Here is a 72089-nt window from a genome sequence, read left to right as displayed (position 1 = left end):
TCGGTGCCTCGTCGACTCCCGGGTCCCCGCTATGGGGCCCCCGATCTTGGGTGCGATCACCCCCTCCCGGGAGGAAGGGGGGGTCAGCAAACCCTACAATAGTCACCCGTCCCTGTGGGGTGGGCAAAAGGCCCCTGGTCTGGGTTTTCCCCCCTTATGGGGTTCCACCTTGTATCTCGCCCTCGTTATGGTTGTTGGGAGCGGGATGCTCCTTTAGGGGAGGGAGGGGGACCCGGTCCCACCCTCTCTCCGGGTCCCAGCCCGGGGCCCTGAGCGTCGGGGCTTGCTAATGCCCCGGTGCGGTGGACGGGGGGGGGTCACTCCCTCCGAAACTCGTCCACCCATGGATGCCAAAAGTGTCCTGCCCCAGGCTCCTTCCTCCCTCCTGGTGGCTCTTGGCGATGCCGCCTCAAACCCCAAAACTTACCACGGCTTGGTCGCTCGGCTCTGGGGTTGTCCGGGGGAAGTCGCCGCAGAGGGCTCCCTTGGCCGGGTCCACTCTCGGCTTGGCCATTCCCTCCGCGCCTGGCACGGTGGGGTCCGGTCCTCAGAGGAGGAGGAACTGGCTGGCCGCCGGTGGCGATGGCTGTCCCTATGGCTTCGGGACTGAGGCCTGGCAGCCCGCCGGCCTGGATGGCACTCGGGGTCTGTCCTCGGGGGGAGGCCATTCCTCCGCTGCTGCATGGAGGCTCTCCCTTGCCGCTCCGGCGGCGGGCCTTTTCAAAGTAGCCCGCCGCGCTGGCCGCTGCCCTGCCCCCCCCCTTCCTGCAGTGTGCCGGCTTCCGCCCCCTCTGCACGCCCGCTGCACTTCGCCCCGCCTCCTCCCTGCGGGGCCTCGAGGGAGGGGCCAACGCTCCCCTGCCAACGCAGGCGTGGCAGCAAGTAGGCCTGCCGGCTCCTCCGGCTTATGCCGAGGTAACGCCGGGCGGCTCGGGACTGACCGCTGGTTCCTGGTGGGGGGTGGCTCCGGCCAGCCTCCCCCCGGGGCAGTGACGACCCGTCACAGCATCCCAGGGGATTCTGCCCATCAAGTGTCTGAGAGAGTCAAAATCTGCTTTTCTGAAGTTCAAGGTGTGTATTTTACTACTCTTTTCTTCCTTTGGTCAGGATCCTGACATCTGCCATCTCATGATCACTGCTTCCGAGGTTGTCACCCACCTCTACTTCCACCATTAGTTCCTCCCTGTTTGTGAACAGAAGGTCAAGCTGTGCACGGACCTGGTCGGATCCTTCAGCACTTGTACCAAGAAGTTATCCCCAACATTCTCCAAAAACTTCCTGGATTGCCTGTCTACTGCTGTATTGGTTTCCCAACAGATGTCAGGGTTAATAAAGTCCCCTACAAGAACCAGAGCCTGCAATCTGGAAGCTTCTCTCAGTTGTCCAAAGAAAGCCTCATCTAGCTCATTCACCTAATTCGGTGGCCTGTAGTAGACACCAACCACAACATCACTGCTGTTGTTTGCACCTCTAAACTTAACCCATAGACTCTCAACAGGTTTTTCCTCCCTCTATATACTGGAGTTCAGAGTAATCATAGTGCTCTCTTATGTATAGTACAACTCCTCCTCCTTTTCTCCCCAACCTGTTCTTCCTGAACAGTCTCCATGACAGCGCTCCACTCATGTGAGTCATCCCACCAACTCTCTGTTATCCCAATTTAATCATATTTCTTGGACTGGGCCAGGGCCTCCAGTTCTTCCTGTTTGTTGCCCAAGCTGCTTGCATTAGTGTACCAACACCTCAGATAACCAGTTGATCACCCTATCTTCTCAATTTGAATCAGGGGTTCTCCTTTCTTGCTTGTTCCTCTTTGCATTTCTTCCCATTATCCGACTTTCCCACTCCCCTCAGGGTTTTGGTCACCATCTCCCAACAAACCTAGTTTAAAGCCCTCCTCACTAGGTTTGCAAGCCTGCCCACGAAGATGCTCCTTCCTCTCTTGGGGTATGTCTACACTACCCCGCTAGTTCGAACTAGTGGGGTAATGTATGCATACCGAACTTGCTAATGAAGCCCGGGATTTGAATTTCCTGGGCTTCAATAGCATAAAGCCGGCGCCGCCATTTTTAAAAGCCAGCTAGTGCGAACCCCGTGCCGCGCGGCTACACGCGGCACAGGCTAGATAGTTCGAACTACGTAGCCATTCCGAACTATCTGTACTCCTCGTGGAACTTTATAAAGCCCTTACAAAATAGACTTTAGATGAAATCAAAGGATCCATTGTTTACTAGTTCATTTTCTCTTGGTAGAATAACAATATTCACACCTAAAATACTTTATCATACCTAGTGCTATCAGAGTAAAACACTTGTGAGATTATGTGTGAGTCAGAACAATGTTTTATTTCATGCAACTATATGGAAACAACAGAAGCAGCAATGCCTTCTTGCCCCTCTCCCCTTTTGTATTCTGTAGACTAAAATTGATAGTCTTTTACACGATAGATAGATCTGTATGTTATATATTAGTTTAGATTTTAAATTTTGCCTTTAGTGAATCTAGCAAATGCAGTTCTTTGGTATTGATAATTACAAACTTTGAACTGCAATAGAGTATCCTGATATTTTTAATTTTAGGTTTTACTACTGGGCTCCCAAAACAGATGAGTAAGGTGGGGTTTTGTATGTTTAATAACATTGCATAAAACAAAAGGATTTAATTGTTTTCATGTATTTAGGAGGAAACTTAATAACAAGAGTTTGTTCAAGAACTGAAGGTCTAGTGCAGTTGTCAGATAATCAATCACATTATTCACATAAGTAAATGCTATTTTATATAGTAAAGGGCGCAGAAACAGGAAACTACTGAGGATGCAGGATTTGGCCCTTTACTAATGGAGTATCACTATTAAACACTAATACAGTCCTTTGAAATTACTTTACACAGGACACCAGACGTAGACAGATCAGCGGATCAATTACTCATTGTCTTTGAGAAGAAAACTGGGATTAGACTTCCTCAGCTTAGTTGACTGTCATGGTTACTTTGGATGCTTGAAGTGTTGATGCCTATCTCTACTAAACAGAAAACCTCAGGTTTTGAAGTTGCAGGATAAGAAGTGAAAGTATATTCTCATTCCTCCAGCACATTGCGTCCTAGCAAATAAAACAACAAAGCCATACTAAATAGCAGTGATCTTAATTATGTACACAGCAATCCATGTGGAATGCATCTCAGAACTAGGGCACTCAGTTTATATTACTGTAATACAGCACTATAGTGAGCAGTAACTATTATATTTATTCGTACTGAATAAACTAAAACATAGAAGTAAAGGTAAAAAATGTCAATATGATATCAGGGGAACACAAATTTCCTGAAAATGCTATAAAATCTGTTAAAAAAAAACTCTGAGGCATTTATGTAGTAAAAATGATTGTAACTGAATGGTACCAGTTTAGATGCTGATGAAGATATAATTTTACAAATAAGATAAATCTGCTGTGAATTAAATATTTTGTCTATACATCATCTTTATTTATCTTGTTCTTCACAATGACCGGTCTTGATACCATAGACACTACAATCCTTTATAGATAATATTTCCTAGAAATAAATAAGAAAGAAAATTTAATAAAAAAGAAAATTTATAAATATAAAAACATGGGGTATAAGTTTCCCAGAAAGCAGGGGAGGAGAGGAATGGAAATGTATTCAACAGCTCAAAATGACTGACTTAAAAATGAGAAGTAACTAAACTATTTATAAATTCTTTAAGTGGGTTAAAGTGGAGTATCTTTCACATGTGTCGGTTCATGAACAGGGCAAATGTTTTCATGTTTCTGCCTTCTGAATTTTATGTCAACCTGTGTCACAGGGGTAGCCTATCAGACTGGAATATTGGTCTTACAAAGAACAATGTGTTGGGGAAGTTCAGGATATAAAAATTTTAGGAGCTCTTAAGGGATTCATGAGTGTTGTAAAATATGCTTATCAAATGTGTTACAGTGCCAGAGCACTTATACTATATCCTGATAGAAAAGAGACAGCGTGGAACAGGATACTACTCAAAGTTAAGTCTGAAGGATACTAAACATCATGTAATGAATAGCATATGTGGGAACTCTAATACAAAAAGAGAAAATGTACAAGACGAAAGAAATAGCATCTGTAAAGATTCCAAAATGCAAAATTTTCTTTCAAGATCAAGTCTCTTGAAGATTCGATTCCATTATCAATGTTGCCCCCAGAAAGACTGCTAAGGACCATGAAGGAAAGGGAGTTGGAACAACATCCAGTTCACTGTCAGTTAGTGCAGGAATCTGAACTAAATGACCTCTTCAGATCCCTTCCAGCATGACAATTCTATAATTAGCCTGAGGCAGGATCTAGGAAACCTAAACTATCCCTGAGTAGTGTTTGTCTAACCTGTTCTTAAAAGCCTTCAGTGTTAAAGATTCCATAACCTCCCTTGGAAGCCTGTTCCAATTCTTAAATATCCTTATGGTTAAAATATTTTCTTACTATATATAACATACATCTTTTAGCTTAAGCCCATTACTTCTAGTGTGACCTTCAGGTGACATGGAGAACAATTGATCACCAACTTCTTTATAAGCCCTTAACATATTTGAAGATTGTTACCAAGCCTGCCCACAAGGCACATTGCAAGACTAGGGGACAGAGAGAGCAGAGTGCCAGGTGGCAGCAGAGCTGCTGAGTAGAGCGCAGATCCCACTGGTCATTGGGAGTAGAGCGGCAGCCAGCAGAGCAGCTCAGCATGGCACTCCAGGTAACAGTGGAGCTACCATGGAAAATGCAGAGCTCTGGTTGAAGTTGAGCCATTGGGGAAAGCCCCTGGTGGCAACAGAGCTGTCAGGCTCAGTGCTTAGCCCCAGGAGGCAGCAGGAGCCCCCTGGAGGCAGTAGAGTCACAAAGGAAAAGCAGAGCTGAGGGGGCAGCAAAACTTCAAGAGGGGGCAGTATGTGGGGGGAAAGCAAAGCCCCTGCTGCTGTGGGGAGAACAGAGCCTCACTCAGTAGCTGGGTGGCCTGGAAGAAAAGCAGAGACCCCAGCACATTAACCTCCCCTGGTTCAGCAAATGCCCTGGTTTGAGATCAGTCAGGTCCTACAGATACCAGAGCAGGGAGGTTCAATGTGAATTATACTCCCTTACTTGCAGTGGTTCTCAAATATATTTGATTACACCCCTCTTCATGTGTCTGTAGTAGTAGATGCCCTTCTCAGGTGTCTGCCAGCATCTGCCACTCTCTGGTTATCCAGCTCTGAAAGCAGAGCAGAGACCCGCAGCTGCTGTGGGCATCCAGCTGTACAGGCAGTTTCACTGCCAGCAGCACTGCAGATGTAAGGATTGCAATAACACAAAATCCTTCTGTGCTACTGTTGGTAGTGGCACTGCGTTTAGAGCTGGGCACTGAGCCAGCAGCTACCAGTGTCCACCCAGCCAGCTCTAGATGTGTGCAGTGAGGGTTTTATTCTAAAGTTTCTCATGCCCTCTCCCCCCCACCTCCCTAAAATACATTCAACCTCCCCTTCGGGGGGGGGAGGCCCTCCCCGTTTGAGAACCTCCGGTTTATGGGATATAGCTTACTTCCTCCATGTACTGGTCCAGTTCTGGAGAAGGTGAGCCAAAGACCTTCCCTATTTCCTGTCCTTTACTGCCCTCCAACCTTTCATGAGCACCTCCCTAGAAAAGTAGGGAGGCAAGCAGGCTTTGAGCAGAGCACAGGGATTACAATCTGCCTGGCCCTGATGTTGCATGCACAAAGTGTGTCTCTCTCCTCCCACTCATTTTATGCCTACGTAAAAAAAGGCAGAAAGAAATTGACTCTGCATTAAGAGGGGACAGGTCAATTATACTTTTGCTGCTTGGGGCTTAAAGGCCTTATCTGTGGATCAATTTAGTTATGCCAAAGAAAAATTTCTTAATATAGACAAAGTCTAAGGAGGTAGAAACTGAAGCACCCTGGGATCTGCCTCAGTCCATATTTCCTTTTAAAAACACATCTTCAGAGATTTTATTTCAAAGGGTACTATTTATTGCAAGGACCATTGGGACATCACTTCCCTCACATCCCTTTTTTTATTGGACTCATTCATTTGTTTCTGTCTGTTGCAAATTTAAGATGATAGTGTTTTATTCTGCTTTTTTTTATTCTGTTGTACAGTGACCCAAGTGCTAATCATCAACACAATCATCATTCCATAAAACCTGCAGAAGACAAATGAAATAGGCACAAATGTATCATAATTGCAAAAGTGCACTCTCTGAACACATCATTAAGAAGTCAAAAATGAGCACTAGTAGCAAGAATCAAGACAAATAGCCAGGAAGGTTAAGAGGATAAGTAAAACCTCAGCTAAGGGTAAAAAATAAGGTTTCATGGGCTTTAGAATAGTGATTTATTGTTTTAATAATAGTGAAGGAATTATCAAATCTTTTTAAGGGCAAAAGTCTGCATTCAGATCTGTACAGCATATCACAACTGTGGTATTATTCTCTCTCTTTGCATATAAAGATCTGCCACCAATTCTGCACATGTATGGGGAGTAGGAAATTGGAACGGATATCTGCCTGGTGGATCTACAAGAAGAATTGTGTCCTAATTTTAAGACATTTAAAAGTGCCAAAATTCAAAGCATTCATATCTACGCAGATATTTTCTTGCACTTACAAAAAAGTATTACCACAACTCCCTTATCAAATTCTTCCACTGCTTCCTTACTTGTTTCAAGATCTATTTTACAGCTTCATTCCTTATTTTTGAAACTTTCATGTCTGTAACACAGACAGTACTTCACAAAGACTATTTTTTCCTCTATCTTCCTTCCTTTATCCTCTATTCATCCAGCACTTGCCTTGTTCTCAGTCCCACACACAATGTAGTCATTATGGGGTGAAAGCTTTCTGTGTTATAGAGCCTGTGATCTGGAACAGTTATCTTGTGTAACTGACACTTTGATCCTCCAGCTCATTTCAAATCTCAGCTGAAAACATCTCTGTTCTCCTTTGTCTGTTCTTTGTATTGTTTTTCTTCCCTATGATACTATTTATCTCCAATTCTATTATTAATGTTCTAAAGTGTTGGGGATAAAATTTCTATGAGAAAAAAACTATGGAAGAACGGAAAACAGGTTTATTTCATCTTGACAATATAGTTGAATCATACAGATTCCAGAAATTAGCAGAATTTAAAGTGGCCTGAGAAAGCGTATGTTTCCAGAAATTAGCAGAATCATGCACAGGCATGCACAATCATAATCTGGGAATTGCAGTTTTGGTAAAAGAGAGTTTGACGTGCACAACTCTATTCAACTTACAATTCTATTTGCCATGTCTGTTACCTTATTTGGATTCCTCCACTTTAAGTACTGAGTTCAGAGAGAAAACACAGAAAGAACAATGTTACTAGTTAATAGAAATATTGTCACAAATCAGTTTAAACATGAACATTGGAAGGATCAGATTAGATCTGTTCAAGGAACAGTTCAAGAATATTATGAAATAGACATTCCATAAATAAATTTCTTCCTAATCCCTTCCAATTAGATCAACATGAATCTGAGTCTGCCTGAGTCCAATGGTGCCTCATGGGAGCTGAAGTTAATGTACATCATGCCTTCACTTTCTCCTACAGTCTGGACTACATTTCCCACAATATATGGGGGAACTTTGCATGGTTCATTGTGGGAATCCCATAGTCATGCGAGATGTAGTTATGCTGATACCTATAAAAGGTAGAACATTTATAAATGATCTAGAGAAAGGGGTAAACAGTGAGGTGGCAAAATTTGCAGATGACACCAAACTGCTCAAGATAGTTAAGACCAAAGCAGACTTCAAAAAGATCTTCAAAAAGATGTCACCAAACTAAGTGATCAGGCAACAAAATGGCAAATAAATTTTAAGGTTGATAAATGTAAAGTAATGCACACTGGAAAAAATAATTCCAATTATATATATACACACACAATATGATGGGAACTAATTTAGCTACAACTCAACTCAAGAGAGAGATCTTGGAGTCATTGTGGATAGTTCTTTGAAAAAATCCACTCAATGTGCAGCGGCAAACAAAAAAGCAAATAGAATGTTAGAAATAATTTTAAATGGAATAGAGAATAAGACAGAATATCTTATTGCCTCTATATAAAACCATGGTACGCCCATATCTTGAATACTGTATGCAGATGCGGTCGCCTCATTTCAAAAAAGATATATTGGCATTGGAAAAGGTTCAGAAAAGGGCAACAAAAATGATTAGGGGTTTGGAACGGGTCGCATATGAAGAGAGATTAAAAAGACAGACTTTTCAGCTTAGAAAAAAAGGAGACTAGGGGGGGGATATGATAGAGGTCTATAAAATCATGGCTGGTATGGAAAAAGTGAATAAGGAAAAGTTATTTACTTATATCCACAATATAAGAACTAGGGGTCACCAAATGAAATTAATAGGCAGCAGGTTTAAAAACAAACAAAAGGAAGTTTTTCTTCACTCAGTGCACAATCAACCTCTGAAACTCCTTGCCAGAGGATATTGTGAAGACTAGGACTTTAACAGGGTTCAGAAACAAGCTAGATAGATTCATGGAGGTTAGGTCCATCAGCGGCTATTAGCCAGGATGGGTAGGAATGGTGTCCCTAGCCTCTGATTCTCTGGAAAAGGATGACAGGAGAGAGATCATGTGATGGTTACCTGTTGTGTTCCCTCCCTCTGGGGCATTCAGTATTGGCCACAGTCAGCAGACAGAATACTGGGCTAGATGCACCTTTGGTTTGACCCAGTATGGCCGTTTTTATGTTCTTATAGGTTCTAAAAAAATTGATTGCTCCCAATTTTAGCTCCCATGAGGCACTGTTGTCAACGTAAGCAGATATAGATACTACCTTTGGGTTGATCTGCAATTAAACAATTGCTTTGATTACATCGGAAAGTCGAGAAAATTCAGCAAAATTCACAATTCTTCATGGAAAATTTTGATGATGCAGAAATCACATTTTTCAATAGAGAAAGCATTTTTACAAAAAAATTCACAATCAGATCTGTGGAAGAGTCACTGGCATGGGACTTGGGAAACTGGGATCTATTCCAGTATTATCACAAGTGTGTTATGTGATCTTAGACAAGTCACTGCACCTTTCTTTTTCTTCCTGTCTTTTCAATTAAGGTTGGAAGCTTATCAGCATGAAGACTGTTTCTTATTGTGTATTTGTATAGTTGCTAGAACAATAGGTGCCCCATCTAGTGCTTAGCTCACTAAGCACTCATATAATAAAAATGTTACTACACTGTTTACCAGTTTTACCAAGACTTCTACTGCTTACTGGGCTGTTATAGGACATTTAGGGCTAAAGAATACTGAGACTGTGTCTACACTGGCACGTTCTTGTGTGAAAATGGCCACTCTTGCGCAAAAACATGCCGCCTGTCTACACCGGCCGCGCGTTCTTGCGCAAGTGAACTGACATTGTACTGTAGAAAATCAGGGCTTCTTGCGCAAGAACTCTGAAACTCCCTCTCAGGAAGAAGCCCTCTTGCAAAAGAGCTCTTCCAGAAGAGGCCAGTGTAGACAGGCAACATGAATTTCTTGCGCAAGAAGCCCCTATATTTAAAATGGCCATCAGAGCTTTCTTGAACAAGAGAGCGTCTACACTGGCATGGATGCTCTTGCACAAAAGCACATGCCAGTGTAGACACTCTCTTGTGGAAGAGTTTTTGCACAAGAACTCTTCCACAAAAGAGTTCTTGCGCAAGAAGCTGCCAGTGTAGACATAGCTTAAAGTTGACACTTTACACCTAGGTCTTAAAAAGGACGCTAATTACCTTTCCCATTATAAAGATAGCTTCCCCAATTATCATCTCTAATGTCATTAGCTCACAGACATTTACCTCCCCCCTCTAATCACCCTTCTGTTCTGATATTTGACTTGTCCTTTTTATATGTGTTCATTTTTTTGATTGTATCCTTTAGTATATATGGTCGTGCTAATTTTCTTCCATAATTTGATCTGAGGAAGTGGGTCTGGACCACAAAAGCTCATCACCTAATAAACCATCTAGTTAGTCTTTAAAGTGCTACATAGTCCTGTTTTTTGTTTCGGCATAAATCTTGTTTGTTTAGTGCTGATGGTCTTACGTTCAGCTGTTACTGATAACTAAGGCCTCTGTCTGTGACCACAGTTTGCTACACAAATAGTTAGTCAATAGCGAAAATGTCAGGACAACCACCAAAAGTTTAGAATTAGAAGATTCCTCTCAATAAAAATGAAAATTAACATTCAGATAGGATCAGAAAAGTCTTCAGACCACAATGTCTTCTAAAGTTTCTTCTAAAATGGTGGGTTGAGCATTTCTATTAATCCTAGCATTTGTCTGAAAGACTCCCAGGAGTAATGCACATGGGAGGTGCTTTGTACATTGCTTTAATCCTGCAAGTAAGTAACTTGTGCTTTTTTCGTGGTCATATTCAAGAGACCAAAAATTCTACTATGTAAGGTCTTGCTAAATATCACACAGAGTTTATAGTAGTAAAGTAAGTGGTAATAATATCTAAATATCACAGCTACTTCAATGTTGTTAATAAGATGATAGTTCAGTGGTTTGAGCATTGGCCTGCTAAAATCAGGGGTGTGAGCTCAATCTTTGAGGTAGCCATTTAGGAATTGGGGCAAATCTGTCAGGGATGGTACTTGGTCCTGCTGTGAGGGTAGGGAACTGTACTCGATGACCTCTCATGGTCCCTTCCAGGTCTATGAGATGGTATGGAAAAGTCTCACAATCCTGGAGCTTCACAAAGAGAATGCAGTAGAATTATAGTAGCCAAACATGACTTTAAATTTTGATAAATTTATCATGAAATTTCTTAGTAGGAAAATTAAAACAAATTAAAGACTAAATCAGTTCTTTAGAAAACACTGTTTTCCTGTACACTTTAGCAAATGATCTCCATACTAATGAAAAGGGAAGCTCTATAATAAGGACTTTGAGGTATTATTAAGATCCCCTAATTGAACTTACCACCTAATGACTGATTGTGAATACATTGGAGTTTACTTAAAAAAAAACAGGTTTATTTATACTATCTACTCCATTCTGGATAAATAGTATCCAGGTAGCCTTAAGGTATTTTCAAGCCTCATTTTGTAAACCTATTATAATGCCAGTGTGTGAAGAAATCTAAATCTGAAGCATCACTGGGCTTGTGATTGAAAAAGTGGTTCACACATTTATCCATACCTTGTTAGGGTGATTAAGTGAATACAACTAGTCATGGGAGGCTTCAGATAGGAATGGATGTGGAAAAAGCTGCATGCTGAGTAGTCTTTTAAAATAGTCATTTTCATTGTGAGAAAGCTCAGTTACACAGGATAACTGAGTAAGAACACTTGCTATTCCCTACCTACAGTGCACACATTTTGGTTACTGAATCATTTTGTGGCATTTCACGTCAGGTGACATGGGCTATATTGTACCAAAAAAGTAGGAAAATTGATTTCCCCATTCTCTATAAATGTACAGATCTAAAAGTGGTGTTTAATTTTCATCTGAGGAAGAAGTCACACATCTCATGTGAGACTGCCATCAACTTCACCACACAAAGTGTATACCTATGTAGACTCATAGACTTTAAGGTCAGAAGGGACCTTTATGATCATCTAGTCTGACCCCCTGCACAGTGCAGGCCACAGAATCTCACCCACCCCTCCTAGAATAATCCTCTCACCTATATCTCAGATATTGAAGCCTTCAAATACTTTGAAGACCCCAAGATGCAGAGAATCCTCTAGCTGTGATCTGTACCCCATGCTACAGAGGAAGGTGAAAAACCTCCAGGGCCTCTGCCAATCTACCCTGGAGGAAAATTCCTTCCCGACCCCAAATATGGCGATCAGCTAAACCCTGAGCATGTGGGCAAGACTCATCAGCCAGACACCCAGAAAGTTCTCTATAGTAACTCCTATCATCCCTCCATTGACCTATTTCCCACTGATAATGAATCATCAATTCGTTACCAGGATTATGTTATCTCATCAAACCATCCCCTTCATAAACTCATCTAATTTAATCTTGAAACCAGATAGATCTTTTGCCCCCACTACTTCCCTTGGAAGGCCGTTCCAGAACCTCACTCCTCTAATGGTTAGAAACCTTCGTCTAATCTCAAGTCTAAACTTCCTACTAGCCAACTTATATCCATTTGTTCTTGTGTCCACATTGGTATTAAGCTTAAATAATTCCTCTCCCTCCCTGGTATTTACCCCTCTAATATATTTAAAAACTGCAATCATGTCCCCCCTCAGCCTTCTTTTGGTTAAGGTAAACAAGCCAAGCTCCCTGAGTCTCCTTTCATAAGACAGGTTTTCCATTCCTCGGATCATCCTAGTGGCCCTTCTTTGTACCTGTTCCAGTTTGAATTCATCCTTCTTAAGCATGGGAGACCAGAACTACACACAGTATTCCAAATGGGGTCTCACCAATGCCTTGTATAATGGCACTAACACCTCCTTATCCCTACTGGAAATACCTCGCCTAATACATCCCAAGATTGTATTAGCCTTTTTCACGGCCATGTCACAATGGCGGCTCATAGTCATTCTATAATCAACCAGGACTCCGAGGTCCTTCTCCTCCTCCGTTACTTCCAACTGATGTGTCCCCAGCTTATAACTAAAATTCTTGTTATGAATCCCTAAATGCATAACCTTACACTTCTCACTATTAAATTTCATCCTATTGCTATCACTCCAATTTACAAGATCATCCAGATCTTCCTGTATGATATCCCGATCCTTTTCTGAATTGGCAATAGCTCCCAACTTTGTGTCATCCGCAAATTTTATTAGGACACTTCCACTTTTGGTGCAAGATCAGCAATAAAAAGATTAAATAAAATTGGCCCCAAAACTGATCCCTGAGGAACTCCGCTAGTAACCTTCCTCCAACCTGACAGTTCACCTTTCAATATGACCCGCTGTAGTCTCCCCTTTAACCAGTTGCTTATCCACCTCTCAACTTTCACATTAATCCCTATCTTTCCCAATTTAACCAATAATTCCCCATGTGGTACTTTCCCTTCACTGGCTACCTCAAAAATATGGGTACACTTGATATTTTTATAAATACAAATGTACAGTAATCACATTTCTCTTAGAAAACCACCCTGTCTAAGTTAGAGGAAAATCTAATTTCAATCAGGAGGAAAATAAATATTTTGATCAGACATTTCATTCAACAAACTTCGGAGGAAAACATTCTCAGAGGGATAATAGAAATGATTACTGTAGCTGCATCCAATGGGATAGCAAACTAACAGCATGCATTTACATATATACAGTACAGAGTCAGTATAGGGAGACATAAGGTGCTGACTAGCACTGCTGACTTCTGAATGTTATGGAGTCACATGAGTGCTTGTGGCTAGTATACCTCTTTCTATTTGCTCTGGAGATCAGCTGACTCAAGGTCTGAAACCTTCTTTTCTCACCTTTTACTTCTCAGCTTCCAAGAAGACAATATAATTTGTCTTCATGACCTACCTCTCCAGTCAGTTCACATATCCAACCCTTCCAAGACATCACAGTATCTTCTATAAATGACTCAAAGTCTTATTATTTACTGTACCTCCAATGCCACTTCTCAAGTGGCTGGTAAGGGATCCCAAGCCCACCCTCTACTCCAGGTTCCAGAACAAAGACCTTCTAATCAACAACTAGCACCCCTTCCATTCAGGACTTCACTTCTTTTTCCCTGAGTCTTGCCTAACCTTCTGGTTTTCCCCATTCTCTGGTTTGCCAAACCCTTTTCCCAGATAGTAACAGCAGGACATTTTGGCCCTATACTCCTGGAACATATCTCCTATCTTCTCAGAAAGTGATGGAATCCAGCAAACTACTTCCACACAGCCCCAGTTCCATTGCTAACTTCCTCTGTTTGTAAACCCAGCCCAGATTATTCCTCCTCAGCTGAACTCCCTCACTAGTCAGTCAGAGGATTCCTTAATGATCCTGATTCCTCTTAGCTGTGGCCTATCTGGTTAATTGACTCCTTTTCTTAGCTCACAGGTCCCCCTTAGGCCAAGAAAGCATGCTTTTGTAAAACAGATTAAAACAGATAAAGACAAACATTTTCAAAATAGTTACTGACTGAGATGCCTTTATTGGTAGGTACCTAATTAGAGACATTTTGGGTGTGATTTTTGAAAAGAGTTCAGCAGCGAAAACACCCATTAAATATTTGGGCTCTGTCTACATTGGCAAGATTTAGCGCAAAAGCAGATGCTTTTGCGCAAAATCTTGCCGCCTGTATACACTGGCTGCAAGTATTTGCGCAAGAACACTGACATTCTACTGTATGAAATCAGTGCTTCTTGTGCAAATAATCTGACGCTCCCACTCAGGAATAAGCCCTCTTGCACAAGTGTTCTTGTGCAAGAGGCCAGTGTAGACAGGTGACATCAATTTCTTGCGCAAGAGAGCGTCTACACTGGCACGGATGCTTTTGCACAAAAGCAAATCTTTTGTGCAAAGGCACATGCCAGTATAGAAGCTCTCTTACCCAAATACTCTAACGCAAAAACTCTTGCATTTAGAGTATTTGCGCTAAATCTTGCCAGTCTAGACGTAGCCTTGGAGCTGTGGATTTGCAGCCCCTCTGAGAATCAGAACTTAAGGTTGAAGAGCCAAAACACTAGGTACCCAAAATTATTTGTTTATAAATAATTTGTTCAAGGAACACTAAGTTTTAATAACTTAGTCATGAGACTAAAGATGTAAGATGCAGCTGTACTGACTTCAGTCAAGTTTTGCCTAATTATACCTGAAGACAATCTATGCCCCAAATAGTTTATAGTCTGTAAAACAGACAAAGACCAGAGGAGACTACTTTGGGAGAGTCAAAGAATGGTGATAATATAAAATTTGCTTCGTACAGGTTGTACCTCCCTTAATGGGGCTCCCTGGTCCGGTAATATCTGTGATCCAGCATGGACCACAGATGTTCCTGCACCACAGAGCCCAGGAACAGGGAGGTCTGGGGGCATGGTAATAGGCACTGGCAACCCAGTGTATGGAGGGGGGGGCATGAAGGAATGGGTGGCACAGTGGAGAGCTCTGTCCCCAGCTGCGGAGCTCTGGCCCTGGTCCTCTGGCCCAACCCTCACTGTGCAGCTCCAGCTCCAGCCTCAGAGCCAGGCGGCTGCTGAGCTCTGCCCCAGCTGAGGAGCTCTGGCCATGGCACTCTGCCCCAGCAGTAGTGGGGCCAGTGGCATCTAGCAAGTCCTGGGGATCTAGGGCAGCAGCAGAGGCAGGCTGTAGCCTTAACCAGGTGGCAGCACAGGCCAGAAGAGGAGGGACCTTTCCTGTTCTGGCAAATCCTCTTGTTCAGTACCAGTCAGGTCCTGGGGTGCTGGACCAACAAAGTCTAACGTGTACTTAAAAAACTGCATAGAAGTGGTGATGTACTACACAGGCAAGTTGCAATAGCTGGACAATATTTTCAAAGGTTTTCATAAGTGCAAAGTGTTTCTAAGTAGTATTAATGTCACTAAGAAGGAATGATAGAAAAAGGACTCGGGAGTTCAGGGCTTCTGGCCCTGCATTGTGTTCTTTGGCTTAATGTTTATTTTCAGAGGTCTAAGCCATCATCAGAGAAAAGAAACAAAACTCCTACTATGTATTCATCAAAAAAAGTATGTAATGCTCTTAATTTTCAAATTACCAAGCAAATTCCCTTCCAAATTAGCTTGTTCATTAGATCTCAAGGAACTGCACAATACCTAGTGTTGAAAAGACTAAATTGGTTGAGTAATAGGTGGAAAACCAGTGAAAAAGATGTTCTGGAAACTTTCAAAAAACATCACCTCTAATGAGAAACAAATAATAGACAATTTCTGCTCAGAAGGAATTTGTCTGAGAATATTGCAAGCAACTGACACGAAGCTCCATAATGGAAATTAGAACGCATCTTTTCAGCAATTTGTATTGCTCCCTCTTGAAAGCATTTGATGGAAGGGAGCATGGGTTCAGGCCTCTTTGACCTGCTTTCTCTTAATTCACTGTTCGTGTTTTTCTTCAAGCACACCTTTCCTAAGGGCTGTGCCTCCATTTAAAGAATATCTACCATTGCATTCAGTAGAACAGCAACACTTCCTTTTTTTGTGTGTTCTTTACTTTGTTGTGACCTATGGCAGTCACATATTACGTTATTTTCTTTCACTACAGGTTAAACTTCTAAAATCCAGGACTCTCTGGTTTGGCAATATCCATGGGAGGACCACAGATGTTGCTAGAACACAGAGATCCATCTGGACATGTTCAGGGGCTGGGCTATCAGTGGGGAGTGCATCCCCAGCAGTAGAAGGGCTGGTGATGGAGAGCACAGCCCAGGCCAGGAGTGCAACCCTGGCTGGGATGAAGGCAGCAGGGCCAGAGTTTGGGAGGGCAGCTCTGGATGGCAGGAGCTGGGAGTACAACCCTGGCCAAGGCACAGCAGGAAGAGCAACCCTGCCCAGTTTGGAGGCAGCAGTGCCACCCAGGCTGGCTCAGGGGGAAGTGGAGCCCTGGCCTGGCCAGAGCCATCAGGGCTGGTGGCCAGGAGAACAGCCTGGACTGGCAACCCCAGTGGGGAGAAACACAATTCTGGCCCCTGGCGGTAGCTCAATCCTGGTAGACAGCAGGGCCCGTAGTGGGGAGCAGAACCAGGAAGGGAGCCTTGACCTCTCCTGGTCTGGCAAACTTCATGGTTTGAGACTACTCAGGTCCCAAGTATGTCAAACCAGGGAGGTCCTACCTGTATATGTTATGCTGTGGATGGGATGATTAGTGCTGTAGTATTAAGTAGTTAGTGAACAGGAACATGATGGCCACAGATGCTCACACTATTCAGCTTCTCTCCCATCCATTTCTAGTGAAATCCATCAGTCTTACCTTGTGTGGCGTCATTTAAGCAAGTTTCACTGTGCAAAATCAGTTTTAATTTAAACATTTTATGTCTCTAGTTGAATTTTTCAATTGATTTTTGGGTGAGTGCTTTTTTAGAAAGTCACAAATTATCAGGCAAATTCAACAAGTTTTTTTTTCCATGGACAGTGTGGACCACATTACAGTCTGATCAGTCCTAATAAAACTTCTGTATGGAATAAAATCACCTTTTTCTAAACTGAATATTAATTCATTCTGATAGTGTCTCCATTTCTGGAACTCTTGGGCAGAGACTGACAAGTAAAGCTAATTTTGGTCATGGTTTTCTGATTAGTAGCTATTAAACATAAGCTAACTCATACTACCTAAGACATGAGGGATACCTGTAAATATTTGGCTATCCAGTGCTAGGTATAATCTTACTTTATTAAAACAGACACACCTAGTAGAGTTTTAACCTCATTAAAACAAGATACGTACATTAGTTATACCCCTCACTTTATATACCATCCCAATTTATACTGTGAGCCTGTATAATCTCACGACCTGAGACTTATATTCCTACTGAAGTCAATAGAACTGTAAAATTAAAGCACATGCCTAAAACTGAGCATATGCATTAGTAGTTTTGAGAATAGGAATAGACTGCTGAATTGAATAACTGGTTGGAAAACCATTCCCAGAGAGTTGTTATCAGTGGTTCACAGACAGGCTGCAAGGGCATATCAACCAGGGTCCTGCTGGGATCAGTTCTTGGTCTAGTTCTGTTTGATAACTTCCTGAATCACATAGAAGACATTTACAAAGTTTGTGAATGATGGGAAGCTGGAAAGTGTTGAAAGTGCTTTGAAGGATAAGATAAAAATTGAAAATCATCTGCACAAACTGGAAAAATGGTCTGAAGGATTTAAGAAGAAATTCAATAAGACAAATATAAAGCACTCCACTTAGGAAGAAACAAGTAGTTGCAAATGTGAACTCATTAATGAGTCTTCACTGTTCAAGGAAATCTTGATGGCTGATGAATGGCTAGGAGATCATTCCTGTAACACTGTTGCATTTGTGGATGTCTGTGTAAATACAAAAAGCTTCAGAGGGGTAGCTGAGTTAGTCTGTAACTGGGAAATCTTTTAAAAAAACAACCAATAATCTAGCAGCACCTTAAAGACTAACAAAATATGTAGATGGTATCATGAGCTTTCGTGGGCACAACCCACTTCTTCAGATGATGCAGATGTCATCTGAACAAGTGGGTTGTGCCGATGAAAGCTCACGATACCATCTGCATGTTTTGTGTGTAAATACGGTACAAAGGCTAACAATCTGACAAAAGCTTGTAGCTTGACATCAGACTGACAGTATGAAAAGCATCCCAAATTGATGGGTTTGTAGTGGTCAGTGGTCCTACAGTCCAGGTTGCACTCTGGGGACTCTATTATAACATCCCATAGAAATAAAAGAAAAAGAGAAGTTAGACGGTTACAGAGGTGCTGTAGGCAGTGCCATACAGCTGCTGGAATGATGCAGAGGGTTTTTTTTTTTTTTTAAGATTAGTCAAAGTGAGGTCCTAAATATTAATGATGATAAAAGGTCTTAGGGTATGTCTACACTACCCCGCTAGTTCGAACTAGCGGGGTAATGTATGCATACCGCACTTGCTAATGAAGCCCGGGATTTGAATTTCCCGGGCTTCATTAGCATAAGCGGGGAGCCGCCATTTTTAAATCCCCGCTGCTTCGAACCCCGTGTAGCGCGGCTACACGGGGCTACACGGGGCTCGAACTACCGGTACTCCTCGTGAAACGAGGTGTACCGGTAGTTCGGAATAGGCACCCTAGTCCGAACTACCTAGTTCGAGCCCCGTGTAGCCGCGCTACACGGGGTTCGAAGCAGCGGGGATTTAAAAATGGCGGCTCCCCGCTTATGCTAATGAAGCCCGGGAAATTCAAATCCCGGGCTTCATTAGCAAGTGCGGTATGCATACATTACCCCGCTAGTTCGAACTAGCGGGGTAGTGTAGACATACCCTTAGATACTCTTTGAAGAGTTGGATTGTTAATTTTAGTGTCCAGGTCAATTTTCAGCAAAGATTACTTAAATTACCCCTGGGCTGCGTCTAGACTGGCAAGTTTTTCCGCAAAAGCAGCTGTTTTTGTGGAAAAATTTGCCAGCTGTCTACACTGGCCACTTGAATTTCTGCAAGAACACTGACGATCTCATGTAAGATTGTCAGTGTTCTTGCAGAAATGCTATGCTGCTCCCGTTCGGGCAAAAGCCCTCTTGCGCAAATGCTTTTGCGCAAGAGGGCCAGTGTAGACAACGCGGTATTGTTTTGTGCAAAAAAGACCCAATCACGAAAGTGGCGATCGGGGCTTTCTTGCGCAAAACCGTGTCTAGATCGGCACGGACGCTTTTCCGCAAAGAGTGCTTTTGCAGAAAAGCGTCCGTGCCAATCTAGACGCTCTTTTCCGCAAATGCTTTTAATGGAAAAACTTTTCTGTTAAAAGCATTTGAGGAAAATCATGCCAGTCTAGATGTAGCCCTGTAGTTTCAACTGGATACGGTATTGTTCTTTATCTCCTACCCTAACTATTTTTAATATTACTTTTTTGTGTTAAATTGTCCCTTGATTGTTAAAAAATAAAATGGATGACAAAAATAATCCGTTTCTGAAAAATAAAACCTCAGGTAATTTGTTGAATGTGTAAGTGGAGACATTTGACCGAAGGTCACTGAACATTCAGGGCCTGATTTTTCAGACGTGGTGAGCAGTTGGATCCCCTAGTTGGTTTTAAATGGAACTGAAGTTGCTCAACATCTTTAAAAACTAGTTCCTTGCTGTATCTGAGCTAACCTACTTCACAGTGATGCACTGGGCGATCATTGTTCAATGGCACCAATCATTTCTTTAACAGCTATAGTAATATTTCAGTCTTCTGACAGACTAATTTTTATTCTATATGCTACACAGTCACACGATTTGGCAGCTTGCAGTAGACATCAACTTACAAACTTTGGAAAAATATTGTATGCATATAAAGTTAGAGACAGAATTTCTGTTCCTTTATAGTAGCAGAGGGGAGAACTCAGTCCAGAATCATTCCTTTGCAAGTCTCATCTCTTGTACAGTGTATGACCATGGCTCTGAAAATGTTGGTATGGAGCTAGGAAACAGCAGCTCTTAACATCCTTGTGCCTGACTCAGAAGATCTTCAATATTCCCAGTCTTCTCTGGGCTCCTGAGGTACATTCCCCCCAGAGAATTAAAGAGGGAGCACTCTCTGTATTCTTCTGAGCACAGGGACTGCTCTTGTATCTTGCAGTTATATGGCTATGCAATCAGCAACAAAGAATCCTTTTTTTCTTCCCTGCTGTGCTTTCACTCCACTTTGATAAAATAAAACAATTTATTTCAATACAATATGTATTTTTAGATAAATTTTACTGTAGAATTGCAGGCAGAAAAAAATAATGGCTCATGAGAAAAAAATCCTGCTCCATTTGAGGGACCAAAAATATATTATAAATTACATTTTCAAAATTATAGTTCTCCAACTAGAAATTGCCTTTAAAATGTATTCATAAAGAGTAATGGGTCAGCAAAGCCTAGTATTGTTATATACATTGTATGGATTATGCTGCCACATTTATTCGCTGTGAGGGATTGATTTCTCATGGCAAGTACTGTATATCTGTCATTTTAAAATTGAGTAACTTGAACAGTTCTGGTGAAAAATACACAAGACGCTTCCATATCTGAGCCGGCACTGTTTAGAAAATGTCATTAAGTCTTTAAGTAAAATCCAGGGAGGCAAAATACTCATTTAGAATTTATTTACTATGAAACATTTATCATTTCTTAACAATTTTATATTGGGTGCTTTTATTTTATTTTTTAAAAAAGGAAACTCTCACCTTTAACTCTGTTAGGTAGTTAGTCTAGTGTAGCAATTCAAAAAGATTTAAGTGAAGACATTTTGTACTTTCTTGAAAGCAGAAGTAAGATCAATATTTTTTTTTATCTCTGCATCAGTTCCATATGCAATCAACTGGCTATGCAAAAATTACAGCAGAAGACTAACCACAGACATTTTAATAGTCTCAGAAGTAGATGTCACTGCAAAAAAAATTATGTCTGTAACATATTTTCCTTTCTGATTAGTGCTAGATAAGACACATTGCAATTTATGTTTACATAGACTTAGCTGGGATTTACAGAATATCAAATTCCTGCATTTCATTCTGCTTTTTTCTGAAGTATTTTCTCCCATCTGTTGTCAAGTTAAATAGGCTGGCCTTTCATCCATGTGAGGGATGGCCTGTCTTTTAATACACTGGCACTTTTCAGGATTTCTTCAGAAATAAAAATATAAATGACAATATATGACTATGACACACACTTCTGATTTATTTGCAATAACAACCCAAATATGTCTATTTCCCCCTTTTCCTTTGACACCAACAGCCATTGACCTTAAAATCATCTCTCTGATGGACAGAGATATTTGATATTGACTTCAGACTTTCCTGGAGAAAAGAACAGATGATGAAAAATAAAGAGGAGCTTATAAGGAATATGATGCTTTGAAATCTTAAACCCCATTTTAAATTATCTTTAACTTAAATCCACTTCTAAGTGATACTTACTAAAAAGTATCACATCTAGTTTTGTGCTTGAAAGATGACTTTGCTCCTTACAAAGGATTTATCAATTATATCTCTCAAATATGTCAGGCAGATGAGAGCTTAGTCTCATAAAACAGTTCTAAGACCTTTCAGGTCTTGGTAGAAATTGATTCTGCACTTTGGAGATATTATATCTTGTGAAATGTTGGGATACTTTCATCTGATAAGCAGTTTTCAACCAAATCATTTTTGAAACATTGTACTTGATTTGTATAGGCTAAGGAAGAATGCAAGTTTAATCTTCATTTTTTATATATTTGTAGTAACCTAACTTGTTTTAAGTCCTGTCTTCAATTCAATAATTTAAATAAACAATAAATAACAAAATTCTGTCCCTAAAAGCAGGCTTCCTTCTGCAGCTCCTAACCAGCAATTTACAGCATATTTCAATAGTGCATGATTTTTCACAAATTTCATTAGTACACCATTGATTGCTCATTTTTCAGCTCTCAAAACAATTTAGCATAGTCTCTTTCATGCAGAGAATAACATATTCATATTATTTGATTTTTGATGAAACCAAATGACCCTTTAAATTTGCAATGGGGTTCTTTAATTTTGCATGAGTTTCTTTACTGCTGTTCATTTAATTTTCTGTTTCCATTAACCATCTGCAAGCATTCGACACTGTGACAATTATTCAGCTGTTCTACATCATGACTGACATATTTTATAAACGTTTAAAAGAAAAAGAGAGCAAGAAAAGGAGAAAAAAAAATCAACCAAACAAAAAAGTCATGGTTCAGAATCATGTATTTTCCATACAGCTGAGACATCTGAATAGTAATTATTGGTCCAATTGTAAATCTACCCTAATTGCATTTTGTCTTCCTTTCTGATAAGCACTTCATGATGACGATGATGATTACTCCAGCTAAACGGTGCTTCCTCTTTGAATGTTTCCCCACACTGATGGCCAGGGGGTTCTGCAGATAAAAGACTATTCAAGCAAGGCTCAAAGACAAGGTGGGTAAGATAATATCCTTGATTGTTATTGGAGGAGACAAGCTTTCAAGCTTCACAGTGGTCTTCTTCACATCTGGAAAAGATAGCCAGAGTGCATAAAAATACAAACAGGCAAAACTGCTCATTTCTGCCTCTGTTAATTCAGCCACAATTTTTCAAGTGAGAAAGAATACCAGTTTATATGCCTTCCATGTCCATGCCTGGCTTCCGCCTGATGATAGAGGGTGTTCATTAGAAAACACTTTAATTAACCAACATAACTGAAAGGCCATGTGAGGGTAATCAGTGTCGATAAACTAGGTCCCATCTCTGAACAAATTAAGAAAGCTGGGTTTTTTGTCTATTTTTGAAAGCCCTCACTTGAAAAGATTGATTTACTTTTTCTTTGTCCTATGAGTATATTTAACCCTGATAATTTATATTTAATTTTTGCCTTTTTGCTCTTGAGTTTGGATGAGGAAAATATTCAGAGTGTAACTTTTAAGTAACAGCGTCAGGAAAGAGAGCTAATATGTTGGCGTAAATCTCTATATTCTGTGGCATGCCAATTAAACTAGATGTCTGTCATAAACTCAAATCTACACATGGAATCAAAAGACTGTAGAATGCGAAGGTTCTTATGCCTATGTCACATCAGTCTCAGTTTTAAAAGCTCAATGAAGGCTTTGACAGAAATACAGAAATAATGCTGTCTTAAATGACATACATTAGACTTTCTAAAAAAAATGGGCAATTAAGAGAAGGCATTTTTTAAATAAGAGACAAACTTTTAGTCATTTTCCTGCAAATCCTGCAGTTTTTCTTTTGGCAAGGATTGAATGTGGGTAAAGAGTCAATACCTTGAAATAAAATGACTCATGCCAAAGCTATGACATGAAAATATGGCAAAACTCCCCTGAGTTCAAGAACAAATTTGTGGACGGATTTTTTTTTCAAAGTTCCTGCTTAAAGTTAATGGGAGTTTGGGTGCAGAAGTAATTGAGGCTCAAGCACATTAGCAATAAATCATTGAAATGGGAGTAACTTACAACAACAACAACAACAACATGAAAATGAAATTGACAGATCAAGCATACGCTTTGTTCTTCATGATTATTAGTTTTATCATGACAATAGTTGTGGGCAAAATACACTGGATAAAATAACAATCAGACTGAATCATCACAGAAAATGAACACTTCTGAGGCTCCAGAATGTTCAGGAATACAATTTTTACCTTCCTCTAGACTTTTTAGTCCCAGTTTGATTAGGATTGCTATAACACCAGGAGAAAGGAAATATTCCTCGTGCTCAGGGCTAGCCGGAAGATAATGAGGCAGTTAGGAGAACAGTAAAGAGGAGTGAGTCACTCAAGTAAAGTGTCTGGGACCATTGTGAGGCACATACTGTTAAAAGTTCTTAGGGAATGCATCTTTAGAATCCATCAGGCATTGGAATTCTCAGAGCCTTAGCACTTGAATTCCCTGCCTCCCATGTCACAACCATGGTATCTCTAGTGTGAAGTTACATAACAAGGATTATTTTAAGATAAGGTCTGGTACCACTCCACACAGAAGCTGAGATGAGAGATAAACATCATGCATATAAAAGTTCATGTTTTTGACAGTATTGTGCTTTCTTGGGATTTCATTTTGAATCCCCAAATAAAAACACGTACCATGCATTTTAAAAAGTGCTATAATTCATTTGGGGCCTCAGACTTCTAAAGTCAGTGGCAAACTTCTCATCCTGCTCAAAAGGAGCAGGAACTGGAAAAAGATAAAAAGAAGCCTGGTGCAGGCATAGGAAGGCAATGAATTTGTGATTATTTTTTAAACAAACTAAGGGTCAAGAACTGCAGAAAACCCTTAGTTAAACGTGGTCAAAGTTTCCATTTCGTAGCTCCTGCTTGGTGTGGGATTTCTTTTGCAAAACATTCTTTGGGATCCATTCATGACTCATTCTTTAAGTTAATATTATTTGCCTCTCTTAAAATTGTTTCCTTTTTAGAATTGGCATTTTGCTCTCTTAAATTTGTTAATTGAAATTGTATTTATTTGATTTGATTTTGGTTATTTAGCTTGCAAATTACAGCGGAAACTCTTCATCCAGTCTGAACAGGAGACAGTGCAATTTCATATCATATTCCCAAATCACATTAATGTTATTGGTATTATCCTCCCTTGTGAGATAGATATGATAGTTTCACTCCCCTTCAGTGTACATCCTCTGCATATTATGAATTTGGTCTGTACTCTCATCGCTAAGGTTGAAAGTCAGCTAAGCACTATATTCAGTGTGCTATGAATTAATAATGCATTCATTGCAGTCAGAAGTTAAAATCTTCATCTGTCTCCTAGGCAGTGTCTCCATTCAATTGATGTCCATTTACTTATATATAAAGGCTTTTACAAGGATCAATAGGAGGATATCCTGTCAGGATTTTGTGTAAGGGATAGCTCTCAGTTTTCTTAATTACCTGATTATGTCATATTCTTTACTTGAAAGGTTAATCAACATAAAAGATTACACCTTTGATTACCTCACTATGCTCTATGCTATATGCTTTTTAAAAAAAGACATTATTGGATGTAAAAATAGCAGGAAGACTAGCACTTTCCACTTGTAAATTACTTATCTATAATTTCCTTTTCCTTTTTAGTTTCAGTTTTTAAAGAATCTGGAATTTTAGATACTTCGAAGTGGTTATAATGGCATAGAAAGGAAGTCATTGGTTCAAAGCTTCCAAAGTACTGATAACTGGTCAAACCTTGCCAAAGGGCCCAATCCTGAATCTAATTATTTCCATTGAGTTCCACATGGAATTTTTGCCCAAGGAGTACTGTAGATAGGGCTCTATGCTGGTTTGAATTTTTCAACGTTAAAATTTACACTCACAACAATCTCCAAGTTGGAAAGTTTATACAATAATAAATAATGCATTACCTATATCAAGTTAGCTTACTATTATTAGTTGTTATTCAGCACCACAGGTGTGCATAGTGCTTTCCAGAAACATAAGAAGGCAAGAATCCTGACCCTCAGGATTTTCCATTCAAGGCATAAGCCTGTGAAGTGCTGAGCATGTTCATCTCCCTGTGACTCCATCACCATAATGGATTAGGTCTTAAATTAGACATAACATCGGGAGTAATGATGCACAAGACCTAGGCTAGAAAAGGGGAGGGTGAGAACTACAACAAAGATCTATGATTTCTTTTCTTTGTTAGTTCAGATTTTTTTTTTAAGAAACTCCAGCATAAGAGCAGATGTAAATTATAACCTTCCTTAGGGTAGAGACATGAAAAAAAACCTCGAGTTCTCCTCAATCACCTAAAAAACCCAAACCAAACGAAAACAAAAAGTTGCCATCGCAACGGTGAGCCATGGACCAGTGGCTTGATTAGCTACTGTTCAGGTAGATCACTCTCTTCCCTACAGAAGTTAAAACAAAGGAACATATGAATGGCCATACTGGGTCAACCCAAAGGTCCATCTAGCTCAGTATCCTGCCTTCCAACAGTGGACAATGAACAGATGCCCCAGAGGGAATGAACAGAATGGGATAATCATCAAGTGATCCCTCCCCTGTTGCCTATTTCCAGCTTCTGGCAGACACTAGGGACACCATTCCTGTCCCATCCAGGGTAATAGCCATTGATGGATCAATCCCCAATGAATGTATCTAGCTCTTTTTTTAACCCTGTTAAATTCTAGGCCTTCACAACATCCTCTGACAAGGAGTTCCATAGGTTCACACTACATTGTGTGAATACTTTCTTTTGTTTGTTTTAAACCTGCTACCTCTTAATTTCATTTGGTGGGCCCTTTAGGTATTGTGTTATGGGAGCAAGTAAATAATTTTCCTTAATTACTTTCTCCACACCAGTCATGATTTTATAGACTAATATCATACCCTTCCTTAGTCTTCTCTTTTCTGAGTTGCAAAGTTCCAGTCCTATTTAACTCACCTCATCTGGCAACTCTTCCATACCCTCGTCATTTTTGTTGCCCTTCACTGAACTTTTTCCAATTCCAAGATGTCTTTTTCGAGATGAGGTGACCATACCTCTGTGCACTATTCAAGATGTGAGCATACCATGGATTTATATTGAGGCAATAAGTCTCTGTCTTCTTCTCTAACCCTTTTTAAATAATTCCTAATATTACATTTGCTTTTTGACTGCTGCTGCACATTGAGTTGATGTTTTCAGAGAACTATCCATGATGACAACAAGATCTCTCTCTTTCTTGAGTGGTAATAGCTAACTTATTCCCCAGCATTTTATACTTATAGTTGGGAATATGTTTTCCAAAATGTATTACAGCCGGCCCCCAAGTTGCAAACGGTCGACTTACGACCGTTTGCAGTTACGACCAAAGCTGTTGTAAATGGCGGACCCCGGTAAATGGCGGACCCCGAGTTACGAACACAATCCGCGCTTACAAACAGCGTGGTTGCGTGTAACTCTGTGGAGTCCAACTTATGAACGAACCGAGTTATGACCAATTGCTTGTTCCATAACCAGTTCATAAGTTGGGAAGAGGCTATTCTTTGCATTTATCAACATTAAAATTCATTTTTAGATCCTTTTGAAGCTCTTCACAGTCTGTTTTGGAATTAACTATCTTGAGCTATTTAACATCATCTGCAAATTTTGCCACCTCACTGTTTACTCCTTTCTCCAGATCATTTATGAATATGTTGAATAGATTTGGTCCCAGCTCAGACTTCGATGAAGCCTTCATTTCTCAATCTTGAGACTTGCTGCTGGGACCCAATCTAACAGTTTAGCAATTAGCTCCGGATATGCTTGAACTGCCCACAAAAACTTGCATTATACTGTAGCATTAGTCTCTTTCCTTATGATATTTCATAGATGTGTTCGTGTTTAAAATCAGTCTAATCTTGAAAATAAATAAATATGAATACCAGATCCTTACACTGTGAACATGCATGACTGCAGAATTCTCCTTTGAATTCAGACTTAGGAGACTGAGGTTCTGAATTCAGCATGGTTCTCTTCTCTCATTCCTCAGAATCTCAGCTCCCTTCCTGCCCTCCTGAGCTCAGCAGCCATCCACGACCCTTGGGAATTTTTCATTGCTGGATAAATCTTCCTGCTCAAATGACCTAAGTCTTGAAAGCTTCCCATTTAGATGCAAAACGAAAGCTGTCATGTCACACAAGTTACTTCATAATAAGTGAAGTACTGGAAAGTATAAGTTTAAAGTAGTAGTATTTGGTGTTTTTCTCAGGGCTGTCAAGTGATTAAAAATTTAATCAGGATGAATCACACAATTAAAAAATTAATTGAGATTAATCACACTATTAATAATAATTTATTTAAATTTTTGGATGTTTTCTACATTTTCAGATATATTGATTTCAATTATATCATTGCTTACTTTATATTTATTTTGATTATTAATATATTAGAGAGAAATAATTTTAAATTCACTTAATACCAGTACAGTGTTACAATTCCTTACCATGGAAGTTGAACTGCATACTAAACCCCCTCTGTATTCAAAAACCAAAAATGTAAATCTTTAGAGCCTAAATCCACTCAGTCCTACTTCTTGTTCAGCTGATCATTCAGATAAACAAATTGTTTGCCAAGGAAACACTGCCCACTTCTTGTTTACAATGTCTCTTAAAAGTGAGAACAGACATTTATTCACATGATGTTGTAGCCATTGTTTCAAGATATTTATATTCCAGATGTGCTAAAGATGCATGTGTTTCTTTGTACTTCAACAATCATTCCAAAGATTATGCTTGCTTACTGATGGGTTCTGCTTGATAATGCTGTAACATGAAATATATGGCAGAATGTGAGTAAAACAGAACAGGGGAAATACAATTTTCTAGCCCTCCCCAGCTTTCCCTGGTGGCCACTCTGGCCAACACCAGGGAAACTCTATTGCCCCCCTCCCGGCCCTGGACCCCTTAAAGGGGCACGGGCTGGCTACGGTGCCCGTTCCAGGTGCAAGCCTGCCAGCACCCAACCAGCAGACCCTGCACCTGGCACGAATCGAGCCAGCCAGCCGATGCTCCCTAGCCCTCCCCCTCTTCCCGGGACCAGGCTGGTGGCTCCCAGGAGCTTGCCCAGGACTGCAAGAGGCGGGCACCTGCCTGGTCCAGTGCAGACATCGTGGACCTCGTCCTCGACCTCCGCACTAGGCACAGGAAAGCGGCAGTCTAGAGCTGCCGGCCTGACCACCCACGAGCAGGTTTGCATGAAAATCAAGGGGGTCCACTGAGACCCTCGACCCTGAGCCCTGAGCTTAGAATGGCCAAACTGGGTCAGACCAAAGGTAGCCTGTCTGCCAACAGCGGCCAACCCTAGGGACCCTGGAGGGGATGGACCAAAGACAGTGACCAAGCCATTTGTCTTGTGCCATCCCTCTCCAGCCTTCCACAAACTTTGGACAGGGACACCACTCCTACCCCCTGGCTAACGCCACTCCATGGACCCAACCTCCATGAATTGATCTCACTTCTCTTTAAACTCTGTTCTAGTTCTAGCCTTCACAGCCTCCTGCAGCAAGGAGTTCCACAGGTTGACTATTTGCTTTGTGAAGAAGAACTTTCTGTTATTAGTTTAAAGCCTGCTACCCATTCCTTTCCTTTGGTGTCCTCTAGTCCTTCTATTATGGGAACTAATGAAGAACTTTTCTGTATGCACCCTCTCCACCCCACTCGTGCTTTTATAGTCCTCTATCATATCCCGCCTCCATCTCCTCTTTTCTAAGCTGAAAAGTCCCAGTCTCTTTAGCCTCTCTTCATATGGGACCTGTTCCAAACCCCTCATCATTGTAGTTGCCCTCCCCTCTCCCAGCCTCTCTCTTCCCCTCTCACACCTCCTTTTCCCAGTCTCCCCCAGTTTTGTTCAATAAAGACAGAGTCTATTTTTGAACACAATTGTCCTTTATTTTGTACATCAGAAGGGGAGCTAGGGAGGGGTAAGTGGAAGGAGGTGAGGGAGGAATGGGGTACGAGCCCCCGATGGGGAGGACTGGGCTGGCTCTGCGGGCTTCTGGGGGTGGAATCTCTCCTGCAGCCCCCCAATTGCCTCCTCTCCCCAGATGGCAGCCTTCGGCAAGTGCAGCCGGTCTGATGTCCGAGTGCTGTGATGTGCCCAGTGTGGGTACTCCAGGCAATCCATGCCAGGACTGCTTTGCAAGCGGGGCACCCCTGAGAACTGTCTGTCCGGGGTGGGGGTCGGGTCCCTTTAAGCACAGCCCTCGGCTAGCCTGAGACAGCATCTCCACGCTCTGAGTCCTCATCTGATGCTCTGCTGGCACTGCTTCCGGCCATCCTTAACCCCGGTTCAGGGTCCACTCTGTGTGGACATGCTAGTTCGAAATAGCAAAACGCTAATTCGAACTAGTTTTTAGTCTGGATGCGTTAGTTCGAATTAGCTTAGTTTGAATTAACTAATTCGAACTAAATTAGTTCGAATTAGCGCTGTAGTGTAGACATACCCTCAGTGTTTCCTTGGTAGAATTCTGATCTGCAATAATACATAAAAAAGTCTGCCATGGTATGTGATTAAAGAGAGGAATGGAAATAGGCCTAATAATCGCAGTTCAACTCTCCATTCAGCATCCTCCTTCTCATAGCATAAATCAGCACCATGGCCATCACCAGGAGGAGGATGATAAGGATATCTCGTCACTTGGTGGTACCATAGATAGGTGTGCATAAAGCAGGAGGAATGGGGGAAAGTACAGCCAGAACCTGAGGAGAAGGTTCTAGAGGAGCCAGAAAAAGGGCTGCAACCTGGTGCATTTGAGGTACATTTGTGTCAAGGTCTTGATAACACATCACAGAAGAGGCAAATAAGGAGAAAAGTGAACTGCACCAAGTACATTCCTATGCTCACGGTCTATGAAGAAGCCACCAACTAATATCTCCTGCAGGCCATAGGATCAGCGTGGAAAGCGGGTTGGCTCATCAGGACTCCTTGTCCTGCACAGATGGTTATAGAGGTCCTACCATTTGGTGACCGGGCAGGACACAACGATGAGGAAATGGAAGATTTGGAGCATGAGCACATATAGTTGATTCTGAGATGCAGTTTAAAAATGAACTCTCTGCAATATGCACAACTGGCTCAGGATATGGGGGGACAGAAGGAAGACTTATAGAGCAGAGACCTAATGACAGGATTCAGAAGTCCAGGAATGAAGTACCCTCCCACAGGACTCACTCAGGGAAAGCTTGAGAGGCAGGCAGTAAGACAGGCAGGAGTACATGCCAGGGGGTATAAGGCATACACAAACCAAGTGCCAGGGGATCCACTGGTCATAGTCCATGAGGTCTCTGATTCTGGTGGTGCCTGCCATAACAAACCACTGGCTCATTGTGGAGGACTCTGCCTCGTGCACACCATGCTGGGGATTGTGTAGCAGGGTCTCCATGAGGAGATCTCTCCACTCAGTGACTGCCCCAGCTCTGAGTCTGGGAGGAGGTCCTCTCAAATGGCAATAAAAGCTGCTGGTCTTACTGGAGCCATCACAGGGGGAGGAGAAAGATGTGCACTGTGTTCCACATCAGAGTCTCTGCAGGGCATGGAGACAGAAGACATGGACTCAATGCAGAGGTAATGCATACTCTGTCCTCCTTCCCACAGGGACAGTCAGAAAACTTCACAGCTAACATCTAGCAATGATAGCTGGGACTGGGTGTTGAGCTGGCACCAAATCATGGACAGGACCTGCTAACTGAGCACCAGCACAATCCCTTGCAAGTAAAAGCATTGAAGTGTTATGTACACCTCTGCAGCTGCCTGGCACTCCAAATCATACCAGTTTTCCATCAGGAAGAGATTGGTGGTGAAGAGATAAATGCCCAGATACAGCAGCAGTCCTATGGGAGAGAGTTCATCTACCACCTGTCTCCCATCATCAAGCCAGCAATCTTGATCCAGCTGATCTGGGTTGAGGAGGCCACTGAGTAGATTGCCTGGCAGGTCTCCACCTGTGTCAGATCACCTTGGTCTTGGATCATGAAGAGCACATTGACAGGACTGCCTGCAACTCTGGCTTGCAGAGCTCTAACTCTGTCAATCTCCTAAAGAGAAGATGAAGGAAATGCCAGTGTGCAGCTGGCTAGCCTTGAGGTACCCTTTGCCCAAATCTAACAGGCTTGGTCAGGATCCACTTAATACTTGAGAAATGTAAAGCATGCCCTGTCCTTTCTGTGGGTTGAAAACACAAGAAGAGCCTTCCTTTCAAATATGTCCCTTGTGAGCTAAGAAAACAAACAAGAAGGCACAAGGAGAAAAACTGATTTTCCAATTTGTTTTCATACCTTGAATAAGTGATTCATATTGAGTTTCGTTGAGTTTTAAATGAGACTTCTTCTACCTGAATTGGATTTGTCCTAATTATATAGTTTGGTCACAGTAGATTGAGGGTGCCAATCCAGATAATTACTTAAATTGTATCTATCTCACTAATTTTGTTTAAAAATATCTCATTAAGGGACTAATCCTTCTTCTGTTTCAGTAACAAAAAATCTCTTTTGTACATGAGAGGTTCTTTTTTTGTCTCTCTGCTCTCTTTTTTTATGTCTGGGTGAAATTCAATTCAACTTCAGATCACAGTGTATGTGAGGGTAACAGCTCTGAAATGACTGAGGTGTGGTCAGTCATTGAAGTTGCATGCCAGACACATTAAGTTGGCCCTGAAAATTTAATATGTTAAATTCTAGTAACTTTCATAAGCAGAAGTTGTTCTGAGTAATAGCTGGATTTCATTTTATCAGAATTATTTTTATTTTGTTCATTAATTTTTTACACTGCTATATAACTTGGCTAACATGAGTAGTTAAATACTCCTAACATTAGGGCTACGTCTAGACTGGCATGATTTTCTGGAAATGCTTTTAACGGAAAAGTTTTCCGTTAAACGCATTTTCGGAAAAGAGTGTCTAGATTGGCACAGATGCTTTTCTGCAAAAGCACTTTTTCCAGAAAAGCGTCCGTGCCAATCTAGACGCGCTTTTCCGCAAAAAAAGCCCCGTTCGCCATTTTCGCGATCAGGGCTTTTTTGCGGAAAACAAATCTGAGCTGTGTATACTGGCCCTTTTGCACAAAAGTTTCATGCAAAAAGACTTTTGCCTGAACGGGAGCAGCATAGTATTTCCGCAAGAAGCACTGATTTCTTACAGTAGGAAGTCAGTGCTTTTGCGGAAATTCAAGCGGCCAGTGTAGACAGCTGGCAAGTTTTTCCGAAAAAGCTGATTTTCTGGAAAAACTGGCCAGTCTAGACACAGCCTAGGAGTATGTAAGCTGCTATTTTACCTGTAGGTGCCAATGTGCTTTACCAAGTGAGGTTTGCAGTACCATTTAATGACAATAATCTCACATAAACACTCTGGATACAGCTGTTATCAAGCTTCGGTGGCTCTTCTGTTTCTTAGCATAAACATAAGAAAAAGGCTGATCATTGGCTAGGTCTACACTGGCGGGTTCTTGTATAAGTACGACCGTTCTTGCACGAGAACCCGCAGAGTGTCCACACTGCCCGCCCACTCTTACACAAAGAAAGAGCTAGTGCAAGAGCTTTTTCCTAACAGGTGTAAGCTCTCTTGTGCAGGCGCTCTTGCGCAAGAGGACGGTGTGGATGCACGGCAAAGACTTCTTGCAGAAGAACTGGCCTCCGGGAAAAAAAACACAGGTGGCCCCTCCGACACTCCATACACGTAATCAACACTCGCTGGTTCCCCCTAGTTGGCTTCCCCTTAAAGGCAGAGGCATCCAGTGGAGCCACATGCATCCTGGGTAGCAGCCAGGGGAAGGAATGGCAGCCGCCCAACCACAGTGTTGTCCCACAGGCCCCACCCAGGAGCAACCCCAGAGCACCCAGCAGGCTCCCAGGAGCACCAAGTGGTGGGCTCTATGCTGGGGCACCGCTGAGGTCAAGTCCCTCCAGAACCCAAAATCCAGGAGGCGGAATGCGGACATCTTTGCCCAGATGGCCCAGGCACTGACTGCAGAGCGACACCTGGCCCGAACCTTGGAACAGGTCCAGGCCAAGGTGAAAGACCTGTGGCTCACCTACGTGTGGGCCAGTGAGCATGGGGGTGGCCGAGCCACTGCTTGCTCCCCTATCATCACCTGCACAGGATCCTGGGGGACACGGGAGCTGAGGCCCTACAGTGGTCCGGCCACTGGAACAGGAGGAGGGCAACTGGTCCACTGAGTAGGAGGAGGAGGAGAAGGAGGAGGATGGCACCCAGAACCCACCAGCCTGGCCCAGCAGCCAGGACATGTCTCAGGCCTCCTCGGAGGCTGGCAAGTAGGCTTCTGGTGAGTGTTGCGGCTGCCATGTGCAAGTGTGCAGGGGGACCACAGAGTGGGGAAGAGGGAGTGGCACATAGCACAGCATGACTGCATGCTGTGCAGTGGCATGCAGCATGTGAAACCTTCAGCCAGACTGATTGGCACACAGATGCGGCAGCCAGCCCCAGCACATGCTTGGAATCCCAGGGGTCATGCACAATCCACCTGGGAGGCCAGGTGGAGGTCTGGCCAGGAGCAGCCCAGCCCCAAGGGAGCAGGCCTGACCCCACACAGCACAAAGGGTGCTGCATACAGCACATATCCATGGCTACCTTTGGGACAAAGTAGCTGACCCAGAGGAAGGCACAACAGGCCCCCCCCCCCCCAGCACATGCACCCTCCCAGGGGGCCCCAGGAATCCCCCCACAGGAATCCCCCCAAGCCGGCCACAGCTGTCCCCAGGTGTCGTGGCATGTGAGCTGCTGGGAAGAGGGCACGGGGTGCCCAGAACACCGTGGGGCAAGCCTTACTGACCATCTTGCTGTCATCTGCTTCCCCTGCAGCAGGACCCCCTGCCATTGAGGGACTTTCGAGCCCCATTCTGCTGTCGCTGAGGAGCCAGAGCCTGTTGCAGTGCTCCTGGGACCGCCACCACTGCTCTGCTGCCACGTCTGCACGATTGAGTACATTGAGCGCTCACTCGCTGCAAAGATTCGTTCCAACGAGGAGTGGCAGGAGCAGGTGTGAGGCCAGTGTGTAGAGTGCTGCGACCGCATGTGTGCCCTCCTGGGCACAATTGCAGAGTGCATGGGCCCTGCACCACAGAACAGTTCCCCCTGCACTGTGCCCAGCCCTCCCCCCGCTTCCTCTCCTGCCATGCCCATGCCCCAACCCATGGCCCCCCAACCTCAGCACCTCCTGGTGCAGCCTGCCCTGACCCGGCATGAGGGGCACCACTGCCCCCACATCCATGGGAGTGGGAGAAGCCTCCCCTCCTACCCACAAGGCCCTCCCAGGTAAGAGCCCCCTTCTTCCCTCCAGCCCACAGTCCACTCCCTTCCCCTTGTAAATAAAAGTGCATGATATTTATTGGGAGTTGAGGGAAGAGTGGCAGGAAGGGGTGGTGATGGGAGTGGGAAATAGGGTCATGGGGGGAGACCGGTGTTCAGAGGTATAGGCATGGCCTACTGTTGGGCTTGGTCCAGCAGCACCCGGAGGGCTTCCCAGATCCATACCCCATCGTGGTTGGCCTGCTGGGTTGCAGCTGTCTGAGGCTGCTGGTAGGCCTGGCCCTTTCCTGGGATCCACCCTGGAAGGAAGGCCTCCCCCTTCCATTCAATAATATTATGCAGAATGCAACATGCTGAGATGACCTCCAGGACGTGCTGCACCCCCATGTCCAGGCAGGTCAGAAGGCACCTAAAGCGTGCCTTCAGATGCCCGAAGGCACACTCCACGGGGGTTTCGGGCCTGGTCCAGGTAGGCATTGAACGTGGTGTGACTGTGGTTCAGTAGGCCTGTGTACGGCCGCATGATCTAGGCAATCAGAGGTAGGCCGCATCCCCCACGTTGCAGACCGGCATTCTGATGGCCCTGATGGTGAGGTCCCACTGATGGAAGAAGGTCCACCCCACATAAATGTTCTGGAACCAGCCTTGGTGGTCCATGAGGGCCTAGAGCACCACTGAGCAATAGCCCTTCTGGTTGATGAACCGGACCGCTCAGTGCTCTGGTGCACGGATGGGGATGTGGGTCCCATCCATGGCTCCACCACAGTTCGGGAATCCCAAGGTGGCGAAGTCGGCAAGGGTGGCATCCAAGTCACAGGGGCAGATGACCTTCTGGAGCAGCACGTCATTGATGGTGTGGATGACCTTCAGAGGGGCACATGGGAGCACAGGGGATGCATGGAATGAGTCACAGTGGGTACATGGGCCCTGGGAGTGTATTCACCCCTTTTGATGCGCCCTCCCCACACGAATGCCAGGGTCCCCTCCTCCAGGAGTCCCCCCCGTCTGTCAGTGGGGCTATGTGAGGGGGGGATGGCATGACTCCCTGGGTGCAGGGCTTCCCCCTGCCCCCACAGGACCCCCATGGCCTGGCCCCATCCCTCCCCCGGGGCGGGCCCACCTGCTGGACGACCGCACCAACAGTGGACCTGCCCACCCCGAACTGGTTCACCACAGAGTGGTAGCTGTCCGGGGTAGCCAGTTTCCAGAGGGCGATCGCAACCCTCTTGTCCACGGGAATGGTGGGGCGCATCTTGTCCTGCCTCCAGAGCGCAGGGGTGAGCCAGCTGCAGAGCTCGTGGAATGTCCCCTTGCGCATCTGGAAGTTCTGCACCCACTGTTGGTTGCCCCATTGTCCCAGCCCCAGGTGCTCCAACCAGTCCCCACTGGTGTCGTGGCTCCACAGGCGCCTGTCGGTGGTGGGGTGGGGGTGCCCGAGAACAGCTGTGGCATTGATGATGAGAGCCTGCAGGTGCTGCCCCATCTCCAGCTCCTGCTGTAGTAGCGTGGCTCCTTGGTGCAGCTGCTCCACGGCCTCAGTGATGGCTGTGAGGGGATACTGCTGGCCGGGGTCCTCCTCCAGCTCCATGGCTATAACAGGGTGGAGGGGCAAGGGTGCCCAGAGGCACTTGCCAGGGACCGGCGCGACTGTGGCTCTGAGTCCCTCAAAGACGTGCCTAAGCACACAGCCACAGGGAAACAGCTGTCCAGGGGTCCCTTTAAGCGCATTTTCCAGTGGGGGTCCGGCACATGCCACATATGCTGCTGGTGACCTCTTGCCATGGCCGAAGTGGTTCCAGGACCAAGTTCTTGCATAAGGGCATCCCGCCAGTGTAGATGCGTTCTTGCGCAAGATCCCACCAGTGTAGACAGCCATTATGTTCACTCATAGAGGACCTAAATATGAAAAACAACTTAAACCCCCCAAATAAACTGGCATAACAGAATAATCCTACTTCAAAGATTCTTCAAAACCAATAAAGATTAGAAACCTTTATAACCTAGAGATGCACAGGATAAAATGGCAGATGCCATGAAGAATAATGAAAATTCTAGTGTGATTTGAAGAACGAAGAGGACAAAATGTAGAAAAGCTTGTAGCAAATTTTTGAAGACTAATTAAATACAGTTTCTTTCAATGATCCCTTTAATATACAAAGGTGAAACTTATTAGTGAATACAATTAAAACTGTGGTTAATATAAAAGAAGTTTGGTTCAGAGCTTTGCCAAAAAATAAATGTAGCTTATTGTTCTACATTTTCAGACTACAAATAATTTGGGATAACCTGTGGAATTAAGCCTCACTAATCATGCTTCTGTGAAATTTGTGCATCCAACGAGTTCCCAAATTGTCCTCTTCATTCTCCTGAATAATGTGAACTCAGCTGGGAATAAACTAGATATGGGTAGAAGTGAAGGGGGAGGCAGAAATTCTGGCTAACTGCCAGGCCTTCTTTGAGTGTACCGTGGAACTGGGATGGTGAAACATTTTCTATCTATGAGTACCATATCCTTCAAACTGCATTTAGAATGTAAAGTAATAGAATGGTGACCCAGGTAACATTATCTTACTCTGAAGCTCTCGTGAAGGAGACTAGGAGCAGAAGTCAGTGGGGTTTGACTCTTTAAGGAAGAAGTACCAAAGCTTGACACAAACCAACGGTGAGATATTTGGGTTCCCAGATTTTTCAGGGGTTCCCCAAATCTCAAGATATTGAGTCCAATCCATAGTCTCCCTTCTGGTAATGCAAGGGTAAAATTCCATCACCCTACCCCATGCACAAACACACACACAAAGTGTTTAGTATCAAAATGTGTGAGCTCAAATTTGTGAATCCTTACGTCCTCTAACCTCATAAAAGGGACTAATTTTACTATATACTTTACAAATGTGTGTGTGTGTGTCCAAATGTGTGTCCATTTGTTCAAGAACGCCTTCTAAACAGTAAAAGCTAGGATCACCACATTTGGCAGCTTCCTCTAATTCTAACTTAAAGCAAATTTAGGGTGTGGTTGTGCCAGGACAATGAGATATGCCTGGAATGTGATTGTTTCTCATGAAATGGAAAGAGGGTTTGGTAGAAGAGAGTTATTCTCTGGCATGATCACAGGGGGAAGCAAGGGACCAGCACTGGGTACTAGTTAGCTATGACACCATTGGGCTAGCAGGGAGCAGAGTGGAGAGAAGAAAAGCTAATCTATTACGTATTTCAGAGAGTTTGTCTGCATACTGCATATCTCATTTCTATCCCCAATTCAGAAAAATGATTTAAATGAAGAAAAACAAAGCTTATTTGAGTTAAGGACCTGATAACCTCAGACACAAACAGGGCAGTATAGGCTTCTGATCAGCTACATTCAGACATTATTTTGTGTGTGTGTGTGTGTGGGGGGGGGTTGTATAGAGCCCTCCTGAGCCTGTCCACTGCCATATGCAGAAATGGGGAGAAGGGATGGACTCTAATGTGCTAAAAAAAGCACTTATGGCTGGCCACTTGGAAGGAAGGTTTGGGAGAGAGAAAGCAAGCAAGAAAGAATCCTTGTGCTGACTGATTAATTTGTGATGTGTGGCTTGAATGAAAGTTGTCAGAAATAAGAAAAAAATAGCCTTGTCTATACTAAGCCAACTTTTTCCTTTAGAACATATTACCCATTATGACAGACAGCTGGCCAAGCCAGAGCTGTGCCACTACAGCCTGACTGAGAAGGCCAATTACAGCCAGCTGAGTAAGTCCAGGCCTGAAGAGCTAATGGAAGCAGCTGTGTGCCTCATTAGTCAGAAGGCTATATAAGGCAGACAGCGGGGATGTGAAAAGGGAGGGGGAGGAGCTAGGGTATGGCTGTGTATGTGTCCAAGCATGAAGGAGAGGGTGTATGAGTTTGCTGTGAACAAAAGCTCTGTAAATAGAAGGTGGTGGGAAATTGACACTGACAATAAAAGGCATGGGTGACTGCACCAGAATGGGTGTCTCATTGATTTGTGTCCCAAGAAGAGGTCCAAAGGCAAGGGTTCTGGTCAAGGATCTTGTCATACATAGATAACAAACACTGCATAGTACCAATAACCTAATAAGACTTCTTTTCATATGTGAAGTTAAATGACACTTCATGTCATGTATGTAAAGATATAAGATGTCCCTGTATGCTGTTCCACACTCCAGAACCCAAACAGCAGTTGGTAAACCGGTCTGCCATAAACAAAGGAATAGATGCTTTGCTTAATTTGCTATTAAGTAGTAAACAGAGTTATCAAGCAGGGAAGGAAACAAAGTTCAAACAGATGGGAAAAAAAAGGCAGCAGGGAACATCCTACCTCTTTCTTTCCTAGTGCCCAGCTGGAAATGTTTTTCAAGATAGTGACTGAAATGATAAAAAGGAGCGACAAACACCCCAAGACACTCCCCCAGCCTTTTTCTCTCCCCTTTGTATTCACTGAACCTGAAGGGATAAAGGAAGCAGTTGTTAGACTCTGGGGAAGAAGTCCTTACATGACTTTTTGGTCAGGAATCTTCTAGAGCATTAAGAGAGAAACTTTGCTTAAATCTAATACAGTTTGTTAAATTAGACATTAGTAAATGTGTTATCTTTAGTTTTCTAATAACATTTCTAACTTTTATGCTTTGTTACTTGTACTCGCTTAAAATCGCTTAAAATCTATCTCTTTGTAGTTAATAGACTTGTTTTACACTTTTATCTAATCCAGTTTGTTTAAATTAAAGCTTATGATTAACTATTTGAGATAGACTGGCATATTATTCCCTTAAATGAATAATGGACTTAAAATATTTGTACTATCTAGGATAGGTCTGGGCATTGCAGAACACACATTTCTGGGGGAAGTCCAAGAATGGGAGTATGGTGGGGTCAACCTGCAGCATAAGCCATGCCTATGAAAGCTACAATGTAACCCAAGTGTGATTGACAGGCTGCAGTTACACAAAAAAACTCAGGCCTGGTCTACACTACAGTGAGAGGTCAAATTAAGATACACAACAATAAATCTCTTTAATTGTATTTCCTCGCCATCCACACAGCAGAAGAATGACAGGAGGAAACAATCCCATCAGCTTCCCTCACTCCTCATAAGAGGCAGAGTACCATCACAGGCCAGAGCTACCCTCAGCATTTCTTTTTGTAGGTCAATACTAGATATGCTAAATTGAACACCTAGAGATGGACCTCTGGAGTGTCGATCTACTGTAAGTATGGATGTGGCCTCAGGGTGTCACAGGCATACAGAAAGGCTGTTTGTGTACAGCCCCTAGCAAGGTACTATAAGGCACCCTGGCTATGTCTAGACTGGCATGATTTTCTGGAAATGCTTTTAATGGAAAAGCTTTCCGTTAAAAGCATTTTCGGAACAGAGCGTCTAGATTGGCACGGATGCTTTTCCGCAAAAGCACTTTTTGCAGAAAAGCGTCCGTGCCAATCTAGACGCGCTTTTCCGCAAAAAAAGCCCGGTTCGCCATTTTCGCGATCAGGGCTTTTTTGCGGAAAACAAATCTGGGCTGTCTACACTGGCCCTTTTGAGCAAAAGGACTTTTGCTTGAACGGGAGCAGCATAGTATTTCTGCAAGAACACTGACAATCTTACATGAGATCGTCAGTGCTTTTGCGGAAATTCAAGCGGCCAGTGTAAACAGCTGGCAAGTTTTTCAAAAAAAGTGGCTGATTTTCCGGAAAAACTGGCCAGTCTAGACACAGCCCCTAAGTTTCAGGGAAGAAGTGACAATATCCTGTTGATCTAGACAGTACCTGAATATGTTACAATAGTGAAATACTTGTACACACAAGAAAGTACAGTATAGGTAGGGTTCAACATAACTCTGAATAGACTTGTTGAATTTTGACCACAATATTATTTCAACATATTTTTTTAGAGACTGAACTTAAATCCACAATGTTGTCTTTTTTTTTTTTTTTTTTGCTGTGATTCAACCTAAACAATTATGCTGATCCAGTTCATTTTATAATACATCTGGATTTCAAGGGAAATACACTTTCTGTCAGAATAACATCATTTCTGCTTCCTTTCTCAGTACAAAAAATGAGTTGAGTCCCAAGGAGGAAATATACTCTTTCACTTGAATTGGCATGGATATTTCCTCCTGTAAATTGCACTTGTCTACCTCTTTCTTCTGATTACTTTTTAAATTGACTATTGTTTTTCCCCACATAAATGAGATGACAATGGCATTTGAATAGAGGGGAAAAGTAGATGTTAGTGCAACTGATTATTTTTCCTTATTTGAAGACTGAAAGTGTACACAAGTAAGTTGTAAAAAGAGTGTTCTCACACTTTAACACATTCTTAACTGATAATGGTTCATGCTGGGGTGTAGGAGTTTCCCTTTTTCTAATTACTCATGCTATTGGACAAGTCTTGAATTTCTTACTCAGCCAACATTCCCATTGACTGGAAAAGGACACTGATTATAGGAAATATAGTCTGATGCAACAAAGCATTTAAGCGCATAGTTAATTTCAGGCATATGAGGAGTCCCATTAGAATCAATGTAGCTACTCCTGGGTTTAAAGTTAAGCATATGAAGTGCTTTGCTGGATTGGGACATAATATGTATGCAGAAGGAAAACATTTATGCCTGTGTCAGAGAAAAGAACATGATCCTTTTTATTTAAAACCAGGAAAACAAAACAGAAGGAAAATGCATAAATTGTAATGTAAATTGCATTCAGGTTTGGGTTGTGTGTGACAGAAATGTCCCTTTTTCTGAATAGAAGGTTTACAAAAAGCCTCCTTAATCCAGAGTATTCTAGCTAACTCTACCTACCACTAATATTTTATATTTCTGAAAGAAAGTCACTTGGAACTAAAAATTCCACTATATTTTAGTAATTCCCTTGTTGGAAAGTAGGATGAAATATGTTGGTCCTCAAAATTCTGTTTTGGTCTATAAGTTTTGTATATAAAGGAAATGGCATAGATTTCAATAACTTTAAAAGCCACTCTTCCGTTATCTGAACAAACTGCCAGTCTGATGGGCATTGAATAAGCATGTTTACCTGTGATTTTATGAAAAAAAAGTATAATTTTAAAGGAAAATGAAGATCCATGAGTCATGAACAGGATTATTACTGTTCAAATAGTGTATCGTAGAAATGGATCATCAAACTAGCAAGTAATTTTTTGTTTTCCAGATTTAGGAAAGAATGTGATTTTTCTTTTATGAACATCAAAGATACATCATATTTAATCAAGTACAGTAAAACTCTGATGGTCCGGCATCTGATGGTCCGGCACTCCTGATGGTCCGGTACCATCAGGAACCCAGAAGTCCTCCGGGCACCCAGACCATTGGAGCTGCTCTGCCCCCAGCTTCCCCGATTCAGCCGCTGCTAAAATTGACCAGCGCTGAATCCGGGAAGCAGGGGGCAGAACAGCTGGAGTGCTGCCGGGTAGGTCCAGTAGTGCTGCCCCTCGGGGCTGCGGGAACAACCCAGCAGCCCCCCAGCTGTCCTGGATTCAGCCGCTGCTGAAATTGACCAGCGGCTGACTCCAGGAAGCCCGAGACAGAGCTGCTCTGCCTCTGGCTTTCTGGAGTCAGCCACTGATAAGTTTCAGCAGCAGCTGACTTGGGGACACCTGGGGCAGAGCAGCTGGGGTGCTGCTGGGTTGGTCCAGTAGCGCCGCTCCTCGGCGCTGTGGGACCAACCCAGCAGCCTTGCAGCTGCTCTGCCCCAGGCGTCCTGATTCAGCCGCTGCTGAAACTGACCAGGGCTGGGGTGCTGCTGGGTTGGTCCAGTAGCACCGAGGAGCGGCGCTGCGGGACCAACCCGTCAGCACCTCAGCTGCTCTGCTGCAGAGCAGCTGGGGTGCTGACGGGTTGGTCTTGCGGCGCCAAGGGTCGGCGCTACCGGACCAACCCAGCAGAACCCCAGCTGCTCTGCTGCAGCCGTTCCCGATTCAGCCGCTGCTGAAACTGACCAGCAGCGGCTGAATCGGGGACTCCTGGGGCAGAGCCGGACTATCAGAAGGGAGGGCTATGAGGAGGTCTGGGGTTGCATCCCCCCACCCCACCCCAAACCCCTCATAGCCCCCCCTTCTGATAGTCCGGCGTATCTGATAATCCGGCACCCCCTGGGTCCTAAAGGTGCCGGATTATCGGAAGTTTACTGTATCATGGCAAAGAAATCAATCAAGTCACTAATAGTAATCTGATTATTTTTCAAGTAAGTGTAGACACAAGGGCTATGTCTAGACTGGCATGATTTTGTGGAAATACTTTTAAAGGAAAAGTTTTTCCTTTAAAAGTATTTCCGCAAAAGAGCATCTAGATTGGCAAGCATGCTTTTCCACAAAAAGTGCTTTTGCGCAAAAGCATCCATGGCCAGTATAGATGCGATTTTGCGCAAGAAAGCCCCGACCGCCATTTTAGCCATCGGGGCTTTTTTGTGCAAAACAATTTTTCCCTGTCTACACTGGCCCTTTTGCACAAGTATTCTTGCGCAAGAGGGCTTTTTCCCGAGTGGGAGCGTGAAAGTATTTGCACAAAAAGCACTGATTTTGTACATTACAAAGTCAGTGCTCTTGAGCAAATTCAAGTGGCCAGTGTAGAGAGCTGGCAAGTTTTTGCGCAAAAGCAGGTGCTTTTTCAAAAAATTTTGCCAGTCTAGTTGCACCCAAGTTGTTTGCTTGCTTTTTCTACACAAGCTACTCTTTTAAGGTAACATGAACTTTTTTGAAGAGTTCAGGTTTTCAAAATTACCATACTTCACTCTAGCCATTATTTTATAAGTGGCACCTGCTAACTATTCACACTGTAATATTCAAGAATTGCACCATTATTAGGCACTAATATAATAAAATTAGCACATTGAACTAAGAGTTACCATGGCTATCATCTTTTGTTCCCCCAGTGAGGTCTGACTGTGCCCCTTTGCAAGATCTTATAGTAAAAAATTCAAACATTTATAAAAGACAGTTGAACTCTTTAATTACAACTTAGCTGGTGCTACTAAAATAAACTACCTATGTATACCACCTGTGATTTCATTTAAATTTAAAAATTGGTTCAGACCAAAACTTGACATAGTTTCATTTGGAAGACCTACACATGACGAAACTAATCTCAGTTTTCCCTTTTTCTAAAGTACATATCTAACTTTTATTAATTAGTTTGCTGTAGTATCAAGGACCCCACTGATATAACGAGACCCCGTTGTGAGAGATGCTGAACAAACATAGGCCTTACCTTTTTTCTAAAATGAGGTTATTGATAATCTCTTACCCCAGAAAGGGATTGTGATGATTAATTAGTTAATTATGTGGGTAACAGAAGGGCTAAATTCACTGGAATCCTTCCTTCCCAGAAGCTGGGGTACAAATATTTTGAAATCCTCAGCTTTTTAGGCACCATTTTTCCTAGTCCTCATGTTAGTGCTCAGAGAGAAGGCGGGAGGCATAAACCAGCAAAATTGCACTTCCTACCTTGCTCCATACCCATTATTGCCAGCCCAGATGTTTAAAAATCATGAGATTGTATAAAAATAATAATTTGGTTTTCTTTTTATTTGCCTTCTGTTTTCTTGAGCCTTCAGAATGCACTAGAGTCACATTCTTGAAGCTTTCTCCACAGCTGCAGGGGCTACAAACTTACATTTCCTTTAAATATGAAGTTATCCCATATCAATTAACGACAGTAACAGGGACTTTAAGGAACAAAACAATCATGAGGCTGGTGACAAAATCATGAGAGTTGGCAACACTTTTGCATCCCTATTCTCCTGGAAACACATAGTGCCCAAAGGTTGCATGTAGAAAAGGTATAAACATTCCTAACTAGGAAGGAGAGCTGAGCAGCCAGATGTGGGCACCTAAAAAAGGATAACACTCACCAAAAAGTGTGGTGGTAGACTTGAAGCCCCTCTATACCCAGTAGCTTAAAGAGGAATTCTATCTCCTAGTTACAAAATTCTTGGTGCTCTATCTCATGTGCTGTAACTTTGTACATATCCTTACTCTGGGTTATAGCTAAAAGACTCCACTGAGCCTTTGGAAAAATTTCTCTTAAAAACCTTCTAAAATACACCTGAATCCATAAAATCATCTTACTGAAGCTTAGTCTATACTATCAATTTATGTTGGTATAAATACATGCCTGACCAGATCCTCAGTGAAACAGCACTGCATCAATAGGAAGGCAACATAGTTACTCCCTCTCAAGGAGGTGAAATAGATGCACTGAAGAAAGAAGCTCTCCAATTGGTATAGTTAGTATCTTTGCTAAGTGCTACAGCACTGCTGCAATGCTGTAAGTGTAGACAAGCCCTAACTCTTCTCCTATCAACCCTTACATATTGCTGTGCAGTGCCACAAACATAATGAACAGGAGAATCCATTAAATTTGTGGAAAATGGTGAAAAATGGATTCAGAAGTCCAAATACTAAATTCAGCCTGACTCAAAAGCATTTTGAAAAATAAACTGTTTACTTTTTAAAAATTTAGTTTGAAGTTATAGGAAGGCAAAGGGAAAAAAAGGGTAATAGCTTTGGAAGCTTTATTGCTACTTCATAACTAAAATATAGCTACTTTTAAAAAATGAGATATTGTTGGCTCTTCATCTGCACTCTTCTTTATGCCCTATTCTTTCAAAATAAATGGGCAATAAACTAGCCAAGTTATTAACACTAATGAAAATTAGCAACTGTGCACAGCTAAATTTGTCTAATCTATTTCCATATACAACCTGCATTAAAACATTTTAATATCTGCATTACATAGCATTATTCTATATGGTATTCTGTCAAAAGCCATAAGAAATGTGATACATTTATGTGCATTTGGGGTTCTATTTTACCTTCATATGTTTGTTTTATGGTTGTAAAAAGGATGAAGTAACTTACAAAAATGCAAGTACATTGAAAGGACCTAGTTTTAACTCATTTGATTGTACCTGTCCTGCACAAAGTCTCTGTGTGATAGATAAATAATGACATACAGAGGTATATATCTGTATCAATCTGCAAACCTCATTCCGTTTTGTGAATTCCAAATCGACTATATACTGTGCCTTCACTCTTGCAATGTAGCCTCTATTTTGAGCTGGGACACCTAGTAGATGTCAGCAGAAATCCTTACATCTAGGAGAGGGGCTAACAGTGGGAAATATACGAGGAGTCTTCCATTCAAATGTGTCCATCCTAAAACAGTAAGCTAAATGAAATCCAAAGGGTTCCCTTTTCAGAGGGTGGTCCTAGGGGGAGGGAGAGAGGATAGAGGACCTGTTAGACAGCAGTTGATCACCTGATGGGAGGGGTGGAAGCTGTTTGAGGGGCCATCTCACAGAGAAGGCCAGAACTCTATTTTAGGATCAGATCTACAGAAGCCAGGGGAGATCTCATTTACTGGTCATCAATTGTCCAGAGCAGGTAGGTTGAGTAGGAGCATAGGATAGGAGTGCAAAAGGATCTTGGGACCCTGAAAGGACACTAACAAAATTCCCAAAGATCTTGGAGTGGTGAAAACAGTGGACGGATTATTTTTTCTTGCAGCTATTTGTTCCTTTTTGCCATATTGTCCTCTTGTCCTGTGATACTTCAGGGTTGGGTGAGCCCATGGTATAATTTAGCTAGAACCAGAGGTCTCTCAAAGTTATGGAAGCCTTTCTGGGCTGTCCTATGAGTTGTAGTGCTGCACAAAGTCATCACAGCACTGCATGCCTGGCCAGGCCCCCAGCACTCCGCTACTGGTCACACACTAAAGTCATTTTCCACATTGACTAGACCAGGAGAATCTGCTCATAGAGCCATTTCACAAGACTACTTTACCTGCCCAGATCATATTGGTGTTACTTTTATCCAGAGTAAACAGAATGTGATGGCTATGTCAGCAGTGGATAGTAGCTCTAATCAGAAAACATTTTCTTGACACTCCATATTTCATTTGCAAAGAGTTATTCTGAATGCAGGTTAAATTTAACAAGGGAACATAATTAAAATGTGTAGCTGAATTGTTTCCTACCAAACACCATGCATTTCCTCTTTTCCTGGTGTCCTATCAATAAGAGTCCTTCCTTAGGATATGTGACTTGTCTTCAGTTCCATTATTAATACTACATCTTTTCTAGTTTATAAACATTTGAATATATACATTAACACAAACATTTTATCCTCAGTTCTTCACTCGATGTCCATTTGGCCAGAGAGTTACTACAACATAGCCAAGTTGGAGTTTTGTCTTTACTCCAAGCTGCGCTAGTTATGCAGTCTTTGAGATGGATTGCTTAACAGGCAATCACACCAGGAGTGACCTATTCTTGTCACCTGTTTCCTCTATCTGTAGAGTCTTCTCTTTCCCATTAAGATTGATCTCTGTATGGTTCTTTATAGGCTGTCCCTGGCTGTCTGTTGTCTCTCTTACGAGTTTCCTGTTCCTTCAAATTACTTGTCCAGGCAGGGTTTCAAACTCCCAAAAATGAGTAGTTGTCTAATAAAATCAAGTTCACTTTTTCCTTGAAGGTAAATGTCTGCTTCAGCCTTTCCCAGTGGTTTGGTGGGCATCTCATATGCTAACAAGCACTTTCTCCTGGTGGCTATCACATGAATTGCAAGTGTTAGAACCTTCTGTCAGAGACTAGAGTTGTGTCCTCATTCCTGATACATCTCAACCCCATCTTAGATGCCGTTAGTGCTCAGCTGGGGGCATATATTTTTGCATGGTATCCTTGTGTAATGAGACCAAGACAACAACTCTCTGTTCTCAAAATATGTTTATATTCTGAACACTCAACTCATCTCTAATTTGAAAATATGGTTTTGCTTTTACCAATACTTGGCTTTTGTCTTCTGGCAACTTTGACTGTCTGTAGGTGAATGACCATTCTATATCCTCTTTAGTGTCCATCAGCTTCACATTGAAATTGGAAGACTGAATCCATTAACATGTGGCATTATGTCATAATCCCCTTTCCCAGCTTCCTGATGTTGGGGTTAAACCAATAATATTGTCTCCAGGACGATTACTGCTTTCTATCTGGTACCCGAAGTCACTTTCGTGCAGTAACAAGAGGCTATTCCATAACTGTGTCTATGGGTCTGTGGTTTGATTATACTGTTAGGCTATGTTTAGACTGCAAGCCTCTTTCGAAAGAGGCTCTCTCGAAAGATACTTTCGAAAGAGCCTCTTTCGAAAGAGAGCGTCTAGACTGCACATTGAACTTTCGAAAAAGCGGCTTGCTTTTTCGAAAGAAAGCATCCAGTGAGTCTGGATGCTCTCTTTCGAAGAAGCCCTATTTACATTGAAGAACGCCTTCTTTCGAAAGAGGAACTTTCAAAAGAAGGCGTTCTTCCTCGTGAAATGAGGTTTACCGCCATCGAAAGAAAAGCCGCGTTCTTTCGATTTAATTTTGAAAGAACGCGGCTTGAGTCTGGACGCAGGGGAAGTTTTTTCGAAAAAAGGCTACTTTTTTCGAAATAACCCCTGAGTCTGGACACAGCCTTTCTGAGAGGCTATTGGTATACTGATGGAAACTCTCCATTCCAAATACTGCAGCTACAACTTCTTTTTCTACTAGGACATATCCTGTTCGTTCACTGACAGGGCTCTGTTGGCATGAGAAATTGCTGCTTCTGCAAAGTGACACTAACTACTATTGTGTCTATATGCATAAATACAGCCACAATGTATTGCTCTTGTTCCAAAGTCAGCACATTGAGAGCAGACAATTATATATGTATTTCCCTAAACCATGACTTTAGGTAATAACACCTAGTTTTTTCATTAGTAGATCTCAGAATGCTCTTCCTATTTTACACATGGGGAAATAGAGGCACAGAGAAGTAAAGTGTCTTTGCCCAAGGTCACAGAGCAGGCTAGTAGCATATATGGGAATAAATCCAGGGTTCATTTGCCCAGGGTCAGGGCACTATCCACTAAATCACACTGTCTTACTCCATTAGAATACACTGGCTCCCAAATATAAGATATTCTTCCAGATACTGATGTCACTTTCTTTTATCTTCTATAAATTTCTTCATTAAATTCCGTACTTATAAAAGGCTTGATCCAAGTGGGTTATTGTCCTTATGCATAATTAGTTTTAAGCTAGGATTTAACTAGAAAAATCCTATTGACGAATGGCTCCACTAGGATTACTTTTCTGCAAACAGTCCTTACATTTTTTGTATTAATTGTAAAAACCCCAAAGTTTTAAAAAATGTCACAAATCTGCCTGACAAACTCAGTTCTTCAAAGCACACTTTCAAAAGTATTGGCCAACCTCACAAATCAAGGATGATTTTTAACTTCAATTTTAACTAAAGTCATTGCTCAGGTCAGGTTCTCTTTCTCCTCCTCTGACTTTCTGGTGATTATAATGTTCTTTCAGGACTCAGCCATTTGTGCATGCCCTCACACCATTGTCCCTTCAGCTTTTTAAGGCTTTTAAACTAATATACCACAGAAGTGCTCTTTTTAGTGATGCAGTTCCTAGCATCTATGTCCCTGCAGTCACCCTTTCTTGATTCTTTACTCGATCTTACTCATACTCAGAGCACATTCAGTCTGTTCCTTTAAAAGGGAACATTCTTCAATACTTTTCTTTTTCTAAATTCACTATCAATGGGGAGCCTAATGAGTACCTTATGGCTCAGAGACGAACAGTGAGTACACTAGCTTTTAGCTTCTTTAATTGTCCACCAGAATTCTTAAACCCTGGGAAAATGTTTGCTGTGGTGCTATAAAATAATTTAGTGTAATGAAAGACAAACCACTAGCCAAAGGGAATCACATTCCCAGCGGCTGTGCAATGCATCATTCTGATTTAGTTTAGCTGCTAATTGTTAACCCAAAAAGAATATTGATTGGAAAAGTTGCTGACACAGTGCTTACCTCTGTGATTGTTAGCTTTTAACCCAATTTATGAATGTCTGATCATTGCTTTAAAACTCTAAAGCACCAGCTAAGATAAATCAGAATTTTTTCTTAAATAATAATATTGCTAGAGATCAATTGTCAGTTAAGAAATTAGATTTAATTTCCCTTTGCGACTAATTAGAGTTAGAATCTCAGCTCTCCTTATGCATATAATTAATGTTTCTAATCAAATATTTCTTCACTGGATCTGCAGAAGATAATATGAGCTTTGACATCTGCACTGATAATTTGGACTTTGTGATCAAATATTATTTTTTCTCTTTGTGGATTTTGATCCAATAAATTGTTTGCTGCATTACACTGATGGGATTTTTAAATGCAAATGATACAAAGTCAGAAAAGACTGTGGAAGTTTGGTATATCTCCATAATATTATTATAATCTCACAGAGCTGGAAGGGACCTTGAGAGGTCATCAAGTCCAGTCCCCTGCCCTCAGAGCAGGACCAAATACCATCCCGGACAGATTTGCCCCAGATCCCTAAATGGCTCCCTCAAGGGCTGAATTCACAACCACAGAGCTATCCCATTGTTGGGGGGGTTCTTAGTTTGGAGATAAATAGCCAACTTGATATCAACATTTAAAAGAGCTTAGCAAGATTAGGAGGTTATAACCAGGGATAACATCTAAAACGTAACAGTATTTTAGATCTGCCATTTCTTCAGTGTATAGTCAAGTCAAACTTCATATCACTAAAGCATGAAAAGGCTGATATCATGGTGATTAAAGCTTAAAACTTTTAAAATTGCATATAGGTTTTCTTGGGTTAGAAGACATATAAAGATCAATTTGATACTGGCTTACTTCATGATTTGTTTTTGTACTGAAGGTTGGACCTCCCTGATCAGCACCCTCAGGACCTCAGTGGTCCTGAACACAAGGGACTTTGATGGACCAGGGGAGATCAGGTCTTGGGCTTTCCTGAGGCTCCCCTCTTGGCTACCTATCTGGCCAGTATACTTTCCCGACCCTACTGGCAGAGCTCCAAACCAGGCTGTCAGTGCTGCTCTGGCTGGCAGGGGTCCCAGCCCCCACCAGCTGGCCAACGCCAGCTAGCGGAGTCAGCTCCTTGTCCACAGGGATCCCTGGTCCTAGTTGCTGGCCTCACTCTGGCTGCTGCCAGCTGGCTGGGCTCCCTGCCTACAGGAAACTGGCCCTGCAGGCTGCCTGATGCCAGACTGGCTGAGCTCTCAACTGCTGGTAACCTCTATGGCTGGGGCTCTCTGGTCCAGCAACAGTTGTTATACTGTCAAACTATGGATGTTGCTGGACCAGAGAGATTTGACCAGTATATATCTTGCCTAATTTTTTTAACATTAACTTCTTTGAGATCTACTTAAAAGATGTTTCTTGAAAGCTTTGTGTTGTCATAATGTTGGGTCCAGAAACTAATTCCCTAAAGATAGGAAACTTTTAAATGCTAGATTTGGAATTATATCTTTTTACATTTATATACTGTTTATCATGCTCATCTTGGTGCACAGCAAAATACTTTATAAACTTTCTGTGGATATCAAACATCTCCTAGCCATGAAGTATTTTCATCCTAAAGCAGAAGTTTAACAATGCACAGCAACACTGTGATCTAATATCTGATATTTTTATCTCACAAAATATATTCCATTCCCACAAGTAGTCCCACTGAAGACTGTGGATTTAAGTGCGGAGTAAGTTACTTCTCAACATGAATAAGGGTTTCAAAATCTGGTCCTTTCTATCAAAATGCCAAATCCAGTTGAAATTGTAGGTGAAATTTAGGCAGATAGGATGCCATTATTCAAATTGGATTGTTGCAAGAATGCTGAAGCGAGTGTCTCTGTTTTTGCTCAAAATCCCATAGCATCTTTATGTCTAAGCACTGTTTAAAAGAGTGTGTAGGCATATTTTGCTTCGGCATCCATTTACACACAGATACTTTTGTGTGCAAATCAGGTAATTGTCTGAGAAACTACCTGGCCTACCAGAAAAAGTGTTTATTTTCATATGGATTTGCAGGATAGGCACATCCAAAAGTCTGTGCATGTGAAATACGTCTGTGCACAGGGTACAGTAAAACTCTGATAGTCCAGCATCCAACTGTTCGGCATTCCTGATACTCCAGCATCAAAATGGGAAGCACTTCTGACCAGCTGATTAAAAAGCCTGCCGCTCAGCACACGTGCTGGCTGTAACAAGACGGAGCATAAGGTTGGGGGCGGGAGAGTGGGATCCTGTTGCAGTATGGAGAGGAGCGTTTTGCTTCAGTGAAGGGGAAAAGGGAGGGAAGGAGAGGGGAGTGGGAGGAGAATCAAGTTACAGCACAGAGGAGAAGACGTGAGAGGAAAGGGGAGGGGAGAGGGAGGGAGATTGTGTCCTGGCCAGCTGTTAAGCCATGCAGCTGTACCGGACCTCCCGATTCTCTGGCAAATCTTATAATCCAGCACCACCTAGGTCCAAAAGGTTCTGGATTATCAGAAGTCTACTGTACTTGAAAATTTTGCCTTTATTGCACTCAAGTGGTCAGGATTTTGATTTCTTACTGTTTCTGAAAGACAAAGCCCATTGTATTTTCTGAAGAGCCAATGGAGAAATATTTGATTAGAAATATTAATGATATGCATAAAGAGAGTTGAGAAGCATAGTGACAGCTCCTATGGATTAATAAAACATCAGTATCATCAAGTTTCAGAGTAATTCAACTATCCACTGATTATCTGGCATATTTAGAACAAAATATTTTACTCACTTTTAGGCAGAGATAACCAGAAAATGCCTGGCCTGTTCCACACAGGTACATCAGTGAAAGTTGATCCCACTTTTGATCAGGTATTAGAGATGGGCAAACTAGTTGTGATTAAAAATAACCAAGCCAACTTTTTAAGAAAAGGTTAAATTGAACTTTTGAAAAATCATTTATGAATACAGGAAAAAGTTCAGTGAAATTTCTAATCTAATTTTCTCTTTACATTCTGTTTGCTACTTCCTGGTAAAAGCTAGATGAGCCAAAATAGATTTTTTTTGTAGCATTTTCAGTTCAGGTCCATAGAGGATGAGGAAACAAAACTTATCTGGACATGCCAGAATGACAAAAAGGGTTCATTTTCAAGGACTCTCCTTGCTTTCTAACTAGAGCTGCTCCCTAGAATAGTTGATCCTGATGATGCTCTAGCAGATAACTTCTAAGGCCCTGAATAAGCAAAGCATCACAAAAAAAAAAAATGAGTAATTCCTTTGAAGAATTGAGTTTCACTGCTTTGATCCATTAGGGTCTAAACCCCAACTTCCCTTTGTTTCAGTACAGATCCCTCCACAATTTTTTTGATGGAGTGAGATTTTTCTACCCTTCTGGATGCTATGAAAGTTACCTTCTTTTCCCACCCATGCCTCTTCCTGAGGGCAATGTAACCATCACTGCCTCAGATTTGGCATGCTGTTCATCTCTTGACAATAAAATGGCTACATATGGGGTGCAGTTTCTTCATATAAAAGTGTGAGGGGCCAAATCAAATTAACCCTCCCCATAACCCTCACTTATCTTAAAAGTGAGGGTCAGCTAAAAAAAAAAAGATTATAAAACTAATGGCACAGTCTAAGTGAAATGAGAACAATATTACCTTGTTACAGTATACTAATAACATGTTAATTGTAGCTGAATTATTATTAAATGCACAATTCTTATTGCTAAATTAATAATTCTTATTGGAGCAGGCACAGATAATCCATTTATTAATCTATAGACATGAGATCTTGTATGGAATGCAACATGATGTCTCAATATGTTTTATTAGATCTCTGATTTAGCAATAAAGATGTATGAAATGTATGTAGCCAGCCAATTTCTTTTTGGCAAGACACCCATAGAGTCCAAAAATCAATATTTGTTCCATAAATTATCTAGAATAAATAACACTAAATAAATTGGGCTAAAAGCCACCTTGTTCAGATGGTAGCAGAGGAAAATTCCACCCACTTTAATCAAGCCATCTTCCTTTGGGAAATGTACTGTCATAAACATGGAAGAAATGTAGATCTGGAGACACATTATTTTTGGAGATGGCCAGGCCATCCATCAGTCAACATTTTAGCAGACAGTTTGCTAACATCGTTTCAGAGATAAATTATAAATCTCAGAAATCTTTACTGGAAATCTTATAGGAGACAGGTTTCGAGAGGTAGGATAACTCATCTTATATTTTGTCCTTATTTGCTGCGTAATGTCCCGATGGGCCATATATAAAGGTAAGAATTACTTGATAAGTAAAGTATGGTTTTAAGCAAAGGATCAGCCTGAAACCTGAACTTCAGCTCCCATGGCCCTACACAGATTCCCTTTTTCTAATTTTCCTATCCCTATTTCAAATAAAGGCTGAGGAAAACACAGGTCAGGTTTCATGCTACTGTGATGTCATTATGTCATTCCAGTTCCTCAGCCCTTCAGAGACTTCCCTGCCAATACAGAGAAGTCAGCAGTTTATATTTCTGAGGCAAAACAAGAGCAGAAAAAACAAACCCAAAAAATAGCCATCTTCATAAATCATAAAGGAGCAGTAAACGGCACAAACAAATATAGTTTTCCTTTGCAGTTAACCTTTAAAGCTGTTTAAAATGGATAGCACTGAATTTCTACTGACTGGTTAACTGCTACACAGAAGACCATTTCTCATAGGAAGAAATGCACTTATTTGCATTTATATTTTCTCCCTTAAAATTTTGTCAGTTTTAAATATAAATAAATAATAACAATAATTAATAATAAAGTGAGAGCTCCAGCTCTTGACATGATATTTTGTAGGATATACTTCAGGCATTAATATTATATAGCTACCTTATTTTAGTTTTCTCAGAGTCGTTTCCTGACAAAATTCATATTCTTCTGAATCCAGTTCCAGGAATAAACCATCGCTTAGGGTAAGCTGTGATCTTCTTTATAAATCTTGTCATGATGTATTCCCACATCACCTGTAAACTGCCTGAAGATTCAGGAAAAAGGATTGGGTCAATATTGCATTGCTTACTCATTTGTTCATCATATGGCCTAATCACATTTGTGGACATTACTTGTCCCCTTATCTAAACTTGACCTTAAATTGACCTTGAGGCTGACAACTAAAGGAAGCTCTTGACTCTATACATATTACTGAGAGTAGTTAAATTTAAAAAAAATACTAGGAGATAGGTCACATCACTGCTGTGGCCTATGAAATTATTTGCTCTTATTCCTGCAAAAACAATACAGTGCTCAGAAACCTCAAACAAGGTTTAAAACATGGTTATATCTTTACTTTAAAAGTGAGGATAATGTTTACCTCATATTGATAGCAATTATTCTAATCTATAATCCTCAAATAACTTTAAATTGTAAATTGACTGAAAAATGTACATTACTTTAAAAGTCAGATATTTAGCCAAAGAAGAGAGAGGGTATGTCTACACTACCACCCTAGTTTGAATTAGGGTGGTTAATGTAGGCACCCGGAGTTGCAAATGAAGCCCGGGATTTGAATTTCCCGGGCTTCATTTGCATATTGCCGGGCGCCGCCATTTTTAAATGTCCGCTAGTTCGGACTCCGTGCCCGCGGCTACACGCGGCACGAACTAGGTAGTTCGGATTAGGCTTCCTATTCCGAACTACTGTTACTCCTCATGGAACGAGGTGTACCGGTAGTTCGGAATAGGAAGCCTAATCCGAACTACCTAGCTCGTGCCGCGTGTAGCCACGGGCACGGAGTCCGAACTAGCGGACATTTAAAAATGCCGGCACCCAGCAATATGCAAATGAAGCCCGGGAAATTCAAATCCCGGGCTTCATTTGCAACTCCGGTTACCTACATTAACCACCCTAGTTCGAACTAGGGTGGTAGTGTAGACATACCCAGAGAAACTAAACACACACTTATTCATAGAGTACATCAAAATGGTGAATGACCTCTTAGGAGTAGAACATGTTTGGAAGCCGAGCTGTATGGAAAACATTGCATTCTGAAACTATGAGAGAATGTTTTATAAATCTCAAAACACAAGCCATAATTGCGTCTATATAAAATATTCCTGAGAGACTTAACCAAAAATACATATCATTCTAGACCTTACCAGAGAACAGACTTTTTCCTTCTGCAGAACATAAGAACAAAATATACTTGGTCTGACCAAAGTATCATGAGTTCTGATAGCCCTGAATGTCAGGTGCCTCACAGGGAATGAACAGAACTGGTGATTATCAAGCAATCCATTCCCTGTTGCCCAGTCCCAGGTTTTGGTAAACAGAGTCTACCAATAGAGTAAACTACCAGAGTCCCTAATAGCCAGGAATGGACCTATCTTCCATCAATTTATATAGTTTGGGGGTTATTTTTGAATACTGTTATAATCTTAGCCTTCATAACATCCTCTGGCAAAGAGTTCCACTTGAGCTGTGTGAAGAAATTTGTCCTTTTGTTTGTTTTAAATCTGCTGCCTCTTAATTTCATTTGGTGACCCTTAGTTATAAGGAGTCAATACCATTTTCTTATTTATTTTCTACATTCCAGTCATGACTTTTATCTCATCCTCCCTTAGTCATCTCTCCTCCAAGCTGAAAAGTCCCAGTCTTGTGAATTTCTCCTCATATGGAAGCAGTTCCATGGCCCTGATCATCTCCGTTGCCCTTTTTTTTAACCATTTCCTACTTCAATATATCTTTGTGGGGATTGTGCAGATGTGGGTGCACCCATTATTTAAGAAGTGGGGGTGGCATGGATTTATATAAGGGCAAAATAGTTTTTTCTGTCTTATTATCCCTTTCTTAATGATTCCCAAAATTCTGTTCACTATTTTGACTGCCACTCTACATTAAGTGAATTTTTGCAGAGAACTATCCACAATGACTTCAAGAGCTCTCTCTGTTGAGTGGTAACAGTTAATTTACCATCATTTACCAATAGTTAAATCCCCATCATTTTATATGGATAGTTGGGATTATGTTTTCTAATGTACATTAATTTCCATTTATCAACATTACATTTCATCTGCCATTTTGTTGCTCGGTCACCCAGTTTTGAGAAATCCTATTGTAACTCTCCATGGTTTGCCTGGGACTTAACTATTCTGAGTAAATTTCAGTCTTTTTTCAGTCATTTTTCAGTCAATATTTTCTACCTCCTGTTTGCTCTTTTTTCCAGATCCTTTATGAATATATTGAATAGGATTGGTCCCAGAACTGGGAGACCCCACTATTTACCTCTATCTAATCAGAAAAATGACTATTTATTCCTACCCTTTGTTTCCTATCTTTTAATCAGTTACCAACCCATGAGAGTACCTCCCTACAGATTCAGGATTATGTTCTGGATACTTCTCTAAAATGAGAGATCCCTCCTTGCATAGCCAAAGTATCAAAACACGTTTTTCCTACCTGTGGCAATAGATTTCCCATTTCCCAGCCCTCATCAATATGGGTATTAAGGCACGCTTGCAAAGACACAAAGGGCAGTTAAGCATCCAACTCCCAGTGAGTCATCCTTCTGCCATTGGAGTTAATCTAACACAAGATTCACTCCAATGAAAACTGTGTTTGGCTCTTTGAGTACAGGCCTAGCTGCAATTTGGCTCAAGGAGAAAAGATAGACTTGACTCCATTTCCTGAATCAACAGAGTTAGCACCATATTTTTTTAAACAAATACAGTTTTAACTTGTATAAGTGAAAATATATTCTAATACTTCCACAAACTATCTAGAATATTTTGACAGGTTGTAAACTACATTTTAGAGCTGTTGCCAGCTTGATTTGAAATGGAAATCACCTGCAAAGATGTGGTACAAATGTATTGCAAATACAAATATATATTCTTAGTAGCATAAACAATATATTGGAAAAAATTGATATAAAAAGAGCTATGAAAACTATGTCACAACTGAATACTGCATCCTACAAATTGTCACTTTTCCCATTTTACAAGGTGAAAACATATTTTTATGACAGGAATATTTTTTTCAGTTTATGTAAAATGATGGAAATCTACTTTTGGCTTTGCTAGAAAAAGCTGATATTGTAAAAATGTCTGCACAGTGTGGAAAGAGATAGCAAAATGTCAGTGTCTCAAACTAGAATGCACACTAATTCAGGTTAAGCTGAAGGACTGGGATAATATTTTATAAGATGCGGGGGTGAGAATTCTTGTAAAAATGTTTCTTTCTAGCAAGCATTTTGAATAAATTGTTCTGTCATGGAATCCAACATGATGCTTTTTGCTGAGAAACATTTTGTCTTTGGCTCCACATAACATCACACCAACTCAGAGCTGTGTGTCTATCTTTGAGGGTGAAATGTGTTTCTACATTTTGTTTAGGCTGATTAATATCTATTAAATTCTTCTGTCACACAGATGTGTATTCCCAGTTGTCCAAATTCTGACTTCTGGAAATCAGTGGCAGTTCTTCCTTTGTTTTCAGTGAGTGATCAAGTCTTATTCCAAAGTGCTTAGATGAGTCTTGATAGAGTGTAATGGTGATTTGAACAGTCCAAGAATTCTCTGCACATTTTCAGTATTACTTGTTCCAAATTGTGTTTCTTTGTAATACTTTTGTGTATTTTGGGTTATTGAAAGGACTTCAGTCTTATTCCAAAGTCAATGGGAATTTTGACTGAATATATCTGAAAAAAAATGAAACATAGAGCTCTTTTTTGTTCTGCACTAACATAAAATAGGCCTCCACAGCTCCAAATCTATTCATACCACAGAGCTCTGAAAAAGTATGCGATTTATTCCAAAAATAGTGTTTTTATGGATTCCAGAAATGACTAATTACTTGTTCATGTTCTACAGTTCAAAGATTCTTCTGAGTGAACTCAGGCCTCAAAAGATATTAGTCTTTGCTTGAAGATGTCAAAGTTAAAATATGTCAATTCTATCAGACTCATGGGAATTGAAATTTTTTGGTGAGATTTCAATGTAGTGTGGCTGACACCTGTGCCAGCGTCCCCACTGTCACGTCAGTGCAGTGAAATATCAGGTAGGTTTCAGGAAGAGAGCATGCAGAACACAGTTTGGTTCTGCTTATTCTCCAGTGGCATATGGTCCCTTAGGGTCTATGCATAGCTGGAGAAATTAGAGGAGCCCCACCATGACTCTAATTTATGTTAAGCCCAGTGTAGACCGGATTAGAAAGCTATATGTGACTCTATTATACTCTCCCCTACATCTCCCCTGTACCATTCAGACCCTGGCACACAAAAGATTTTGGGCCAAAAATTTCAAAATGTTGGATTTGGTACTGTTCCATGTGGTTTACCCTTGCATACTGATGTGCTCAATAATTAACGGCACATTTGGCAGCGCCCTTCACTGCTCTTCTGAAACTTCCTAGCTATTTAAGTAAGTCTAGCTGCTGCTGCTTGGGAACCCTCTCTTGGAATGTTTGAGTAGCTGTGCCCATATGGATCCATCAGCTTGAAAATGGTGCATGTTTGTAAACAGGATGCATAAAATTGATAAAGTGAATTCATTTCATTCTAATTGTATTTTCTGATTTCTTTGATGGGGGCGGTACACAAACTTTATAAATAGAGACAACCTATCACTCGCTGTATTTCCCTTGGAGTTTGTTTTTTTTTGTTTTGTTTCAGAAGCATAACATTTTGGTTTCCAAATGATTTGTAGGACAAAGTAAAATGTGTTTACACTTTTGGTTTCTGGATATGCAGCCAAGAAGTGAAATTTCCACTGCCCAAAAAGAAACTGGAAATTGCTCTTAAAGCTTCTATCATTTTCATGTGAAGATGAGAAGAACCACAGATATAGCTGCAGAATCTCTCATGCACACTTTCAACCAAATGAGCAAGAACTTGAAGGCCATCACTAAGTCCCGTCTGTTTCTCAAGTGTGCATTCACAGATTCTCAGGGGGGTTTCATATATTTCCCATGACACACATTTAGATATATAATAGCTTTTTGCAACCTTGGACTGTTCTCTGGGCCCTGGCCACCTACACTGAGCAATAAGAGACAAAATTGAAGAAGCTTTTTAGCTTTTATAGCTTATTGATTTTTATATTTTCTGATGTATTAGAGCAATTTTTCAAATGTATCCGCCTTACCTTGATATCTTGAGTGTGGAGAGAGGATTTCACATTTATTAGCTTTGCTTTGGTGAAAAAAAAATATAGCAGTAGAAGTACTTTAGTGTTATCTCAGGGATATAAATGGTTTTGGTATAAAAAAATCAATTCTCTGAGTAAAATTTAAAGCTTGTGTGCAAGTGTTACATAAAAAGCAGACAACAAGGGATGCACTTTCCCTACTAGGTAACAAAGATGGTTTTAAAAAGTACAGTCCTGAATTGCAGTTGAACTCATTGATGCTCAATACTTTTCAAATAGAAAAGTTCTATCTTAATAGAGAGCATATAATACGGTAAATACTTTTTTATTATCTCTGATCATCCGTGGCAGCATTAAAAAAGAAGTGCTGCAGAAATGTCTTCTCCAATGGGAGCACTATTTTCTCAGAACAGCGGCAATGAGAAAAAGTGTGATGCATTTCATGGTAAGAATATTTTGTCTAGAGTTTTGAATTTTTAAACACTATAAACAAGCAGATGATGTATTCTGAAGCTTCAGTTTACAGCATCCAAGCCCAAGAGGTAAAAGGAATTCAGTTTTCTTATCTTTTATCACAATAGCAGTGTGATTTCTGTTTATCAATATCAAATGTAACTCACAATGTCTCTGTCTAACCCACATTAACTACTGATATTATTTCAGTTGGGTGTTGTGAATGTCGTATTCTTTCTCTCCACCCGGACACATTGAATGTACCTAAGAAAATCCACATCACAAATACCATAATTTCCTGTGATTATCTCCCCCAACAGGCTTCTAGTTCCCCTTTCAAGTTGTCTTCTTTTTGATAGTGAAGTATTTATTGTAGTTAAAGTACAAAAGTTGTACAGGTTGTGGAAGGGGAAAGGACACACAATATTCTACATGAAAATATTACATTTTGCACTTTACTTCCAAACAGGGACCTATAGTGTGTGATTTAGGTCTGATAAATCATTATTTTCAGGAAACCAAAGAGATACAAGTGATTTGTAAAAAGTAAGTAAACTAAAAGTAATGAAGCCACATACAAACAGATTTAAAGAGGAAAAGGATTTGGTGAATTTTCACAATAGCCACATTGTCAAGTCTTTTCCTAACTCTCTTGCATGCTATCCTGACTAATTTAAAGGGATCATTTACAAATGATATACTAATAATGCTCATTAAGAATCTTCAAATTGAAAAGTACCTTCATCTCTTCCATATAGTTCTCCAAATCTAATGGTTTATAGATTTTTGATGTAACTTCTCTCTACCTATTAGCTGAGATTCTGTACAGTTGGAAGCTAATTGGCCAAATACTGCTTTGTAAGAACATGCACCTCCTATGAATATCAGTGTGACACACAGACTAGAAAAAAAATGGGCATAATTGATGCCAACTATTAGAGATGTTGATCCAACAGAAATATGCTAAAATGTTGCTGATGGGGCCATTATAAAAGTGTGTATTGAATATAATATATTAATCTAGTGTCTAATATCTTTATTATAGTCTTGATTAACATGCCTATTTAAAATACAACTATACTAAATCTTTTTATTTAGTTTCAGATGTACCAATAATAATAATAATTTGCATTGTGTAAGATAAAGGTCATCCAGAGTAAGGTGCAAAGTGCCTTGTGGGCAGGGAGCAATAGCCACATGTAAGACAATATGTACTACATTCCCCCTTGTCCCCCTGTCACCACACACACTCCCAGATTTTGTTCATTTGCTATATAAGAAAATGATTAAAGACATTAACAAACGTTCATGTGTTTTTATTTTCACTGAGCTATTATAACAAAAACAACATCAGCCAAACAGGATTGTGTACTATCTGAAGACTGACGTGGCAGATGTCTTTTGTTTTTTGTGAAGCACTGACTGTTGTTATTGATCAGGAAACAAATAAAGCATTGTTGACATGCCGACAACCAAAGGTTGAGTAATTGACAGAAAAACCAAAAGAACTTGTGCATATGAAACACTTTGGAAACATGATGATGCCTTACAGTTTGCATCTTGGACTCAGCATTTGACTTGTGAGGATATGCATGGCCCAACTGTGTTTAGAGTCATAGGCTCATAGACTCATAGACTTTAAGGTCAGAAAGGACCATTATGATCATCTAGTCTGACCCCCAGCTCAATGCAGGCCACAGAATCTCACCCACCCACTGCTAGAATAATCCTTTTACCTATATCTCAGATACTGAAGTCCTTGAAAGGTTAGTTCAAAGACCCCAAGATGCAGAGAATCCTCCCGCAAATGACCCATGCCCCATGCTACAGAGGAAGGCAAAAAATCTCCAGGGCCTCTGCCAATCTACCCTGGAGGAAAATTCGTTCCCAACCCCAGATATGGCGATCAGCTGAACCCTGAGCATGTGGGCAAGACTCACCAACCAGACACCCAGAAAAAAGTTCTCTATAGCAACTCCTATCTTCCCACCATTGGCCTATTTACCACTGATAATGAAATCAAGTCACCTGAGTTTTACTATTAACTTTATCTCTGATCTGCTGTATGACCTTGAGCAAATCACTTTACTTTCCGTGTTTCTTCTTCTCCTCCCAGCTTTGGTCTGGTTCATTTACAGATTGTAAACTCCTTAGGACAGAGACCGTTGCTTAACTTTGTCTTTGCATACTGGTCAGCACAACTTGAACTTTATTGGAGCCTCAAAACACTACTGTAATAATAGTAATTAATAACTTATTATTCTTTTTTTAAATAAAAGCCCCTAAACCAAATTATTGTGGTTTGTAGTTTATTTATAACTTATAACCTCACATTATATGGTGGGGTTTTGGTTATAGCTTTTAATCAACAATTACCTTTACTCTACCTTTGTCCATGATTGTGTAATCTAAATGTTGTGATTCAACTACTTACGTACAGCCGGGGTTTGTGAATGAATAAGTCTTTTCCTGTTTTGCCTATCCTCATGTAGGCAATGAAGAAAACACATCTTAAGCACAAGAATGAATCAGCACTTGAATGTGTAGCAGGAAACTCCTGAACCATCAATCACTAAAGCACCGCTAGCACACAGACAAAACAACTGAGTGAATTGATGACCTGACTGGATGGTTCAGCTGGCATCCTTTTATATGCATCACTCCAGGAAGTAAGCTGAGATTATCAATTTACATTCAGTCCTTGCTCCTACAGAGGAATGGAGGCTGTCATTCTGAAGAACTGGGAAAGGACTGAAGGTATTCACCTATAATGAAAATAGTTAGATAGGGGTGAACCTCAAAATACTGAAGTGTCATTGCAGAGAAGCACTAAAAAGTCTGAGGGCCAAGACTCAAATCCACTGAAGTTATAGAAAAATCTCCCAATGCCTTCAAAGAACACTGGAGCAAACCATGGAGGCTTACTTTAATTTATTCAGACTTCTTCAGGGTGCAAAATTTGACCAGAAATTTCAGGCTCTCTTGCAAGTTTTTGGGTGTATTATCTTGATGTAAGTCTACAAATATGGGAACAGTTTGTGCTGGAATATTTTGACAATTCCATTTTTTGTCCTGATTATAAACAGGAAAAATACAAGAAAACATTAATTGAAAATACTTGGGGAAAAATATTAATCATTACTTCAACAAGTTTCAATTGAAGATCAGTTAGAGTTTTTGCATAACATGCTTTCTTATCTGTTTTCATTCTATCTAAACTGTCCTGTTCATTTCTAAAACTCTCTATTATGGAACCCATGAGATTCAGACAACAAAAATCTTGAAGCTTTTTAAAAGTGCTTTTAATCAGTAGATCTCAAAGGAAACTAGCAGCATTCTCCCCATTTTACAGATGGAAAACAGAGGCAGAGAAAGGGGAAGTGACTTGTCATAAGTCACCAAACAGGAGAGTCAGACACAGAACGTAGTTCTCTATCCATTAGACCACACTGTTACCACTTATGGTAGCAGCTGAGAATAGTGGACTTTAGGAATGCTATAGAGAGTCAGAAGCATTACACTGTAACTTGGCAAAACTTTCTAACTATGGGCATGTCTCCACTGCAAGGTTATTTCAAAATAACTAATGTTATATCTAAATAAGGAAAGCATCTACACATCAAGCCCGTTATTTTGAAATAACAGGCTTCTTATTCCAGAGTAATAAACCCTAATTTCACAAGGAATAATGCCTATGAAAAAACAATTATTTCAAAATACAGCCACTCCCTGAGTTACGACCACCTCCACTTACCATCACCCGCACTTACGACCAAAGCCATCGTAAATGCGGATTCAAGTTATGAACGGTGATTCGCGCTTACGAACAGCGTGGTTGCCATGTAACTCTATGGGATCCAAGTTACGAACACTTAAAGTTATGGACCAAGTGTTGGTCCATAACTTGTTCGTCACTCAGGGAGCAGCTGTATGGTGTGTGTAGACAGTGCAGCTATGATTATTTCAAAATAACTGGCCTCCGGGGCTTCTCACAGCGGCCCTGGTGGCCCTCTCTCCACAGCCTCCCAGAGGGTGGGCCCATGGACAAGGAAGATGAGGAGGAAGAGATGGAGTAGGAAGAAGAGGAAGATGAGGCCAGCATGGACACGATGCCCACCAGCCAGGGGGTCATCCTGTCCCTGGAGCTAGTACCCCCCCCAGGATGACTCCCAGAGTTCAGATGAAGCTGGGGAAGGCCCATCAGGTGAGTCCCATTACATTCCTTAGATATACATGGGGGGAAGTGGTGGGTGGCAAGGGGCTGCATGCTGCTCATTTGGCCTTCTTAGCCTGGGGATCGCACAGCAGCCTGTGCATGTGGGTGCACATGGAGCATCAGTCTAGAGCAGACAGCTGCATGAGGCTGTCACAATGGAATCTTGTGCTCCTGCTTACAGGGTTTCTGAAAAGGCCTGCATTACTACCGACCCCATGGTGGGACACCTTCCCACCACAGGCCACCACTAAGGAGGATGCGATCATGGACACCCTCAGCAGTGCTGCACACAGGCTCATGCCCACATGTCTAGACTACATGGCTCGGTCGACGGAACCATGTAGATTTGTTTGTTCAGCAAAGGGAAATGAAGCCGTGATTTAAATAATCACGGCTTCATTTAAATTTAAATGGCTGCCCTGCTCTGCCGAGCAGCTGTTTGTTGGCAGATCGGGGCAGTCTGGACGCTCCCCTGCCGACATGAAAGCCCTTTATCGACCTCCCTGGCATCCAACGAGCCATAACGGGGAGGTCAATAAAGGGCTTTCAGGTTGGCGCGGGAGCATCCAGACTAGCGCGCTGAGCCGACAAACAGCTGATCAGTTGATCAGCTGTTTGTCGGCTCAGTGTGGCAGCCATTTAAATTTAAATGAAGCCACGATTATTTAAATCGTGGCTTCATTTCCCTTTGCCGATCAGCCAAATCTACATGGCTCCATCCCTGAGCCCCTGCATGGGAACCTGCCAGGAGAAAGGAAGTGGAGGGGACCCCAGCAGCACCCTCCCCAGCAAGTGGTGTCTCATGCTCACACACATCTCTCCCACTTCCTTCCTGCTCTGCTCCAGTCTTCAGAGATAGAAGTGTGCGATGCCCTCACTGCTGGACCCAGCTTGTGTGTGTGGCCTGTAGGGAAGCCAAGCTATCCTGTGGTCCCTCTCCCATCCGCAGGCTCCTGGCCTGGCCAGCACCTTCCCATGTCTGCTTGTCCTTGGAGTGTGGGAGTAGTAAGATCCCCCTGGAACATCTGTGCCCCTGCAGGAAAATGCCTGCTATTCAGGCAGGCTACAGATGGCTTTGCTTGAAGCATCTCACCTATTTCTGAACTGAGACCTTTTGGTGTCAGCTTAGAGACGAGGGCTAGGCTTCATGCATAGTATCTCCTGGGATGACTGCCCTTCTCACTGTTCTGCACAGCTGCACCAGACACATATCTGGACCAGACACATATCTGCGCCTGACTCCCAACCCCATGAGACCCACTGATGCCAGAGACCCCAGGAAAACCTGGAGCAGGAACACATTGCTTGTGTGGGTGCCCTGTAGTGGTCTCTCAAGTGGCAGAAGCAGAGGCTGTATGCTAACCTGGAGCTGTGCTGTACCGCAGGAGCTATTGCAGCAGGTCCAGAACATGTGTGTGGCATACAGTTCCACCATTGACCACCTGATTACTGCCATTGAGTGGTCCAGCAGCTGCCCCCCCTCCCCACACCCACACCTTCTCAAGTCCCTCTGCACCAACACCTTCTCCTGCTCCTGCCCTCCTGGATTCTCTTCCTAGTTCCCCCCCATGTCCACAGAGGTCCCCACACACAAGGTGGTGTGACCACTCAAGGTAGGTGCCAGTTCCAGCCCCATCCCTGAGCTCCATCTCCCACTTTTCCCCTCCTCCCAGGTTCTTAACCCAGTCCCTCCCCAATTATATTTACCCCAATTTTTTTCAAGTTTATTCTTTGAACCAGAAAGTCTGGTTTATTGTATCTGTAGGGGAAGGGAAGCTGAGAAGGAGAGGGTGAGAGAGGAAAGGCACACAGAGGCAATGCAGAGGCCCCTTGTGGGGAGTCCCAGGGGAGAATGTCACAGCTGGTCTTGTCTGAAATTCTCCCACAGGGCTTCCTGGATATGCAAGCACCATGATGGGCCTACAATGCATCTTCTGGAACAGGCTGGAGTTCCTGAAGACACGGGCATCATGCGCTTTCTCTGAACACCCGATATTGTGCTCGGTGAACTGGCTTTGGGGAAGCTCATGGAAGCAAAGCGAGTGATGAAGTTCATGTCATCCAGGATGATGACCCTGTGCAGCATGCCCTCATCACCAATAGAAGGATTCAAAGAATCACAGGGTTGCCAGAGCCCTCAGGAATTCCCCAAGCCCAAACCCCTTTCCACACCAGACCCAACCCCAATTTACCCAATCTCCAGCAGGGCTTTGTAAAGGCAGGACTGAAAAACCTCCAGGGATGGAGAGTCCATCCACTCCTTCCCTAGGGAACCCTATTCCAGTAGTTCACCATCCTTCTAGGACAATAGCAAGAGAGTCATGCCTGCATGAGCACAGCCCCAAAGGTCAATCTCCCCATGCTGAACTGGTTCCCAATGGAGGGGTAGCTGTTCAACATGGCAAGCTTCCAAAGTATGATAGTGACCTGCTTCTGGAGGGGGAAGAAGGGTCACATGTGGATGTCCCTTCTGCATGGGAAAGTTCTAGAGTCGCTGCTGGTCATCCCACCGTTCCATGATGATCCAGGCCCACCAGTCAGCACTGGTTCTAGAAGTGGCGGTGCACGGCGTGTGGTGGAGGATGGGAGGGGTTGTACTGCATGAGCAGCTTGTGGAGTGAGGTGAGGAAGTGCCCCAGAGTGAGCTGCTGGTCCTGGTTCTTCAGTGACATCTGGGCTGCCAGCAGTAACTGCACCAGCAGGTGCGGCATGAGGTCTAACAGCTCCATGGCTGGAGTTCTTTGCTCCATGGCTGGACTGCTGTGGTGTCCGCAAGGGCAACCAGAACTTTCAGTGAGATAAGTTTGTAGTCCCTCAAGGAGGTAGGCAAAGGTTAACAGCCTGGTCATGACTGTAGAGGGGAGTACCTTTAAGCATGATCCTCAGAGGCTACAGGAGGCTATAGGAAGTGACTGCTGTCATAATGCCCTGCCCGGAGTGCTTCTGGAAGGCCTTAGATGTGATTCAGGCTCCAATCAGTGTGTACACACTATTTCAATATAGCTCTGCACTTTTTCAATGGGGATTTATAGTGTGGATGTGATATTTCGAAATAGCTATATTGGGAGTTATTATTCCGAAATAGCTTATTTCAAAATAAGTGCATAGTGTAGACGTATCCTATGTGAGGCTATGTCTACAATACTGCTTTGTACTGGAATAAAGTACGCAAATTGCACTCCACAATTTGTGTACTTTTTTCCAATAGTTTTGTCGGAAGAGGCTTTTCCGAAATTTGGAAAGTGTACACAGGGCCAAATTTTAGAAAAAACCCTGTTTCAGAAGAGCCCTTCTTCCTTGTGGCATAAGGAAAACAGGGCTTCCAAAACAGCGTATCTACTCTTCTGCAAAAAATGTCAGAAGTATACCGGAAAAACACTATAGTCTAGACATGGCCTGAGCTTACTATGGATATCATTGTCCTGCCTATCCACTTCCCTCCCATTTCTTATTATATTCTCTTGTGTTTTGTTTTTAATGTGTGCTTGCTGCAGTCTGAATGATACTTCATATTATATGGTCCATTGAGTTATAAACCTCTGAATGTCATCAGACTATTAAATATAATGGCACTATGTGGTGTTAAGGCAATTAGATATTCTGACTGAGGGAGGCATGTGTACAGGAGTGGATTAATTTATCTAAACTTATAAAAAAAGTAAAATAAAATCAATTTTCTGTTTAAACCATGTATTATGTTTCTAAACACTTAATTCATACATTTCAGGAGGTTAAACTGGAAGTGTTTTCTTCACCACTGCTTGACAAAGTGTTACTACACAGTAGTTCTTAAATGCTGTGTATAATTATGGTGCAAGATATCATTCTGCCTCACAATCTATAGTTTGTATCTCAGCACATCTACTAATATAACTCATGGGTAGGAAATTACTCTTTTCCAGAACAACATTCTAGTCCTTTTTTGACAATTTGAAAAGGAATTTAATTCTGCATTTCTGCTATATTCTCTTGAAATCCAATTATCAGTTCAAGGGCACAGTGGTGGAATTACATTCCTGCAAAGCGCTTCAGTAGTGGTGCAGTTGGACAGAGTATATTCAGGGAATCATGAAAATAAGGTTATTTATGTCTATTAGTGCTTATTGCTTCCTGTTCCTAACCTCTAGAATAAGTTACTTTGTTACCTTCCAACATGGCTTTGTGGTTTTATAGGCCACTAGTCTACTCTTTTGGGCACTAGCAGTCTTGTTCAACATCCACTGAAGCTACTGGAAAGAATCTCCTTGACTTCAGTGTTCACTGAATCAGGCCCCTCATGCAAATCCATGCCATAATATTCTTAGCTTGGTCAGATACCTTCAGTCCACTTCATTATTATTACTTTTTTGGATCAGGAAGGAAAAATAGAAATGCTTATATATCAGATATAAATGTACACAAAATAAGAGATTAATTACCTCTCTCTCTCTATATATATATATCTCCCTCTCCCTCCCTCCACCCCCTGGCCACTCCATCCCCAGAAGTCTTTTTGAATCTCTCTTTCTATCTACTTCTTTCCTTTAGTTCATAGCTAATCCTGACCCTCTAATTGTGTTAGCACTAGAAAACTTACTGACTTTACTACTGGCATAAACCATCAGTGTCAGCAAGATGGAAGATGTGTGGCAAACAGTGTGCTTCTGTTTTCATTGTTTTATCTAATTCTACTCAGCTGAGAAAAGCTTAATTTATTAAAATAAAAATTTGGAATTTTCATCATATTTTCACACATTAAAATAGTTGAGTCTGAGTTACTTCTCCCTCTGTCCTGTCTTCACCCTCCCTCCCTAGTATTTCCCCTACCCCCATATCTAATGCTAAGCTACTGGGAAATGTTTTCAGTATGTTGTAGTGAAATATTTCCAACCTCCCACATACAAATTGTCATAGTTGCTTTTTAAAAATGAAGTTGCCATCTTTTCTGTTGCAAAGGTGTAGCCATCACAATGTACATTCGTTAAAAAGTGTCTCCAATCAGAGAGCAGCAGCAAAGGGGAGGAAACAACTTTCCCAACTGCATTCACTTCAATTAGAGGTCAACTTCAGTTGTAATTGGAACTAGGCAAATCTAACACTATTAATCATGGGCAATTGCTCCAACTTCACTAACCTTCCATACATGCTTATTGTTTAAAACAAGAACACACAAAAAATAAAATACCAAGTAAATGCAATGTTTTTATTGGGCACTTGCAATCATAGAAAACCAAAGTTAATATTACAAAGACAATGCTCACAACTCCACTGCCTGTCACATAGCTAACTAATCTGTATATCAGTTAAATATATAATTGAATGTCGGTGATGAGACCTCTACTCTGCTCTAATCCATAATCCTTTGAATTGGAAGCATGAATGGTGATGTTGAAGGGCATTATTTGTTTCAGATTTGGATTTTATGCTAGTAGTATGGATGCCCACTAGCCCCTATCTACTCACAAAGTACCTGTACAATTGCATTTTAATTGTCTCATAGTTTTTATGAAGAAATAAGATCTACTGTATAACTGAAGAAGGTCCCTTTCCCAAAAGGCCTAGCATGCATAAGTGAGGACATTAAAGGTTTCCAAGGGCTTCTCCTTCACCTTTGGCAGAAGCCAGGACCAGTGATAGTTCCAGGGGGGTTCAGATGTACATAAGCCCCAAGGGAGACACTTGGTCCTAAAGACCTAGAGAAAAAAGGGCAACTGTCATGAAGGATCCCTCCCTCCCCAAGGCATATGATCTGGTAGAGAAAGAGCAGGGTTCCTGGGGTGCGTCTATACTGCAAAATAAGATATGCAATTTGAGCTACGTAAATTGCATATCTTATTTCAATGGTATTTCAAAATAGCTTATTTCATCATTTGGAGCTGCCTACACAGCGCCAAATTCAAAATAAGGTGCTATTTCAAAATGTCCCTTACTCCTCATAGAATGAGGTTTATAGGAACATCGGAATAGCAACCCTGAAATAACAGGATTTCTGTGAAGACACAGGATAGTTATTTCGAGATACCTCTGTATCCTGAAATAGCATTGCAATGTAGATGTACCCCTGATGTTGGAGCAAACAGCTTCTCCAACACCAGAATCAGGGGCAACAGTGGCAGCAGAAGCCACCTTCATCACCATATATGTGATCAGATTCTTTTTTTCTTCAGTTTGAGCTGTGGTCTGTCTGTCTGTCTTCACTGTTGATTAGTTGTTTGCCTACATCTTTCATATTCTCTTAGTCGCATTACTGAATCAGACTCACTCCCACTGTTCCTCTCCTTCTTTCCTTCCTCCCTGCCCTGGCCTCAGTGTACCCTGTTCCTTCATTACTATGATCCACTGAACTGCCTTTCACCATCCCTATTCAATCCCCATAGTGTAACTATCATATTATTTTCAACAAATAGTCTAGTAGCACTTTAAAGACTAACAAAACATGCAGATGGTATCATGAGCTTTCGTGGGCACAACCCACTTCTTCAATTATCACACTGATAGTTTTGCTCTTTTGTTGTACTTCTTGCTCTCACCTTTATACTGGGGTGTCTTTTTTACATTATAAGTTCTGAACCAATGTACATGTGCAGTACTGACTCCAATAGGGCTCCAGACCTGGGTGGGAAACTTTGTAATGATAGTATAATAATAATAATTAATTATAAATGTTATTCATCTAGAACAAAGTTTCAGAATTATTTTTAACCAAATAACTGTCAGGTGGTCTTTACTGTCCATTGCATGGTGGCATCGGCAAGATGATATTTCAGGTTAACATTTGTTTAATTACATCGGCACTCAATATTATTAGCATTAACATTCTTGTTGGGAAACTCTCTGTGGCTAGTTGATACTGTGGTCTAGTGAATAATGTCAATATGATAACAATGTTGATTACAGGCAAACTGTAACAAAATCAGGATTATTTGTAATGCTACATAAGAAGGACTTGGATAGCATTCTCAAAGGGTATGTTTACACTACAGCGCTAATTCGAACTAACTTAGTTCGAATTAGTTAATTCGAAATAAGCTAATTCGAACTAACGCATCTAGAACTAAAAACTAGTTCAAATTAGCGTTTTGCTAATTCGAACTAGCGCGTCCACATTAAGTGGACCCTAAAGCGGGGTTAAGGATGGCCGGAAGCAGTGCCGGCAGGGCATCAGAGGAGGACTTAGAGCGTGGAGATGCTGTCTCAGGCTAGCCGAGGGCTGTGCTTAAAGGGTCCCGACCCCCACCCCGGACAGACAGTTCTCAGGGGTGCCCTGCTTTCAAAGCAGTCCTGGCTTGGAGTGCCCTGAGTGCCCACACTGGGCACATCACAGCACTCAGCCATCAGCCCGGCTGCACTTGCCGCAGGCTGCCATCTGGAGAGAGGGGGAAATTGCGGGGCTGCAGAAGAGCTTCCACCCCCAGAAGGCCGCAGAGCCAGCCCAGTCCTCCCCATTGGGGGCTTGTACCCCATTCCTCCCTCACCTCCTTCCGCTTACCCTTCCCTAGACCCTCTTCTTGATGTACAAAATAAAGATACCGTGTCTTCCAAAATGGAATCTGTCTTTATTGAACAAAACTGGGGGAGACTGGGAAAAGGAGGTGGGAGAGGGGAAGAGAGAGGGTGGGAGAGGGGAGGGCAACTAAAATGATCAGGGGTTGGGAACAGGTCCCATATGAA

The sequence above is a fragment of the Pelodiscus sinensis genome, chromosome 6 (genome assembly GCF_052426305.1).
Source record: "Pelodiscus sinensis isolate ZL-2025 chromosome 6, ASM5242630v1, whole genome shotgun sequence".
NCBI classification, from domain to species: Eukaryota; Metazoa; Chordata; order Testudines; family Trionychidae; genus Pelodiscus; species Pelodiscus sinensis.
This window is presented reverse-complemented; position numbering follows the sequence as displayed.